The sequence below is a fragment of the Nicotiana tabacum genome, chromosome 8, assembly GCF_000715075.1.
Source record: "Nicotiana tabacum cultivar K326 chromosome 8, ASM71507v2, whole genome shotgun sequence".
NCBI classification, from domain to species: Eukaryota; Viridiplantae; Streptophyta; class Magnoliopsida; order Solanales; family Solanaceae; genus Nicotiana; species Nicotiana tabacum.
In genome coordinates this window covers 47,524,907-47,596,689 of record NC_134087.1, presented here as the reverse complement: position 1 = coordinate 47,596,689, position 71,783 = coordinate 47,524,907, and the positions used below count along the sequence as shown (strand labels likewise).

The window sequence follows — 71,783 nt, the reverse complement described above, 5'->3', positions numbered from 1 at the left end:
GACCAATCTAAAGTTGCCAATGATCAACTGCCTTCGAGAACAAAGCTAGACAAACAGGAGCAGAAAGTTTATATCAATAATAGTGGAACAAAGGAGAATCTGCAGGAGTCCATTCGAGAAAATGAGAATTCGAGTGAGAGGGAAGATACTGAAAACAGAAAAATACAAAAGAGAGCCCTTAACTTAAGTGATTATGTCAATGAATCTACTAGTGTGCCTTCTGAAATTCGAAATCTTCCTGGGATTGAGATGGTAGTTGATCTCAATATGGAATCCAAATCCAAACAAAATATATATGTGACTAGTCAACAAATTGAGGTGGCATCCCCTAATAGGGTGATAGTAATGGTTCCTGAATATCAAATACAAACTGATGCAAAAGATGAATCTTTTCAGATCGTATGTTCCAAAGAAAAGAAAAGGAAAAAAGTGAAGAAGAATAAAAACAAAGATACTACACCTCCTAAAGGGGGACACTCATGCTAGCATGAACTGTTTCTATGATAAATGCCATTTTTTGGAACATTAGGGGAGTGAATACCAAAAAAAGCCTTACCAAGGCTTAAAAAATTGATCTCCATCTATAAAGTGGAACTAGTTGCTATTATGGAACCTTTTGTTAGTATTAATCAAATAGAAAGGTGCAAGAGGTTCCTTGGCTATCAACACTGTATCTTTAATTCAAATGATCAGATTTGGATCATGTGGTCAGGCAACAACATGACTACTATCTTGAACAACCACGAACAACAACTTACTATCAAATTGCATTATGGGGCTGCCAATAGTGATCTCTACATCACAGCAGTGTATGCTAAATGTACTCCTGAAGAAAGGAGAGAGCTATGGAATAGTCTGGAGCTAACCAATCTGCAAGTGAATGGTCCATGGTGCATTGGAGGTGATTTCAATGTCATTCTGGATCCAGATGAGAAAAAAGGAGGCAAACCTCACAGAATAAACAAAAGTCTAGAATTCAGCACCTGCATGGATAACTGTGGTATGATAGACTTGGGTTTTGTTGGTCCAAAATACACTTGGTGTAACAATTGGGAGCCAAGAAGAAGAATATGGAAGATACTGGATAGAGTTTTTATCAATAATGATTGGTCCTAGATCTTTCAAAACAATATTGTCAACCATTTGGCTAGAATTGGCTCTGACCATAGACCTATTCTAATTCAATGCAAGGACACTGACTAGCAGGGGCCTAAATACTTCAAGTTCTTAAATTTTTGGACTAATCAACCAACTTTTTTGCAGGTAGTTGAAGAAGTTTGGAGGAATCATATCAATGGAAATCCTCTGTGGAGACTTCAACAAAAGCTTAAAATGCTGAGCAAAAGACTGACTCAATGGTCTAAAGATGACATTGGCAATATTTTCAACCAAGTTCAACACTAGAAAAATAAAATGAAGGACCTTGAACAAATGGATCTTATGAACAGTAATGATACAACCAGAACTGAACTGAACAAAGGACAAGCTGAATACATTAGATGGATGGGGATGCTGGAGGACATTCTCAGGCAGAAAGCTAGGGTAAACTAGTTTGAAGAATGAGATGCTAACACTAAATACTTCCATAGAACCATTAGAGGAGTAGGAGAAGGCTGCAAATTCTTAAAATCAAAGACCATAGAGGCCACTGGATTGAGGGGGATGCTAATATTGGCAAGGCTGTTGTCCACCATTTTCAACAGCTCTTTAACATCAATCACCACTACAATGATCATGATACCATCAACTGTATATCTCAATGTGTAACTATGTAGATAATGAAAGTCTTACTTCCACTCCTGATACAAAAGAGATTAGAGATGTTGTCTTCAACATGAGTCTTGATAGTGCAGCAGGACCAAATGGATATAATGGAAAATTCTTTCAATCCTGTTGGGGTATCATTAAGGAGAATATCACTGATTTTGTTCAGGCTGTTTTTAATGGTAGGAGGGTCACTAAATTTTTTTCTCATACCTTTTTAGTTCTTATTCCTTAAGTTGATTCTCCTAGTAGTTTCTCGAATTTGAGACCTATTAATTTGAGTAACTTTACTGCCAAGATTATCTCCAAGATCCTTTCTAGAAGGCTAAATCTTATTCTTGGGAATCTTATATCAGAGAATCAAAGTGGCTTTGTGAAAGGAAGATTGATCACTGAAAATATCCTATTAGCTCAGGAAATTGCTCAGGAAGTGAACAAGAAGAACAGAGGTGGCAATGTTATAATAAAACTTGACATGGCAAAAGCTTATGACAGAATTTCCTAGACCTTTCTGTTAGCAGTTATAAGGAAATTTGGTTTCTTTGAAAATTGGATTGACATGATATGCGGACTTCTACAAGATGTATGGTACTCTATCATTATAAATGGGGATAGTACGAGTTTTTTCACATCTACTCAGGGCCTCAAACAGGGAGATCCCTTATCCCCTTCTTTGTTTATTATTGGAGCTGAGGTTCTCTCTAGATCTCTAAATGCTCTCAGTGACTTTATTGGCTTCACTCCTTTTAGCATGGATCCGAGAGACCCAATGATTAATCATTTAGCCTATGCAAATGATATTGTTATATTCTGTAGTAGAAACAACATGACTCTCAAGTTAATCAAAAAGGCTATTGACAGGTATGAAAAGGCTTCTGGGCAGAAAGTTAACAATGATAAGAGCTTCTTTATTACAACCCCTCACACATATGCGGCAAGAATCAATAGAATTAGAAATGCTACAGGCTATATGGATAAGCCTTTCCCTTCTCTTATCTGGGATACCCCATTTATTTTGGGATAAAGACTAGTAATCTTTTTGATGGTATACTCTCTAAGGTGATCAAGAAACTTAATGGATGGCAAGTCAATATGATGTCCTCTGGAGGGAGAATGATTTTGATTAAACATGTCTTACAATCCCTCCCCACTTACATCTTATCTGCTATGAACCTTCCTAAAGGAATTACTAAGCTCATGGAGAAACACTTTGCAAACTTCTTCTGGGGTACAAATGAAGGTAAAAACAAATATTATTGGTCTTCATGAAACAACCTTTGTCTACCCAAAGATGAGGGAGGAGCTAGTGTAAGAAAAATGGAGGATATCATAGATACACTTAGCATTAAAAGATGGTGGAGATTCAGAACTCATCCTTCCCTTTGGTCTAACTTTCTCAAGAATAAATATTGCAAAAAAGCACATCTAGTAAACAAAAAGCCAAATCCCACTGATTCTCATAATTGGAGAAACATGCTCAAAATCAGATACAAAGCTGAGGAAAACATTATATAGGAAATACAGAAAGGTAATTGTAGCTTTTGATGGGATAACTGGACAGGTAAAGGTGCAATAGCCAACAAGGTAGAGGGAGATCTTCTAAAGTCCAGGTTAAAGACTTCATAGATAATGGAGAATGAAATACTGACAAACTCAACGACGTTCTCCTTGCGCATATTATGGATAATATTGCTCAACTGGAAATAGGAGACCCAATGAGAATGATTTTCCTGTTTGGACTACTTCCAATGATGGAGATATTCTTCTAACTCAGCATGACATTCTATTAGATTCAAGAAACAGAAGAATGTTTTTATAAATAAAATCTGGCATAATTCTCTCCCCTTTAAAATATCCTTTATATCTTGGAGAATTTTCAAAAATAGATTGCCATTTGATGAGATTGCCATTTGATGATGTTATTTGTAGATTTGGTACTAACATTATTTCCATATGTTCTTGTTGTTCGTCTGTGCAAGTAGAAATAGTTCATCATGTCTTTAATAGTAGTGAAGCTGCCATCTTCATATGGAACAACATAGGAAATGCATTTGGAATCAAACATTAATAGGAGCCTATTATTGCTACCTTCAAAAGATGGTGGGAGACAACGACCAACAATAAAGTGCACAAACAAATGCTTCAAATAGCTCCCAGAATCATATGCTAGGAACTTTGGAAACAAAGAAATGCATGCAGATACGGAAAATAAAAGAAGTTTCAGCTGAACACTATGAGACACCAAACCACATGGACATTAAAAGTGGCTATCTCCAACATGGTACTTGGTGACTACACTCAGATGGAATGACCCTTATTATGTGATAAGATCGAGAGACTCAGACCATTTCAGAAATGGATACAAGTCACATGGGAGTTTCCTCTACCTGACACTGTCAAAGTTAATACAGATAGAAGCTTCTACAAAGAAAGTGGTAAGGCAGGCATTGGAGGGGTGATTAGGAACAGTCAAGGGGACCTTATTATGGCCTTTTCTATTCCTATCAGCTGTGATGATAATACCATGGAAGAGGCTAAAACAACAGAGTTTGGAGGGAAATGGTGTAGTCAGAATGGGTACACTAATTTCTCTATCGAACTGGACTCAAAGATCATAGTGGATATGCTCACGGATGGAAACTCTAACAACATCAAGATTAAAAAGGTAATAGACAGAGCTTCCCTCATTATTAAACAAAATCGAGCTATGGTCAGGCATTGCTTCAGAAAGGGGAATCGGGTAGCAGATTGTCTTGCTAAATTGGCTACCGCCACAAATCAGAGAAAGGTGTATCGTTCATTTCAAGAATTGCCTAGCAATGCAAAAGGACCATTTTTCCTTGATAAATGACAACTTCCTAGTATAAGGACAAAGTAAGAAAAATCTAATTTCTTTGTCAGTTAATTTTGTTCATAGGTCTTAGAAAGGAGGGTGTGTGTGTGTGTATATATATATATATATATGTATGTATGTATGTATATATATATATATATGAATCTCCTGCCCTTTTGCATCACCGTTGTTGTATTTTGTGAGGTCAGGTCTAGCCCCCTTCTTGCGCTTTTTTGAATACAACACAACCTAGACGACTGTCTAGGCAACTTTATTTTTTTTAAAATTTAATACGATACAATGGGCAACAACCATCCAAACAAGTTGTAAAACTCTCCTCCCCCCACCCCCACACACAACCCAAACAAAATACTATTAGTACTTTTTCATGTAAATATAGTTTTAAATTTATATTTGAAAAAAAATCCTTTAATGGTCATTTCGGCTATTTTAATGAGAAAACTGCTTATCAACTTTTTTGATGAAATACGTCAATTTGTTTATTATTAGTTTCAACACTTTTATACCGACACGAAATTACTTTATAATAATAGTTTTTGTACTTAAAATATTTTTCAGCATTTAACACTTATCAACAAAAGTACTTTTAATCATTTAAGTCGAACATGCTTTGAAAGAAAATATTAGTTGATGTTTCAAAATTAAAGAGTTCTTTTCCTTGTGTTAGCCTAAGTAAATGTGATGTTTTGAAGACTAACAAAAGAACTCAGACATGGACCAGGTCCATCTTGTGAAGCACAGGCGTGATCAACCCAAACATGTGAGATGCACGTGAAGGAGATAAGTCTAACTTATCAGAAGTAATATCTCTTGATCTGATCGAAAATGTTGCATATTGGACAAGGAGAGAAAGACTCCTTACACGAACAGAACACAGTTTACGAAAAGGATAGAGTTAGAGTATGAGATCAACTAGAACTCTTCTACCATAGAAGAGTAGCATCTGTATCCCAGTTAATCTCTAATTACTAACTCCTTAAATATCAATGTTGTTCTCTTTTACAGGTAATGCATATAAGCAGAAGTAAACCGTGAATTAAGAGCAAAATAGCAAGGCAATTTTGCAAGCAATTTATGTGTGATTCAAACGTGCAATCCTGAAGCTACTTGAACCAGATAGAAGAACCAGTTCCAAGTGTCTATATTTTACTTCTAGTTCAATTGTAGCAGGTGATTTTACATTGTACCTTTCAGCTTTTATAGAAGCAATTGTATTAGGTACTTAGAGTTTTCAAGTTAGAGTTAACTTGAAGTTGTCGCAACAGTTGAGGCTGTGTGCCACAACGAGATTAGAGTTAATCCTAGGTTTACAAAAGAATTTTTGTAAATGCAGATTTTGGCTCAGTGATTTTAGTGGATGTTTGGGAAAATCCTACTGACTAGTAGGTCGTGATTTTTTCACCTTTTAAGCCAGGTATTGTCCAGGTAAAAATCTCTGTGTTCTTTATTTCCTTTACTTATTATTCCGCAAACACTACTAGTTGGAACACATAGAAGAACCATATCCTTCTATAATCAAGTTAAGCAAAAATTGGGTACCACACAAATTAGCCCTCCCCCTCTTGTGTGATATTGAAGTATAAAACATCAATTGGTATCAGAGCAGGTTATCCTTAGAGGCTAACACCTTAGGAACAAATCAAGATGAGTGCACCACCTGGAAACTGGGAAGGGCAATCCACTGCTAGGCCTCCACTCTTTAATGGTCAGTACTATTCTTGGTGGAAGAACAGGATGATAGACCACATCATAAGAGAAGACTATGAACTCTAGGACATAGTCACTGATGGTCCCCTTGCTATTACAAAGAAGAATGCTGAAGGAGTGGACGTGCCAAAGACAAGAGCTGACTACACTACTGAAGATTTGAAGAAATGTGAAAAGAATGCCAAGGCAAAGAAATGACTTGTGTGTGGACTAGGTCCAGATGAGTACAGTAGGATTCAAAGTTGTACCACTGCTCAGGAGATATGAGACACTTTACAAGTGGCCCATGAAGGAACTCCTCAAGTAAAGAGATCAAGAAGAACACTGTTATATTCTCAATATGAGAATTTCACCATGAAAGAAGGAGAAACTATCCAAGAGATGTACACAAGGTTCACAATACTAACAAATGAACTTAAATCTCTTGGAAGAATCATCCTTGAAGAAGACAAGGTTGAGAAAATCTTGACAAGGCTCTTACCAATAACTTGGGAAAGCAAAATCACTGCTATTCAGGAATCAAAAAATATTGCTACTCTCAAGTTGGATGAACTGATTGGAAATCTCACTGCCTATGAACTGAGAAGGCAAACCATGAAAATGGATGCACCCAAAAAGGAAAGGAGTATGGCTCTCAGAATAGCTGAAGGTGTAGATCTAGAGGAGGATGAAATGGCTATGATCACAAGGGATTTCAAGAAGTACCTGATGAGAGGAAATGATTCTTCAAGAGGTACAACCTTTAATAAACTAAGGGCTCCTGAGAAACAGACCAATGATGGCTGCTACAAATGTGGCAAGACTGACCACATAATCAAGAATTGTCCTTAGTGGAAAATCGAATAGAAGAAGGAAAAGGGCTGAATGAAGGAACATGAAGAAGGAATAGGTTCAACCCAAAAGGAACAAAGGATCAACAAAGGCTATGGTTGCTGCTTGGGGAGAAACATCAGATGAGGACTCAGAAGATGAAACTGGAGATGAACAAGCACTTATGGCCATCGGAGAATCAGATGATGAACAAGAGGTAAGTGTGATTCATCTCAAACACAAGATTAAATTTCTATCTAAAGAAAGGTTATCTGAATTATTGTTAGACTTCATTGATGAGTTTGAGGTAATAAACAATGAGAAGGAACAACTGTCTAGGGAGTATGTGATCTTAAGCCAAGTGCAAAAATCTAGAATCAAGGGCTAGTGAGAGTGATAGTAAAATCACTGAGTTGAAGAACCAGGTTCTTAAACTTGACACTAGCATCTTAGAACTTAAATCTGAAAATTTAAAACTGAAATTAAGAACAGGTAAAAAAAAGTCTGATCACACATATATCACCTTAGAAGAAAACTTAGGAAAAATGAAGGATGAGCAATACAAGAAAAATGAACAAATAAGAGTCTTAAAAGAAGACCTAGGAAAGGTAAAGCATGAACTAGACAGAACATGCAAATGGAATAAATCTTCTGATGCACTATCCTGGCTACAAGAGCACCACAATAGCAACAAGAGAGGACTTGGCTATGGGACCCCAGCACCTAAGTGAGATCCCAAAAGCAAGTACATCACACTTCCTGAAAACAAAATCTGCTCACACTGTGGCAAGAATGGTCATTACAAAAGTGAATGTAATGCAAAAGAAAAGGCTAGTCAAAAGAACAAAACCTTTGTTCAAGAGAAAAATAGGCTGCCTGAATGGGCCAAAAGAAAAATTATTTCACCCATTTGCCTATAGAAAGGGACCCAAACTAGTTTGGGTTCCTAAGACTAACCCTTGATTTCGTCTTGCAGGTCCAAGTGAAGGGAAGTAGCCAAATATGGTACATAGATAATGGCTGCTCAAAGCATATGACTGAAAGTAAGAATCAGTTCCTTTCACTTGAGGATCTAAAAGGAGGTAATGTCTCCTTTGGAAATGGGAAGAAATGTGAGATCATTTGGGTTGGAAAGGTAGATAAGACAGACTCACATTCCATTGAGAATGTCTACTTGATAGATGGCTTGAAATATAGCCTAATAAGTGTATCACAACTATGTGGCAGAGGTAACCTGGTAGCATTCACCTCTACCAAATATTTTGTGATTAATCTTACCACTGACAAGATTGTTTTACAGGGAAAAAGAATTAATAATATTTATATTGTAGATTTGTCCACTCTTTCAGAAAATGAACTCACTTGCTTGAGTGTGTTGGACAATGATCCCCTCCTGTGGCACAAAAGACTTGGTCATGCAAGTCTGAATCAACTCAATAAATTAGTCGCCAAGGACCTGGTGATAGGGTTAACTAACATCAAGTTCAAGGAAGACAAAGTTTATGAGGCCTGTGCAAGAGGGAAGCATGTAAGATCATCTTTTAAAAGCAAGAAAATGGTAAGTACAACCAGGGCGATGGAACTGGTTCATATGGATCTATGTGGTCCAATGAGAACATTGAGCAGAGATGGTAAGAAATATGTGATGGTACTTGTTGATGATTACTCTAGGTTTACCTGGGTACTATTTTTAACATCTAAGGATGAAGCATTTGACATGTTTACTGCCTTTGTTAGAAAAACTCAGAAACAACTAGGTAATCAACTTGCATCAATCAGGTTTGATCATGGAACTGAATTTGAAAATGCTAAGTTTGCTGAATTTTGTGATGAACATGGTAGAGATCATAATTTCTTTGCCCTTAGGACTCCTCGACAAAATGGAGTAGTTGAAAGAAAGAATAGGACTCTTGAAGATATGGCTGGGACTATGCTTCTTTCTAGTAAACTACCCCATAGCTTCTGGGTAGAGGCTGTAAATACTGCATGTTACATCATTAATAGATGCATGAGTAGACCTCTGGTAGAGAAGACTCCCTATGAGTTACTTAAAGGGAGAAAACCAAATATATCCTATCTTAGGGCATTTGGATGCAAGTGCTTTGTGCACAATAATGGAAAGGACTCCCTAGGTAAGTTTGATCCCAGAAGTGATGAGGGAGTATTCTTGGAATATTCTTCACATAGCAAAGCTTATAAAGTGTATAACAAAAGAACTTTGTGTGTAGAAGAAAGTGTACATGTAGTTTTTGATAAAACTAACATTCTTTCTGAGAGACAGGAACATGAAGATGAAGATATTGGGCTGGTAAAAGAATTGAGTGAGTCACAGTTCAAGTTAAAGATGCACCAAAAGAAGTAAAAGGTGATGGAACAGGTTATTCCATCTAGAGCAACTTGACAGTGGGAATTGAACAAAGAAGAACTAAAACCAATCCCCTAATGGAACCTGTCCATGAGCATGTTCCTCAGCAACAGAACATGGGAGAAACATCAAACAGAAGCCAGTTGGTTGTGAAACCTTACAAGTATCAAAGTTCTCATCCCATTGAGAACATAATTACTGATCCAATATCTGAAGTTAAAACTAGATCACAATTAAAGAATCTGTGTGCTTTTGTTGCTTTCTTATCTCTTATTGAACCTAAAAATGTTGCTGAGGCTTTGCAGGATGCAAATTGGGTAAATGCAATGCAAGATGAACTCAATCAGTTTGAGAGAAGTCAAGTTTGGCATCTAGTTCCAAGACCCAAGGACAATTCAGTTATTGGCACTAAATGGGTCTTCAGAAACAAGCTTAATGAAGATGGAACAGTTACAAGGAACAAGGCAAGACTGGTGGTCCAAGGTTATAGCCAAGAGAAAGGCATAGATTATGATGAGACCTTTGCTCCAGTTGCAAGACTAGAGGCAATAAGACTCCCCATAGCCTTTGCGGCACACATAGAATTCACTCTTTATCATATGGATGTCAAAAGTGCCTTCCTGAATGGCTACCTAAAAAAAGAAGTGTTTGTCAAACAACCTCCAGGGTTTGAGAGCAAGAAATGTGCGGAACATGTGTACAAATTAGACAAGGCTTTCTATGGACTCAAGCAGGCTCCTAGAGCATGGTATGAACAACTGTCCAAATTCTTGCTTGAACATGGCTACAAGAGAGGTAAAATTGACAGTACTCTATTCCTGAGGGAAAAATATATGTTGATGACATAATTTACTGGGCAACTACTGATAAACTAAGTAAAGATTTTGCCAAATTAATGGGGAATGAGTTTGAAATGAGTATGATGGGTGAGCTTAACTTTTCCTTAGTCTTACAGATCAAACAAAACCCAAATGGAACCATGATCCATCAGCAAAAATATGCAAAAAAGTTGATTAAGAAGTTTAAAATGGACGAATCAAAGGAAATAGACACACCCATTGCAACAGCTACTAAATTAGACGTAGATGAACCTGGTTCATCTGTTGATCGGAAGCTGTATAGGGGTATGATTGGTTCACTTTTTGTATCTTACTGCTAGCAGACCTGACATAGTTTTCAGTGTAGGGCTTTGTGCTCGTTTTCAGGCAAATCCTAAGGAATCTCACTTGACTGCTGTCAAGATGATACTGAGATATTTGAAAGGCACTACTGATCTTTGTCTTTGTTACCCTAAAGGTAGTAATTTTAATCTAGTGGGGTATGTTGATGCTGACTATGCAGGTTTCCTTGTGGGTAGGAAGAGCACCTCAGGTATGGCTCATTTTCTTGGTTCATGTCTTGTATCATGGGCCACTAAAAAGCAGAATTTAGTGGCCTTATCCATTACTGAGGCTGAATGTATTGATGATGCCTCTTGTTGTGCTCAATTGCTGTGGATCAAACAGCAGCTGATAGATTTTGGCATTGAAGTTGGTTGCATTCCTATCTTTTATGATAACACTAGTGCTATAAGTATGACAAAGAACCCAGTTCATAATAAGAGGACTAAGAACATAAATGTTAGATATCACTTCTTAAGGGACAACTATGAGAAATGATTGATTACTATAGAATTCTGTGCTACTAATAAACAAATTGCTGACATCTTTACTAAAGCACTGAGTAGAGAAAGCTTTGAAAGGAACAAGTTAGAATTATGAATGATTAAGATCACCTAATGGGACCAGCTCAGAATGCACAATGAAAAAAATTGAAAAAGAAATCTAGAACTTGTGTAAATATCTAGATTAATTTTTACTCAGCTTCATATTGTAAATAGTATACTCCTGTGACATGTGTTAATATGAGTCACTGATCTCTAACAAAATTTTCTCCATTGTGGTAAATTGAGGCATGATCAAGAGAATTTTAAATGAAGAACCTGGTTCATCAATATTGGTTCATCTGAATGCCAAGGTATGTTTTCTATACTCTGCACAATTAAAAATATAAATATTTAAATCATGAGCAAAGTCCTACCATTGTTCAACACAATAGAAAATCCTATCCGTTTGTTTTTTAACCAGTTACGTCCTCATTAAAATTCTCACCACAAAAAATGCCTAAAATCTAGGGAAGTCTAACCGTTCGTTCAACCTGCAATTTTAGGTTGATTAGACCTCTAATTGACTGCTAAAGCTACCGTTATTCATTAAATGACCCTTTCTCTTTAAATACCTATTATTACCTTCTGCCACCCGCATTATACTAAACCATCAAAAAACCTTTTTCACTCCAAATTGTTTTCTTCTCCAAACGCTTAATTCACAAACTCTATCAAGCCATCAGCTACAATGTCGAACCCTCAAGGTAACCCAGGGACTCCTCCACCACCATCCCTTTCTGGTTCCTCCATACCTCCTCCACCCAGCATAAATCCCTAGCCTAAGAAAAGACGTATTAAATTCTAGCACGATAAACTGTAGCCTCAGATGCATTGTCAAAGAAATTAAACGCACAATTGAAGGTTGCCCAAGCCCAAGATTCTGAGAACTCAGACGATTCATTCAAATCTGCGAGTGAGGGGGAAGGGCCTAGGTCATTTGACTTTGAGAAGACTCAAAACCCCTTTTCTAAGGTAAGTTCTGCTTTGGATGAAAATTTAGAAAATAGGTTTATTTTGGTTGGACCTGTTAGGGATGTAGAAATGCCTGAACTGGAAAGGAGTAGAGGTAAAAAGAAAATTGAAAAGGAAAAAGAGAGAGAGAGAAGAGAGAGGGTGTATGTGGTGATATGAGGGGAAAGGGAAAGGAGTGGTTGGTTCTTCACCCACTTCTGAATTGCCTGTACCAGCTATTTGTGGGGTTACACAGGAAACTGTGGAAGAAAGTGGCATGAAGTCAGGGGCAAGTGGTTCAGGGGAGGCTGATGAGGGGTTAGTTAATCTAAGTTCACAGGGAGATGAACCTGGTTCATCTATTGAAGAGACCCTAGAAAACCTTATAAAGAAAGTAGGTGCCAGTTATGATCCAAAGAAAAGGAGAACTCCCACTCCAAAAGCCCCCAGTGCTGCTAAACCTACCAAGAAACGAAAGGCTTCCTCCCTAACAACTACTGAAACTCCCTTACCAAAGGGAAGAGTCACAAGAAGCAGGGTGAAACAGAGTGAGAGTGACCTACAAAAGGCTTTGGCTGAAAGTAAGAAGAAAAGGATGAATAAAGGAAAATGTAAGGTTGCAGAGTCCTATGAAGCTATTGATGTTGAGGAGATGGAACAGGTCCATCAGGAGGACCATGCAACAATGGAGGTTCAGAACCCCAAGACCAAAAAGTCCAAGACTTCTTCCAAGAAGTCTGCATCTGTGTCTAAGGTTGCTGAACCTTCATTGGCCAAGAGGACAAGGTCTGCAGTGAAAAGCAAACAAGTTAAAGTTTCTGAAGATGAGGAGTGGAGTGGTGAAGAAGAAAGTGAGCCAAGTGGTGAACAAGACAATCTGTCCATGTTTGGCAAAAGAAAAATTTTGAAGGGAAGATTGTTGAAAGACTTAGTGGAACCAGGAATGGTTCGTTCGGTTGATGTTCTAGCTGTTCAGGGCAAGAAGGACATGGTCCTTCAGATGGACGGAAGGTTAGCCAGGAATGAGATCATTGAATTCATGGTAAATGCTGAGGTCAAAGAAGGCAGAGTCACCATCCAAGTAAAAGAAGTTCAAGTGACATTTGATGCAGAGAAGCTGGGAGAGATTCTAGACATCCCTGCTGAGGGATATATTGATTACACCAGACAGAGATGGCCAAGTCTGGATTCCCTTCCTCATGCCCTTGAAATCACTAGGAGATTCTGTAATGTTAAAGAAGTGAATGAGGCCAAGTTTGTGCACAAGAGTGAGATGAAGCCACAACACAAAGTTATTTTTGAGTTTGTCAACAAGTGCCTACTACCCAGGCAGGAGAGAAGGCATATTGAAAATTATATGGACTTAGTTCTGATGGAGTGCCTTGAAAGTGGAAGGCGAATTAACTGGCCTACATTCATCATTAAGCTACTGGATAGGGTTATAAATGGCTCCAAGACTCATGCCACCCCCTATGGCTTTATTCTGACTACGGTTCTGAAAAGGTGCAATGTGCCTCTGAAGAAATGGGAAATGGCCACAAGCAAGGATTACTTTGGCATTAACACTCTGTTTTCTTGTGACTATTGAGTCAATGCCATTTCAAATGAACTTGGTTCATCCAAGAAGACACCTATCAACAGTAAAGTCAGGGCTCTTGTTCAGGAAAGTGAGGCCAAGGATGTTGAGATAGCTAGGCTAAAGTCTCGCTTAGCAGAGGTTGAATCTGAGAGGGATGCTCTCAGAACTGAGCTTACTAAGGAAAAGGAGAAGAATGATGGGATTCTTCACAATATGTTGAATCTTCTCCAAGCCCAAAACCAACCCTCTAGCTCCCCCAAGCCTTAGAAATTCTAGCCTTTATCTCCTGAACCTATCTAGTACCTTCAGTGACCCGGATTAGGGATTTTTCTTTCTTTTTGCTCATGTTTTGAATATTTTTTGCTTTCTGGTTGTGGATTGTGGTAGCAACATATCTTCTATCAATGATATCTACTGTTTTTGCTCTTGTTGAATGTTAATATTTCCTTGATAGTTTAAATATATTTTCTTAATTACTGATGATTAATCCATGATTGCACTTGCAGTTGCCCCAGTGGCCATGAGTACTTATTAAAAATTTGGGACTCACACTTTGTGTATGCAACTTTTCAATGATGCCAAAAGAGTGAAGAGATATTGTGCTTTATATATTCTGAATAAGTGATGTTTATAACCTAATTAACATGGTCCTTGATGATACGTGAATTTTTCTCCACTTTGTATTGATGGTTAAGCTGAGTTCTTACAAGGTCTAAGTGAGTAAAAAAACACAGAGTTTGTCATCATCAAAAAGGAGGAATTTGTTGGCCCAAGTAAATGTGAAGTTTTGAAGACGGACAAAAGAACTCAGACATGGACCAGGTCCATCTTGTGAAGCACAGTCGTGATCAACCTAAACATGTGAGATGCACGTGAAGGAGATAAATCTAACTTATCAGAAGTAATATCTCCTGATCTGATCGAAAAGGTTGCATATTGGATAAGGAGAGAAAGACTCCTTATACGAAGAGAACAGAGTTTAGGAAAAGGATAGAATTAGAGTATGAGATCAACTAGAACTCTTCTACCATAGAAGAGTAGCATATGTATCCCAATCAATCACTAATTACTAACCTCTTAAATATAAGTGTTATTCTCTTTTATAGGTAATGCACATAAGCAGAAGTAAAATGTGAATTGAGAGCAAAATAGCAAGGCAATTTTGCAAGCAATTTATGTGTGATTCAAGAGTGCAATCCTGAAGCTACTTGAACCAGATAGAAGAACTAGTTCCAAGTGTCTATCTTTTACTTCTAGTTCAATTGTAGTAGGTGATTTTATATTGTACTTTTCAGCTTTTATAGAAGCGATTGTATTAGGTACTTAGAGTTTTCAAGTTAGAGTTAACCTAAAGTTGTCGCTATAGTTGAGGTTGTGTGCCACAACGGGATTAGAGTTAAGCCTAGGTTTACGAAAGAGTTTTTGTAAATGCAGTTTTTGGCTCAGTGATTTTAGTGGAAGTTTGGGAAAATCCTACTGAGTAGTAGGTCATGATTTTTCACCTTTTGAGCCAGGTGTTTTCCACGTAAAAATCTATGTGTTCTTTATTTTCTTTACTTATTATTCTGCAAACAGTAGTAGTTGGAACACATAGAAGAACCAGGTCCTTCTATAATCAAGTTAAGCGAAAATTGGATACTGCACAAATCCCCCTCCCCCCTCTTGTGTTGTATTGAAGTATAAAACATCACCTTGTAATCCCAATACATTTAAGAGTTTGAGTGCTACCGCCAAGAAGTATGTTGAGATGATTGGATTTCTCTGCTCTTAAGGAGGTTTGAAAAGAAAAAACTTTTTGTCGAGAGTATTTTACCTTTTTAGTATATTTATCCAGCTTGAATCTGAATTAGTCACACCATCAAGTGCACAGATAGCCATTTTAATGGAAGCTATTAAGAGATTAGTTGCAGGGGCGGCCCTTCCATAAAGCAAGTAAAGCAACTGCTTTAGGCCCCATATTTATGGGGGCCCATTTTTGTTATATCTAATAGGCTATGTATAAGTTTAAAAAAAGGTTATGTGAAGTGAAAAATTTTGATTTCTTTCTTTAACAAGTATAGAGAAGAAAGATTTGCAACTGCTATGATTTCTGCTAAGAAACACTTGAATCGAACTTGAATTTTGTAAGAAACGTATGATATTTAGGAAGAAACAATTTGATGAGAATGTTGATAATAAAATCTCAAAATCTTTCGAAGAGTCCTTTGAAGGTGATTACTTTATATATATTAGACTAGGCTATTCTTTTTTACTTCAAAATAGATTTGAACAATTCGAAGCATATAAAAATATTTTTGGTTTTTATTTAGCAGTAAAACTTAAGATCACTAGATGATGAAAATTTGAAAAATTATTGTCTTGATCTTGAATGTTCCTTAAAGTATAATAATTAGTTTGATATTGATGGTTTAAATTTATTTTCAAAATTAAAAATATTAAGAAAAATAGTACAATATAATTAGAAGATAACAGTTTAATTGATACACTCGGTCAAATAAAAAAATTGATTCTTTTTCTAATGCCTATATTACTTATGGAATAATGTTAATAACTCTTTTTTTTCGTCGTTTCAGTGGAAAGAAATTTTTAAAATTGATAAAATCTCACAAAGATCAACAATGTCTCAATAAAGGTTAAATGGATTAGCTATATTGTCAATTAAAAAAAATTATTAGGAGATATTGATTATAAGAAAATTATTAATAACTTTGTATTTAAGAAACGCTAGAAAAATAGCTCTTCAAATAAATAAATAATTTTTTTTTAAAAAGAAAAAAAGTTAAGGCCCCTCATTAAGTTTGGCTTTAGACCATAAAACTCGTCGGGCCGCCCCTGATTAGTCGGTACTTATTTTATCATAAAATTTTAAACTAAAAATCTTAAGTTCAGGACAACTCAGAACATTTGAAAAAAAAATGAAATTTCGAACTAATTTCTAAATAGAAGCCATTTAGAATGGCTACGTGGTGTTATTTCTGCCCACACATATTCAAGAGTTCTTTTCTTTGTAAACCCAATATATTCAAGAGTTTAATTGTTATATCACCAAGAAGTATGCTAAGATGATTGGATTTCTCCACTCTTAAGGAGATTTGAAAATAAAAAGCTTTTTGTGGAGAGTGTTTTACCTTTTTAGAGCATTTATCTGACTTGAATCCGAATTATTCACACCATCAAGTACACAAATAATCATTCTAAGGGATTCTATTTAGTGAATAGCCCGAACTTATACAATTCAGAACATCTAAAAAATCAAAATTTGGGACGCATGGACTAATTCCCAAATAGCAGCGTTTTAGAGTAGATATATGGTGTCATTTCTACTTGGATTATAGATACTCCTACATATAATAAACATAAATCTTATAAACTTTTTGACCAATGGTGAGGTGAGGTAGCCAATTGCGTATACTGTGGTCCGCAGCAGCAGTAACTGCACTTAAATCCCCGCGGCCCTTCTCTCTTCTTGAATATATATATAATAATACTGTTTTCTCTCTTTTTCAGTCTCACTGTCTCCCATCTTTCTCTCTCCTTTATATCTCTGTTTCTTTCCCTGTCCATTTTCCAGCTACATAGTCGATGCAAATTAAATATACAATCAATAAAACATCCATATCAAGAAACAAACACCAATACTAAAAACTGAGGTGGTCTCCTAAACTTTCCTTTTCACTTCCCATAGGTACTTACTGGGAATGTATATATAACTACTTCTGATTAAATTTATTGCTTTCTTTTTCTTTTTATATATGCATTATCTCCAAAAAAAAATCATATACTACATATCCATGCATCAAAGGGTATAAAAAGCTTTCTTTTAATTTTCTGTTTTAATCATATATGCACAGTTTTCTCTTTTTCCTTTTCTTGATCAAGTAATTTGAAACAAATTAAGGTGGTGTTGGGATTGTGACGTTTGTGTATTCACATGGCTTAGTACTATGTTGTCTTTTTCTTTGTTAGTATATTTGAAGATCCCACACTCGGGTATTGTGTTTTTGTTGTTTTATACTATATGTTGCAGCATGTCCTCTCCCTAAAAGCATAGTACTTTATTAGCTTGAAAATTTAAACAAAATATATGATATCATGTTTGGTTTGCACTATGAATCTTATCAATGCTTCTACTGAAAATTCTACAGTTTTTGATTGAGGATGTTAATTAATGAGGAGAATTTTTGGTCTGCAGATAGATGCGATGCTGAGAAATGGTCAACTTAATTAGAGGCTCTTTTAATTTAGCTGCCTGAAAAGGATGCCAGTTATTCAGAAATGGTTTGCACTGAGAATGAATTATTGGGGTGGAATGATTTCCCAAAAGGACTTAGAGTTCTTCTTCTTGATAAAGACTGCAATTCTGCCTCTGAGATGAGATCAAGACTTGAGCAAATGAACTATATTGGTAAGATCTCCTTTCTTTCTTTTTGTTAATTTACTTTTCTTCCTGTTTTTTTCCTTTGATCTGCAATCATTTCCATCTTTTTTCCTTTAAACTTTTGAAAGACAGCCAGCAGTTACCCCTACTGTTTACTGGCTTAGTAACCGGTGATTTACCATTCTCTACAAAATTTCAGTTTAGTGTTGTAGCTATCAGTGTGATTGATTTGAAAAGTAACAAAGGCTTTTGGTAGTCTTCCTTCATTTTGCGAATTAGCTTGCGACATCTCATCTTATTTATGGCCTCAACTTGTTAATTTGTAGTCCTCAACTTGCTACTCATCCCCAGCAATACTGTCTGATAAGGCAAAGACTAGATGAGAGAGCCTCTAAAACGCCTTTGAGGCGGCCATATGTGCATAAGTCTCATGGGGCTAATGCTGACAATTCGCCCTTATGCACGCTGTCTCCGATATTTGTCATGATGCTCCAATTGATCTGAGCAAAGTTTTAATGACTGGACTTGATCCTGTTTGGAACATTCCATCTGTTGCAATGCTTCATTTACACACACACACACATATATATATATAATCTTCATAGATGTGACAAAATCATTCATGTCCTTGCAGTTTACGTGTTCTGTGATGAGAATGAAGCTTTCTCTGCAATCTCAAGCAAGTCGGAAGTATTCCATCTAGCCATTGTAGAGGTAAAGCTTTTTTCTTTCTTTTTTTCTACACTAGGAACTTTTACCCTTCAACTTCATATTGTTTTCATGTAGACAATTAAGCTTGGGTTGTGATATATTTTTGTTTTATGGAGAAACAGATTTTCTTAAGTTATTATATGCTGCAACTAAAACAGCTTTAGTGCTCCTTGTCCATTTTCACTTTATAGTGGTTTATTACCAGAAAGTGAAGCAATGCCAATGTTTTCTTACTGTTTATGTATGTGTCTGTAAATTGTCAACAGGTAACTGCGGGCAACAACGATGGGGGTCTCAAATTTCTCGAAATTGTTAAAGATCTGCCAACTATAAGTAAGTGCTTCTGTATTGTAATTAGAGGCATACTTCAGAAGTCTAAACTCCTATATATACTAGCAAGCCTTGTGGTTACCAACCGTTATAAGTGAAGTTGTATCTTTGTCCCAAATCTTGTTCTTGGAATTCATACTTACTTAAGTTAGATCTAGTGTTAAGTTCACAGCTTTTTTATCTTTCATTTTTTTAAGTGATTCTAGATTCATAAAATAATATTGTAAAAAAGAGCCGCAGGGTCCGGGAAGGGCCACACACCACGGGGTGTGATATAGACAGCTTACCCTGATACAAGCATTAATAGCTATTTCCACAGCTCAAACCCAGCCTACCATAAAACAATATTGTGAAAAGCACAAATTATCTCTGCTTAGAAATATCATGAAACAATAAAACTTAGAAACTTTACTTGCTCTTGAGAGTGAAATATTTCTGATAGAACTTCTTTAATCCTTTTTTTCCAGTGGTTTCAAGTATTCACTCCATTAGCACCATGATGAAGTGTATAGCGGTGAGATCTCGTGGCTCACATTTTCATTTGATACAATTTTTTGGGGGTAATAAAGTGAAATTATTGAACTATATCAAAATGAATTTTGATGTTTTGCAGCTTGGTGCAGTTGAGTTCCTTCAGAAACCATTATCAGATGATAAACTAAGAAATATATGGCAGCATGTAGTTCACAAGGTTCTTCCTAAACTTCATTCAGACTGTTGAGCTTATTATATGTGGAGGAAAATCTGACTTTTATTAGCTGGAACAGGCATTTAATTCTGGAGGAAAGAATGTCTCTGAGTCGCTTAAGCCGGTCAAAGAATCTCTTTTGTCCATGCTAGAGCTCCAACCAGTTAAGAGTGAAGCAGATAATGAAAATTCTAATGGAGTTTTGACCACAGTGGTGGAAAACCAAAAAGAATTACCACCATACTGTGATAAATATCCAGCTCCTTCAACTCCACAACAGAAACAAGGAGTAAGGTCAGTGGACGATGGCGATTTCCAAGATCATACTATCTTGTCAACTGAACAAGATAGTGGGGTGAATGAAGGGGACACAAAATCTGTTGAAACTACTTGTTGCGATTCTGTTGCTGAGACTACTGTCCTGGCGGATTCTCCAGGGCGACTAGGAGAGGCTATCACAAAAGAGGAGCATGATTTTGCTGCTGATCAGAAGATGGAGGATCACATTGCTACTTGTTCACAAAATAATGACTGCCCGGGCAATAGCAGTACTCATTCTGCTGACTCTAGTAAAGCATCTGGTCTCCATAGATCAAGTGGGACGAAAGCTAATAAGAAGAAGATGAAGGTAAGATGGAACAAGTGCTGACTAACTCTATGACTGACAATAGTAGTAATAATGTATTGGGTGACCTTGACTGCTAGTAACAACAACAACAACGACAAACCCAGTGAAATCTCACAAGTGGAGTCTGGGGAGAGTAGTGTGTACGCAGACTTTACCCTTACCTTAAGAAGGTAGAGAGTCTTTTTTAAGGTAGACCCTGACGCAAGATGACCTTGACTGCTAGTGTTAAGCAATAAACAGAATTTGATATTTTGCAATCAGAATAGGGTCCAAGTAAAGTTTAGCTTGTGCTTTTTTAGCATTATGTAGTTAACTAGAATCCTGGTTTATTTTGGATCAGTTGTTTTCGGGAGTAAGCTTTTGTCTCTCCTTTGGATCCAGGTAGACTGGACACCTGAACTACACAAGAAATTTGTTAAAGCAGTAGAGCAACTCGGTATAGATCAAGCCATTCCTTCTCGAATACTGGAGCTGATGAAAGTAGAAGGTTTGACGAGACATAATGTAGCTAGCCATCTCCAGGTTGGCTGAGTTCTGTTCTTTGATAATTTAATACTAGTATCTTTTTCTTTTAAATCAAGCTTTTCAATGCGTGAAAATGAATGCAAAAGCAAGCGTTGCCTGCTGGATAGAAGGGAGCAGATACATAACCTCATAATGCAATAAATTTAATAAGGAGCAAAAAGAAGTCCTAACTTGACTAAACCATGGTCCGTTTGGTAGGATGAGAAACATGCTGAAAATTTATTTCACCAAAAATGTTCTGATTTGGGCATGGAAACATCAGTAAACATCGTCATATCCAGTCTGTTTTGCCCGTCAAGTCAAGTATTTTGGAGTCATCTTAAACAGTTTTTACGGATATTTTGTTCAGCTCAAGAACAGTATCGCCTTTTGAATTCCATGCAGAAATTTAGAATGCAACGGAGGCAAATTTTGCCAAAGGAAGATGAGAAAAGATGGCCTCGTCCTCAACCTAGAGATTCAGTACAGAGGAGCTACTATCCACATAAAGCTGTCATGGCCTTCCCAACATATCATTCAAATCATGCACCCGCTTCTGGTCAATTCTATCCTGCCTGGGTACCACCAGGTAACTACCCAAATGGTGCACATATGTGGGGTTCGCCTTACTATCCTGGATGGCGACCGTCTGAGACTTGGCACCGGACGCCTCATCCAGGGGTAATTTTTCCATCCCTAACTAAATTATTTCTGTTTAGCTGAAAGTAAGTGTTTTACTGAATTCGGAGTTCAAAGAACTAAAAAAATCTGTTATTTGATGATCTGCAGCTATGTGCTGATGTATGGGGTTGCCCTGTTACGCCTCCATCTTTCGGATCATGTCCACCGTATCCTCAGGTAAATGCGTAGGTGCTACTATCTTCTTTGAATGTTTGTGTTCAATTCAGCAGTATAAACTGGCTGTTCTATGTGAGTGACCACTTGGACTATGTTCATAAATCATAACTCTGCACCATTGGTTGGAATTTGCAGAATGCATCTGGATTACACAGGGCTGCGGGAATACAGAATAGATATAGCATACTAGAGAAATCACTTGATCTTCAGCCGGTAAGTTTGGCCAGTTACTATAGTCAGGGTTTTATATATTCTCTAGATTTAAATTTCGGATATTGGGAGTTCTCTATTGTTAGTATACAAGGAGAAACTTGCACTTGCGAAATACTGTATATGTTTTCCACTTTTGCAATTAGAGAACAAAAATCAATAAACAAATATATTTCAGTTTAGCCTTGTGAGTTCTCTTGCTAGTAGTGCTTGCTGAACAAAGGAATGCAATGAACAAGAGGTTTTAGGTTCATATGCATTGTCGCTCTTCTTTTCTATTCCCAATAAAGCAAGAAGAAAAACAAAAAAACCTAGTATCCGCATTGAGCGGATAATATATAATTTTAAATATAAATACTCTTACCAAAATTTCTGACTTCGAATTAGGAAGAGAGTTGAGTACTTTGCGCGAATTATTCTACAAACTCACAAAAATGTTTGACGTACTAGTACTAAATATTTTAACACATTCATAATGAATTCACGTACCATGGATGGTGTTTGTTATAAAAATTTCTCTGAAATGCTATGTTGGGGTTTTGCAGGCCGAGGAGGTGATAGATAAGGTAGTGAAGGAGGCAATAAACAAGCCATGGTTGCCTCTCCCCTTAGGCCTAAAACCTCCTTCCACAGAGAGTGTTCTCGACGCGCTCTCCAAACAAGGCATCTCCACCGTCCCTCCACGCATCACTGGCTCTCTCCGCCCCCATTGACATGGTTATTGCCACGCAACGGAGGCGCGTAGTTACAAGCTCCAATCAGACAAACCAAGCGCGTGGCGCTGACTAGACCTGACAGAAAGATCATTTTACTGATCCGATAAAGGACTTTGCTCGTGTGCTGTTTCCTTTTTTTGTTGTGCGGCACAGAATGGGCCACGTTTATGGCTTTGATTAGGCACGAGAAATGTTAGAAATTCTTGTAAATAGTAGATCCCAAAAAGTAGCGTCATCTTTGTAGCCAAATTCGGGATATTGGGCTGTTGAGTGGGCCATGTCGATTGCCGTTGGAATAATGGATTGGGTTAATCTTTGGGATTAAACTTTTCAATAATCTTTAATACTCCGTAATAATAAAAAAAGAACATCAAATGCGAATTTGGACAACATTTATCCATCACACGTAAATACTTTTATGATGATGGGAACAGTATAAAGACTAACTACTTTAGGGAGACTAAGGTATTTTTCTTGATATTCATGATTAGTAGTTGTAGCTCTCAATTTTCTTAGCAAACAAACAAGGAACGCTTCTTTTTTAAATTTCTTTTCTTTAACAAGAAAAACTTCTTAGTATACAGATGCTGTCCAAATAATTTACATAACATTCAGTCATTCACAATAATCTGCCGGCGAGTGATAGCTCTCAATTTTATATCAAAACTTATTAAGTTTGATTGTCCAAATAGTTTCTCACTAAAGGGTAAGTGTTTTTAGCATTCATAATAATTTGCTGCCGAGTGATAGCCAAGCATTTGTTTGAAAACGTCATGAGTCGTGGTCAGTCCACTATGTACTCCTACCAAATTATTAACAAATTCTGTTGTTGTGGAGTACAAGAACATTTGGCCCAGGACGCAAGACTTTGACACTATGTGGTTGGAGTTATTCAACAATCGAATGTTTCTTCAGTTTTAAACTGTCACTACGTGACCCTATTTGATCGGGCACGAAATTTAAGAAAAAGATAAAATTTTGAAATTTGTGATTTAAACATTGTCATAATATTCTTGTGGCCAAAAGAACTTGTTCTTAAGAGACAGTTTCAGTTGTTTTTTCAGTAAACTAAAATGGAGAGAGTAACAGATTTTCGCCCAATTTTTTTGACCCTCCAAAAACCTGTATTGACCTACCTATAGAGCCCTATTGCTTCATCTATATGGTTAAGTGTGTGCGTCTGCAAAGAAATACAAGTGTGAAAATACTATAGAAGATTTGTTCACTCTGTTGGCAGCTACAAAGCCATTCCCTTATCCAAAGGTTAGAGAAACAACAACAACCCAGTATAGTCCCACAAGTGGGGTCTGGGGAGGGTAGTGTGTATGCAGACCTTACCTCTACCCCGATGGGGTAGAGAGGATGTTTCCGATAGACCCTCGGTTCAAGAAGACGAAAAGACAAAAAGAAAAAATATATAAGTACCAACATGGAAATAATAACAACACAAGAACCAGTAAATAGATGAAAGGCAGAAATAATGACCAGTAAATAATGCCCGGCACTATGCAAACGGATGAGTAGCCAAAGGGTAGAGAAAGTAGAAGGAATTTCATGCAAGTGGAAGATCCAGTGAAATAAGGGAGAAAGATTCTGAAAAAAAAAAGTTGCATGAACAAGCTAAACACGCGAGTTAGTCAGCGTAAATGAGGGGTTGTACTCCTACCTACTGGAAAATGCTACTCACAGAAGAATCATCATGCACGCGCCAAATTGTTTCACCAAGAAGGTTTGCAACTGAAAGAACAGTCAGCTGTGGGAAATAGTTTTTGTCCATCACTGGAATTGTGTTTGTAGTGATAACCTCTTGAAATAGGCCACTCGACAACCTTTCAACTGCTGGGGGGCTGTCATCACAAAATAAGCAACAGTTGATTAATAAAGGCAACAGCAAGCGATATGCATTATGACTAAATTACTAACCAGTCTAAAGAATTTATCAGAAATGTTGAAAGCCAGAGAAAGAGAGCAATAGCATTTGTATGCAGTAGACACAAAAGCGCCATCATAAGTCTAGTCTTGACATCAATGTTGTACAAGTCTAACACAAGATAGACCTCCCATAATGTCCAATTCACCTAAATTTGCTTTGAACGATATGGATGATGTTCAAGAGAAGATATTTACATGATGGTTTGAACTTACTCCCATATGGGATTCTCTACATCTAGTAATCATTTATCTAATCTTTGAAACTACAAAAGACTACTACACCAGTTTTTCTCTTGTATTAGGTAATGCTGGATAATCTCGCACCAATTATCAGTTCTAACTCCACAACACTTGGACGGAAGATTAATATGTCAGTTTGAAAAAGTATGGTGATTCCATATTTGCACAGGGATCAACCATGCTCCCATTCCATAATTACTGTTGCAATAAAACCGGAATTTAACCATGATTCATGGACAACCAAAAGGATAGAACAATTTTCACACAGCAACTGTCATGTTTCATGTTAAAACATCATATACAATCACGTGCGTAAAAATGGATCCATATTTACCAAAACGACAACGCTGCTGAAAGCTTACTCCAAAATATATCTAAGATTTTTACATATTTGTACAAAAGCAAAGTAACGTTACCTAAAAACAGCATGTGAACAGCATGCATAAACTTCCCTTGCTCCCACATCATGCAGAAGTTCTGCACCTTTGGCAATAGTCCCTAAGAGCAAGAGCAACAGAAACATAAGGAAATTTATGTAAAAACTGCGGTGGAAGTTCTTGTTGAGACACTTCACAATCTTAAGAGTGACGATAATAGAAGGTAACATATTTCCACGCAACGAATAAAGAAGGACGCTCAAATCACTACAGTTGACATTAACATCTCTTCGAAAAGGTAGAAGAGAAAATCAGGACCAGTTAGTGGCTAGCCAGAGTGTCCGATATATGTAATCTAGCCCACCTGCTGTGTCAATCATGTCATCCAACATGACTGCAACTTTTCCTTTAACATCACCAATCAGGTTCATAACCTGTAAGCAACAAAAAGACATGGAGTCAAGGACACAATAGGATGCATGAAAAGCAACCAAAAAAATGAAACTGATCCTAGAACTTAAACATGTTCATCGCATTTTATTGCTTTGTCTAGTACTATGAAAACTCTTCGACTCATGTTCTTTGTATTCATAGACTATGAAGCATGGGTGCTACTGGCTTCTGCCTATTTATGTGGATAGTTATTTCTTATTTTAGAAGGTGAAAGTGGTAAAACATAAATAAAAATTTGGTAGATGATTCACACGCATGAGAGCAAACGATACATGAAAATATAGAACCAAATAGAGGTGGAAGGTATAGAACCATTGTAGACAAATGCAGACAACAACTAAAAGACCACTATACGATAATTATTTGATGTTTTAATCTCATTAAGTATTTGGCTTAGATCAGGTATACTGCCAGAGATCACTGCGGCAGCAGTCCTTACATCACACAATTTATTCTGTGAAGATTTTGTTTAGTTTCTTTACATACATGAGATGAACCCAAGTTAGATATACACAAGGATAAACATAATTAAGACGAAAGATTTCTTTCAATAGATGGGAAACAATCACTTGAAGTTTAAAGATTATATTGCTCAACTACATGAAATACTTTAGGGAAGAAACTTTATTGCAGCCACTATCGAATTACCAGTCATAAAGATCTTTTACAGAGCATTTACCATGGGACCCAAACTCAATGGCAAGGGAGGGCCCCCAAAAGATCAGCGGGGAGCTTTTCTACCTTCCTTTACTCCCTAAAAAAGTGGAAAAAGAACAGAATTAGGAGTGAAAGGGCTTCAAGAACTCAGGAATTCCACCCAAAAGAAACTTGCTTGGCTTGTCCATAACTTGGCTAGGTCGATACCGGGGACTAAAGTATGATATAGTGGTGGAGCTACATCCCCACATGTTTTTTTAAAAGGTAAGTATTTTAATTGATAGCATCCAGAGGATGCAACACAAAATGCAATTAAGATTAGCTCCAGTGCATATTAGTTGAATTTGTGCAAATTGCACCAGCAAAAGAGGTTAGTCAAACACCTAGCTTTCAGAGAGTGGTTGCGAGTTAGAAATCCATCAAAACACCTGCGATTTCTTTATATCCAGATGCACCACAAAAATACAGGCAGGAAACATTAGCCAGATTTTCTTCACTGGCTTTCTAACTCTCCAAAGACCCCAGCTTGTATAGGCATCTCTAACAAGTGTAAGACCAACACTTTGGTCTCAAGCCAAATCAGACTTGAAAAGGTTTTGTCTCACCTATTTTCTTTTCCCATACTTACCTGGAAAAGGAATACCAAGCACACTGATGTAACTGAGATACATCTACCTCATATATTTATTAACTTAAGAAACCGAATGCCACAGGAGATAAAAACTGTATTAAGTGTGAAATCGCAAACTCCAGCTCTGAAAATACCTCAGCAAGATTGTGGCCCTGGCGTCTTTTATCGACAATGGCTAAAGGTGCATCAGACAACTTTTTTGCAAATGCACGTGCTCTAGCAACTCCTCCAACATCAGGAGAGACCACAACCAGATCATTGGAAGAAATCTTCTTGCTAGCAAGGTAATCGAGGATAACAGGCTAGCTTGAACAAAAAAGGCAAATTGCCTATCAGCTAAATAAATTTGCAGTTCTTAATGATACTGACATACTGAAAGATTACCTGACAGTGCACGTGGTCCACTGGAATGTCAAAATAGCCCATGGATTGCCCAGAGTGAAGATCACAAGCAAGAACACGATCTGCACCTCCTTTCGTTATCATATTTGCAACCAATTTGGCAGCAATGGATTGACGACCTTGTGTCTGAAGCCATATAAAATATGGTAAATAAAAACCTACTTAAAATGTCCCTTTTGTTAATTATTTATTTATGTCAAAGACCAGAAGATGTAAACATTGATTTCTTTTCTTTTCAACAAGTGATAACTCCTTGGAGTCAAAAAATATGAAAACTAAATACACCAAACATAAAAGCTGCACACAAAGAAACTTGCCTTCCTATCGGCTCTGGCATATCCAAAATATGGAATCACCGCGGTGATTCTTTTGGCTGAAGCCCTTCGGCATGCATCTACCATCACCAAAAGCTCCATGAGGTTTTCATTGGCTGGAGGGCAAGTCGGCTGAATCAAGAAAACATCACAGCCTCGAACACTCTCCTGCAACTGGACATAAATTTCACCATCAGCAAAGCGCTTGATGTTGATCTTTCCCAGTTCAAGCCCCATGTTCCAAGCAGTTTCCTAAGCGACAAAAAAAAGACTGCATCAGCTGAGAAAAGAAGTATGGCGTAAAAGTTGAAAGTATTTAAATGGATTTCAGAGCTCGAATAACAATTCATGCAGCAACTGGGCATTTTAGACATAGATAAGGATGGTGGCAACCTTGGGAAAAAGAAAAACGAAGAAATACTACTCAATTATCCTTGTTTTTTGTCATCCATCATCCTTTTTCACTGGCCTTCCTGTTTACTTTTTATATTTTCAATTTTCATCACCTTGATATATAGGAGTCCGGAAAATTAAGACCAGAAAGAAGAGAGGGGAGGGGGCTGTTTGCGCTAATCCTTAACATTATTAAGCTGAAACTAAAATGCATTTCTACTCCACTTCGCATACAATCTTTACAAGACTGGCAATTGAGTATTAAATATATCAGTTAATTAAAAAGAATTTACTTCATGAGGAAAGAGAAATTGAAGCAACAGTGTCCACCCTGAAACATACACCTAACACCATCTTCTGTAATAACAAACTATATCCACGTAGGCACAATGGAATAAGCTCAAGGGAAAGAAAAATATACAGTTTCAGGGAGTCCTCCACGATTTGGTTACCATTTCCTCGTGTGACAAGTCCAAATTATGTGTATTTGGTTGACACATTAGATGATGACAAACTTAAGCTACTAAGACCTCATATATCCCCCACCACTATACCCACCCCACACACACGAAAAAAGAAAAGAAGGAGAAACAACAAAGTCTGCAAATAACTTACTCCAAATGTTCCAATGTATAAGACACTCTTTCCATATAGGAAGCTCCAAAATGTTTAGCATTCTATTTCTATACCACTTTTCAGAATTTAAATTGGTCTTAGATGAGCTTATTAAGTGGCGCGACATGGTCACTGATAATTCATATAACCGATCCGAACATGAGTTTGGAATTGACGTGTAGCTTTTTCCAGGATTCAAATTCATAAGACTATTCACACTTAATTGTAAGAAAGTTGTCTTGAAAGACCTACTATTTCTTGGAATCCATGCAGAATTAGCTAAAGATAGGGGGGAACAATGAAAGAAAAAGCTCTATATAGGTGTATATCAACTAGTTGGGAATAAGTTTGTCATGTTAGCACGTTTATATAGCTCTGATGCTTAATTTACTAGGAGAATCTTAACCTTTTAAATATATATATGTTACTTTTACTTCTATTTGGTATGATTATGGATGATATGAGTTTAAATGGAGAAACATGGTCAGTGAGGATTCAGACAGCAACTTGATTGGTACTGAGGCGTAATAATTGTTGTTATATTCACATTTTAACTTTGATGTGATGTTTCCCTCTTTTTCGACCACATATATGTGAAGTTAACTTCTTAAACATCATGCCCAGTCAAACAATGCCACAGAAAATGAAACTGAGCGAGTTTATACTTCCACCCTTGTCCTTACGAAGCTCCATCATCAAAGCACATGATAATATGTAACTATTCGGGTGGGGAAGAGGTTGGGATACTACTTGATATAAGTCACCATATCAACTTAGAATCTTGGAAAATATTGAATGTAAATGCTAACCTTTCATTGTTAAAAAATTTACAGAGAACATTTAAGAGTATCCCAGTGTCATTCAAGAGAATCGGGATAATGTTACACAAAAGTAAAGTGGGAGATCACTAACGGTAGACAGAAAGGCCTTATAGTGACATCAAAGACAATGTTAGTATATGACATTACTGATAACTAGGCATCCCCCAAGTCCCTCATATATAGAATTATTTACCTGAGAAAGTGAAGGATTTGCAGTTCCGGAAAATATCTTCAGCTTGGTGTTGTTACTTGTAACTGCATTCTGTAAGCGTTTGGCTTGCAAGAATGCTGGAAGTGTCTCATCATTAATGATTGGAATAATAGGCTTCTCATCCACTGGTTTATTGATTTCACAATTCTAAGACAAAAAAAAGGACAAGCATTAATAAAACAAACAAGTTTAGTTTGCCTAAGCTCCAAAGACTTTGAACCAACCAAATAGGACATTTGACAAAGTGAAGAAAAAGAAAGTCTTTTTGCCTTCAAAGAGATAGATCTCTTGTCTCTTATTCCAAACAGGGAGTAACTATAAGCAATTCAGTAAAAGCTTTTATTCCAAGAATGGCAGTAATCAGAGTACAAAAGCATAACAAACTAATCATTAATATATCATAGTAATCTTTTAGAGATATTTGTAGGTGCTTTAAAAGTTAATATAAGGTACACTAAATCACAGTTTTTTTAATGCAAATACTTTCTATGCAAGAAAAAAGTTGTTGGAGTCTTCAAGTAGTGATAGTATGACGCTTTTAGGAAAGAATGAGTAAAGTAGAGAAGCATAATTAATACTAATAAAAATAGAGGGTGGTGGAAAACTAGAAATTACATGTACACATCCTAATCATTTGTCATAACTTATAAACAATAACCAAACAAGAAACTGTGAGAAAAAAGATTGATTTCATTACATCTCCTCCATCCAAAAGATCAATAACCAAATTAGTTTAACTGAAAGTGGTGAGGAAATTCTGCCTCAAGTCAATGACTGACTGATGAATAGCGACATAGGAGTAGTACATATATATGACTTAATTGTACCCCTGACAAACAAATGAGAGAAGCAAATACAAAAAGGAGGAAGGTAATTAATTAGTACTTACTACGTAGCTGGGAAGGCGGGTTCGTTTGGGAAAGAAGGCTGAGTATCTGAGAGAGGAGCAAGAAGAAGAGAAGAGACAAGTAGAGGATGAAGAAGAGAGGGAAGTTGAATAAGACGATGGCAAAGTCAAAGAAGCCATCAAAACCAGAAACGGATTGGCAGTTGAGAGTTGAGGAAGAAATTAAAGAGGTCGAGGCGCCGAGTTTTTGCTTCTCTTATTTGTGTGGGGCTGCTTTTGTTGTCAGATGATTTTGTCTCCTAGGTTTGATAGTGACAACAATCTTTCTTCTATATAGTGGCTATATAGCACTACTTCACGTGTTGCTTTCTTTCTTTTAACAAATATAATAATAATAATAATAACGTGTTTTTGTCCTTTTATTTTCCACTAAGTATTACTTCTCCGTGCCATGTGAATCTATTCGACTGAGCACGGAGTTTAAGAAAAAATAAAGATTTTTATAATTTGTGATTCTAAACAAATCAAAAAGGGGCCTAGAGTATTTGTGTAGTTATAAAAACTTCTCATTAAGGGTAGAATTGTAAGTTTAAGCTAAATTATTTTCAAATTTAAAAATGGATCATTCTTTTTGGAACGAACCAAAAAAGAAATAGGTTCACATAAACTGAAACGAAGGAGTACGTATTGGTTCACTCTACTATTTTGGGGAATATTTGGAACAAAAGTTCAATTGGGTGATCACAATTCCAAATGTTCCCCAATAAGGGCTTTTGGCTTGCAATTTGTGGTAAAAACCTATTTGTCAAAAACATACACATTGCAAATAACTTAGTGGGCGTTTGGACATAAAAATTGTGAAATTTGGGGGAAAAAATTAAGTTGAAAATGGTATTTAAAAATTAGAGTTGTGTTTGAATATGAATACAATTTGGAGCTATTTTTGAGTTTTTATGAGTGCTTTGAAGTGAAAATTTTGGAAAATATCATTTTGGAGTTTTTCAAATTCCGAAAAAAATTTAAAATTCAACTTTTAAGTGAAATTTGAATTTTTCATGGTCAAACAATAATTTCGAACAAAGAGTAAAACAAAATTCGAAAAAAATGAATCTTTTATTATGGCCAAACGGGCCCTTAATTACTGTTTTGAAATCTCCGTATTTTTTTAAAATTATTGTCACAACCAGATTTTTCCACCATCGGGATCGTGATGGCGCCTAACCAAAAGATTGCTAGGCAAGCCAACATGTAAAAATTAATATACGCTACTTCTTTAAAAAATTCACTAAATGACAATAATTTTAAACATACGATCTAATAAAATGCGGAAGTTTATAACAGTCTAAACACCAATACACGGCTACCCAAAATCTAGTGTCACCATCCACGAACTTCTAAGAGTTACTACAAATAGTGGTTTAAAGGAAATACATATGTTCTCGAAATACAAGAAAACATGGAAGATAAGATACATGGAAGGGGACTCCAGGGTCTACGAACGCCAGCAGATCTACCTTGGGTCTCCTGATGGACTGAAGGCAGCAACCCAACTCTGATCAACAAGGTTCGGTACCGAAATCTGAACAGAAAGTGCAGAGTGCAGTATCAGTACAACCGATCTCATGTGTTGGTAAGTGCGGAGCCTAATCTCGGTGAAGTAGTAACGAGGCTAGGACACAACAATAACATGAACATGTGTAGTTAAATCATATACGAGAAAATAATAACAAACGAAAATGTAACAGATAATACGGGAAGGGGGGGAAAACATGCTGAGGGGAATATCAAATCCTAACAATTGCACAGTAAAGGAACGCAGTAAATATCATGCTTTGCACTAACAAAAGTAATAACATAGCAACAAGTACACGACATCACCCTTCGTGCTTTTACTCTCATTCTCACCACAAGAAACAGTAGAAACGACACGGCATCACCCTTCGTGCATTAAGTCTCTCATAGCATGGTACGACATCACCCGTCGTGCATTATCACTCACGGAGTACGGCACGGTATCACCCTTCGTGCTTTACACTCTTCCTCACCCAAACAACAGAACAATATCAACACGGCAAGGGAATTGTCAATAACTAACCCCATTTTAATATTTCACTTCACAACATAAATCTCAACTTTAGTCAATACTCAAGCAATATCAATTTCAGGAAAAACATGATAAGATTTGTTTAACATGAAGAATAACCAATCTAAGCATGATCCGTACGAACAAAGAATACAATAGTACCAAGTATAAGACTCACTCGCATGCTACGACCCAACAGCAACGTATAGATACTCATCACTTCACCTATACGTCGTACTCAATAATCAAACACATAACAAATAAGGCAACAATACCTAATCCTTCAAGCTAAGGTTAGCCACAACACTTACCTCGATTTCACGGCCGATCTCAAAGCTCAATCACAGCTTTTCCTTTCACACAAGCCTCTAGGCCAATAGAATCTAGCAAATTACCAACCAAACGATTCAATTTAAGCCTCAGGAACTACCCACGATAGCGAGGAATTCAATTTAGGTCATTTTTTAAAAAGTCAACACCCGGGCCCGCTTGGTCCAAACCCGAAATTCGGACCAAAACCCAATTACCCATTCACCCTCGAGCCCGGATATACAATTGGTTTTGGAATCCGACCTCAATTTGAGGTCTACATCCCCAAATTTCAAAATTTCTATGTTCTACCACTCGTCACTTCACTTATGCATCGTACTCAACAACCAAACACGCAGAAAATAAGGCAATAATACCTAATCCCTCAAGCTAAGGTTATCCACAACACTTACCTCGATTTCATGGCCGATCTCAAAGCTCAATCACAGGTTTTCCTTTCACACAAGCCTCCGGACCAATAGAATCTAGCAAATTACCAACCAAACGATTCAATTTAAGCTTTAGGAACTACCCACGATAGCGGAGAATTCAATTTAGGTCATTTTTTAAAAAGTCAACAAAAGTCAACATCCAGGCCCGCTTGGTCCAAACCCGAAATTCGAACCAAAACCTAATTACCCATTCACCCCCGAGCCCGGATATACAATTGGTTTTGGAATCCGACCTCAATTTGAGGTCTACATCCCCAAATTTCAAAATTTCTATGTTCTACCCAAAAAATTCCCAATCCCACCATGAAAATCCTAGATTCTAAGATGAAATCTTGTAAAAAAAAGTAAAAGAGTGAAAGAAATGAGTTAAGAATCACTGACTTATGATTTGGGGAGGAAAAAGTATTTGAAAAATCGCCTCTTATGTTTTAGGGGTTTGAAAAAGTGAAAAATAGATGAAAAGTCTCATTTATATTGCACCCCCGGATCCTCACTCCGCGGTCGCTAAATCCCGAGCGCGGGTACAAACCTTCACCGCGGTCCGCAAAATTATGGGCGCGTCCGCGAAACTGAGCCTTGCCCTACCGCGTCCGCAAAGCCCTCCACCGCGACCGCGTTCTTCAACCTGCGGTTCGCGAATTTCACTCCGCGGCCGCACTGCTAAGAGCTGAGACCTGCAATCTCTGCAACTATCCAACACCAGGTCTTTTCCTAAGTCTAGTTATCTCGTAGCCTATCCGAAACTCATCCGAGCCCTCGGGGCTCTAAACCAAATACGCACATAAGTCTTAACACATCATATGAACTTGTTCGGGCAATCGAATAGCCAAAATAACACCTAGAACTATAACTTTAGCACCAAAACACATGAAATCCTTAAGAACATTTGAAATTCCTAGTTTTTCACAGTCGGACGTCCGAATCACGTCAAATCAGTCCGTTTCTCACCAAATTTCACAGACATGACTTAAATATTATATTAAACTTGTACCGGGCTTCGGAACCAAAATATTATAAATATAAATAACTGTTTAGTTTATATTGCAGCACTTGTAGATTTATTTACTCAATTTTCAGAAGATGGAGTAATTTATCAAGAAGCTATTAATTCTATGAAAGCTAAGTTTAAAAAATATGTTTTCCCTATCCTCCCTATTTTTGGTGTTGCTGCATTGTTAAATCCTACAATGAAATTAGGAGGTCCTCACTTTTGGTATTCAAAAATTTATAACGCTTTATCACTTTCAGCTGAGGAATTTGCTACACTTGGAGATGCAAAAGCCTCAATTAAAATAAATGCTCAAACTATTTATAATGCTTATCAACTTGCCTTAGATCAAGCTAGACCAAATGTTCCAACTCCTACTTCGTCTAGTTCGCAAGCATCTAAAAGAACTACGGGACTAAAAATCCTTAGTTCTTGGACGGAGTTCAGGGGTTCTCAAGGTGATAATTTTGGTGATAGTTCACAACTAAATGAGCTTCAAATTTATTTGTCGCAGGGACTTGAATCAGAGAATCCCGACGGCTCCTTCGATGTTTTGGAATGGTGGAAGAACAAACAAAAACACTATCCGGTTCTTTCAAGGATGGCTCGAGATATTTTAAGTGTTCAAGCTTCAACAGTGGCATCGGAGAGCGCATTCAGTCAAGCGAGACTTCAAATCGGTGATCATAGAGCGTCTATGAGGGAGAGCTTGGAAAAATCAGTACTCTTCAGAGATTGGATCCTTTCGGAAAGAAGAAATTTTGGACTTGCAGAATCACAACCGGAGATAGATGACGCTTATGAAGAAATGCTAGCGGAACTTGCGCAAGATGCTGCTTCGCCCGAAAGCGGTGATGAACAAGCTTCTTTTCCACCACCACCAACGGAAATTCCTCCGGACCTTGAAGGATTTATGAGATTTGTTAGAGATAATACATAGACTAACATGTAACTTGTATTTCGGCACATCTTCCTTAGTTTTTTTTCCTTTTAATGGTGGTATTAGTACCTTGTTGTGCTCATTCCATTGGGGGAGGAAGACTAAGAAAGATATTGTCATTCTTTGTTAATGTCGTAATAGTAAAATATATAAGACATTCCCTTGAATATTTCTTTGCAATTTATTTTGTGTTTAAATTTGATATAGTATATATATTATATATCTAATACATATAAACTATATATATATATATCTCTAATACATATAAACTATATATATATATACTATACATACTATATATACTATATATATTTATATAGCTATATATAAGCAATTTATACTAGTATATACATATATAGTTTACAAGAAAGTGCATTAGATAAAAAAATTTAAAACAAATAGCCCGGAACAAAAAAATCCCGTTAGGCCCGTTTAGGCTCGCGGGCCTGGCCTATTTAGCCCGGGATCATGTGGGCTTAGGAACACCGTGGGCCGGTTCCACACATATATATATATATATATATATATATATATATATATAAGGCAATATATATTACATAAGGCAATATATAATTATATATACACATAATACACCCTTATATATACATACTATATATAGCTATATATAAGCAATTTATACTAGTATATACATATATAGTTTACAAGAAAGTGCCTTAGATAAAAAAAAATTAAAAAAAAATAGCCCGAAACGAAAAAAGCCCGTTAGGCCCGCGGGCCCGGCCCATTTAGCCCGGGACCATGTGGGCTTAGGACCACCGTGGGCCGGTTCCACACATTGGGACCGTTTGGCCTGGGACCGCCTCAAGCCCAGGCCCGTTTAGGCCCGTTTGGCCCGGGCCGGGACCACAATACAGCCTTACTTTCGCACCATAGTAAGCTACAACTAAAGAGGTGTCTAAACTAACACATGTTGACTCTAAGTAGTTTTTCAGTTAGAAAACTAGATAAACCCCATAATATATGAATGAATGACAATCCAACAAGAGAGTGAGGATACCTTTTTGGGGTGGGGCCGGGGCACGGGGGGATTCCCTTTCGAGGGTGGGGGAAGGGGGTAAAAAAGTTTCTAATACCTGCTGAGTGGCTTGAGCCCTAGATAAGGTCTTGAGCTGGCAGTTTTCCATGTTTGAGAGCAGCTGCATTACAGTTTTCAGCTGAGGAACACTGCAAGCATTAACTTTGACATGAGAACAGTCGAAAATTGAGTGATCAAAGACAACTGACTTATGGAAGAACGATTCTTCCATCTTAAGGAGAGCAATTTGCATTGCCATTATGGAAGTATGACTAAACTAACATCAAATAGACTGATATCTGATCTCGTCTTGAATCGCCTCTTCATCATCATTAGCTGATAATCATCTCTTATACAAGGAATTGCACTAAAACTTGCCCTAAAGATGGTTCGAAGTAAGTACTACAGTAACAAAGCTCAAAAATGAAAGTGGATTGACAACAACATGAACAAGACTGATCAAAGTGTTCCTTTTCAAATATTGGATATATCTGTTAAGGAGTTATTATTGGACATATCTGTTAAGGAGTTATCTCAGCCAATGAAGTACGCCACTCTCCATTTACAATGTAAACAAAGACTTACCTAAATTGCACCATACTAGGAAATATAGAAGATGAAGAACTTGACAGATCAACCTTCACCTTTCCAGTTATGCCAAATATTTGGTGTCAGTCAAACCATATTCCGGCTAAAGGAAAGAAAAATGTATTACTCAGAAGCTTGATGTGCAGTCTGTGGTCAATTTCATCTTCTTCCATCTATCCATTAATCTTCATCCTTTAGATTTTTATGAAGCTTACAAGTATGGAAAGATTGTAATCTTTAAATCTAGTTATCCGGTTAAATGATGCCAAAGTATTAGATCCTCAATATCAATACTCAGGTTGTTATTCTACCAATTCTCGACATACAAACCAACTATAGGAAAACAGAATAATCATCATTATCCACCAATCACCATAACCTTCAAAAGCTCTTTTAGACTATGTTGCGCGGACTCTTCAAAGCAGCTGCCATACACGTGTCGGATCCTCCAAAAATGCACTACTTTTGGAAGATCCGACATGCACCCATCGACATTTTCGGAGAGTCCGAGCAACATAGCTTTTAGGCGCTTCAAGTTTTACTTTTAAATCTCAAAAGAACCTTAATTTTCTTTTTCTATTTTTCTTTGTGATAGTTAAGAACTTGAATTTCTTTTTGAAGCTGCAAAAGTTCTACTTTACCCTATTAAACACAAACCTTAATGGTTAAACATGTGAAACTCCATGCAAATTTGGAGTAATTTATTGAAAGAAAGTTGTAAATCACATCTTAATGCCTAACTTGCAAAGATGAGGTGCCAACCCTAACAGACTAGAAGCACTGATTTATATTAAGATCTCATTCTCTTTAGACTTTACACATAATGCAAATCTTTCCTCTTTTCCCTTCCTCTCGCGCTACAAAGAGAGCAGTTCAATGTAAACTTTTCCACTGGAGCATTACCTAATTAGCTCCAGACCCTGAAGCTACTTTCTTTTTCTGAAGTAAAGGCCAAGGTATACGTTTTAGCGGAAAATAATTTTCTGAGTAGTGATCAGCATACCAATTACAATCAATCCTGGATCATTTAAGCCTTGACATTGTGTACAAGCACCGATATGCATGTAAAAAGTCTACTTTGAAAGAAAAAATCTAAAGCACAAGGTAACTTCGTCAACTGTAATGCCATGAATGGGGGAAAAAGGCCAACCTTTGTAACCCGTTTTCCATATGAGCATCCAATGCTGAAATCACCTGAGGCAACTGCTCCAATACCTGCAACGAGGAAAATAAAAGCAATAGAAGGCTTCCTCCAGGTTCATCTTAATTAAAACTCATAAATTATAACAATATGAGGTCCTGCATACCAGCTCTGTATTCTTGATTGTAGGTGTCTTAGCAAAAAGAGTCTTTGGTAGCTTCATCAGTTCGGCCTGAACCAACATCGAGAAATCTATCAGCGAGACACGTGGTAGACACTAGGGCCACAATCAATTTAAACATCCTTAACCAGAACATTCGATCAAAAGCTTTAAATGATTTAGAACTATTGAAAATTGTAAAGATTGTATAGAACAATATTCTTAGTGGAGTGGCATCTCACAACTTAGAATGTCTCAAAATGTGAAGAGTGTTATATAAATTGAAATGAAATGGATGGGGCAATACAATAGAGGTAAAATATACACTGATACATAAGAGCAAAGCTGGAAGTGATTCGACAAAAATCCCTAATCAGAAGCTTATTGCCTTGAAGTTCAACTATAATCTTGATTATATATGGAGCAGCATATAGCATTTTTGGGCATGACGATGAAGACAATTTAGCTATTAGAGGAAAACCAAATAATCTACTAGCTATAAGAACACAAACAAGCAGATTAATAATTAATTATTAGAAAATGATGGATTTTACAAAAAAAAAAAGGAAGTGCCTGAGATGGGGAGGACTGAAGCATGAGATGGAGGAGATTGGAGGTGGACTGAATGGACTGAGTGATTTGATCAGCCACCATCGTTTTCGCTGACCCATCTCTGCTGCTGCTGCTGCCGCCAGTTTTGCCGGTCGACGTCGACGTTGCCATCCCAACTCCTCTCTTCGTGGGTACCCGGTCTGCTCTTTTGTTTGTGCAAATTCCCCAAACAGTAAACAGGTTGATAGCTGGTTTATTTTAATTAAATATACTTTTAACAAATTATATTCCATAGTTATCTTTTGATTTTTTATAGTCAAATATATATTTATAATCATTTCCTACCATTAAGCCATAAAATAAGCTTTATATTATTTTTACTCTGTTCGATTTCCTCCATTCTAATAGTCAAAAGTGAAGAAAGACCAAGGAGACAGAATTGCAAGAATGAAACCAAGTGTTGAAACTCCATCTTAGTACAAGAAAGAAAGGTAATTCGATGCTTCCGAAACCAAGGGTCGACACATACTTCCGAAAGCCAATAATTGTAAGGATTAGTTACTAGATACTGATGCTGCTTCGATATTAGGGTTGCTCTTGAACAAAGACGATGGAGTTGGGAGCTGAGCAACTTAAATTTTCTGTTAATATTTTTCAATGTATCTCGTTGTATTTTCATGTATTTCATTATATTCATTGTCATTCTTTTCATTGTATTTCAATGTATCTCGTTGTTTTCTATGTATTTCATTGTATTCACTATCTCGCTATATTCCATGAATGTATTCATATGTTTTTTTTAAAATTAATATAATTTATGCATTCAAATGTATTATATAATTTCTCTAAAGATTGCTATGTTTTTTGGGTGTTTTTCGGTTGAGAATCTTTTTTATAACTGAAAATATAAAATTTGTGTGTTATAATTGCGTTTGTTGAGTTATATTAGGAGTCTATTATGTTAATTGATTCACTTTCCGTTTAAAAACAGTGTAATCCCCTATTTCACGTCGTGAATACAGTCGAATACAATAATCTGTCCAGCTGTAATCCCATGTTTCACGCCATGAATACAGTCGAATACACTCGAATACAATAATCTGTCTAGCTGTAATCCCATGTTTCATTCCATGAATACACTCGAATACAACAACTGATTAGCTGGACTTCCCTGATTCACACCTATTTTTGCTACTGTATTCATAAATACAGTAGCTTAAATATATCTAATACATCTTATAACAACAGAAAACGTATCTACAATCCGTAATATAGCAAATGGTATCTATAGATGCTAATTACCACTAAAAGATAGTTCTTTATGAAAATTTCTCATAGAAAAACACCTTCACCTTTAGTTTTCATAACAGTAATCACTTTGGGTGTGTTTGGTGTAACGGAAAATGTTTTTCCTGGAAAATGTATTACAAGAAAATACTTTCTTGGAAAATAAGTAGTAATCTTATTTATTTTTCCGGTGTTTGGTATGCAAATTAAGAAAAATGACTTTTCAAGAGTATTCATAAATAATTTAGATATAATAAACATAAAGTCATAAACTTTCAAACCAACAACCTTTAGAACCCACAAATTCATAAACTTTCGAACCGCTAAGCTTTCAAAACCGCGGAGTTTCGAACCCGTAAACTTTATAATTTCTAAACACATAAACTTCCAAACACATATACATCTGAACTTATAATTTTGGAACTTGTAAAATTTTTACCTTTAAACCGATAAATAAAAAAAATATATTTAAAAAATATTTTTTTCGGGGGGTTGGAGTGAGTGGTGCAGAAAAACGAAAAAACAGAAATTTGAAATTACAAAAAAAAATAAGGTAAAAAAAATAACTTTTTTTTGCGGTGGGGGGTGGGGTGGTAACGGAAAAACTGAAATTTAAAAAAAAAAAAGCCTTTTTTGGAGAGGAGGTGGGGTGGGTTGGTGAGGGTGGGGAAGGTTGAGAAGGAATTTTGGAAAATGTTTTCCCTTGTCTTGATAAGGAAAATATTTTCCTCCAATTGGAGGAAAATAAATTCATAAGGAAATTATTTTCCAGAACATTTAAGCCAACACATGGGAAAATTAGAAAACATTTTCCGAAAAATATTTTCCTTGGTACCAAACACCCCCTTTTTCATTTCTCCTTTTACCTTACCAACTTTTGTTTTGTACAGTTATTTTAACTTATTTATTACTCTAATTAAATAAATAAATATTTATTATTAATATAAAATATTATAATTTGACCAATTTACCTTTTCAAAATAATAAGCTCTTCTGATTAACTATTTTTATTAATATCTTTAAATTCATCCAGAGAAGAACCACCAAGAAATGAGATGGGAGGGATGAAATTACTCTACTCGTATATGTTTAGGGTTCGAGCACAAAAAATGGAGAAACTCTTGCAGCGCAAATCCGGATAAATATGATCAGTGTTTCCTTCATTTTACGTCAAACTAGATTAATTTACCACAATTAGATTACAAAAAAACTGAGAATATATATTAATTAAACATAGTTAAAGTGATAAAAGTTTAATGTGCCTCATGTATTTATAGTTTGATGAAAATAGTGATGGGTGAAAATGATTCAATTCAAGACAAGACAAATGGACGGTATGCGTAACAAAGAAACAACTAGACTAGCACAGACGATAAATTTGCAAGTATCCGACAACAATTAAGATGTCTAGAAACTGGACATTCTTGATGGCTCATAGACTTGTATAAGTTTAAAATTGGCATTGATCTCTTTTATATATATTCCAAAGTTTTATGTTAAAGTTCACAACTTCGGGGTAGTAGAACTGGTCAAGTTTTGCAAATGAGCACACTTTGCAATAGCTTAGACTTGCTCTTAACATAGGGATGGTTGAGTATGGAGAAATAGGACATATCTCTCATGTCTTCTCAACAATCAACACCGCTACGTAAAAACCAACAGCCCCATGAAATACAATATATTATCTGCACAGATAAACAAGAGGCTGCCAATTGAAGCATGGCAAGGTATACTGAGTGGTATACATAGAAGTGCGTTATGCAGTCTTCAATGGTAAAACAACCCCCCAGAAGCATCTTATAATAGAAAACTATCTTCCGGAAGCACATAAAGTTTCACAAAAATTCCACTACTTCTATCCAAGCAAATATGAAGCTAGCCGAGATATGGCACGAAATCCTGGTGACAAAAAGGTCGGATAAACAATGAATTTCCTACAAAAACATTCTTCATCAAATTACAGATTCAGGAGTATTACTCCCAAAGCCCTAAATGAAAAACAAGTTCTTTTTTCTTTTTATTTGGTGATAAGGTAAATGAAAAACAAGTTTATGTGTAATACAATCCTGTTGAATTCAGGAGTAGTGCATATGCTAGAAGCAGTCTCTGGGAGCTGGACCATTGATCTATTTGAGTGCCACAATAACTTTCATAATAGAGATCAGACATTCAGGAAATGCAAGTCCCCAAAGCAATTCACAATAACAGGATTAGACACCACTCTTCTCCTAAGAGTAGTAGATAAGAACGACGAGGAGAAAAATATAAAGAATAGGAAAGGAACACTTCCAAGTCTCAATGATCTGCCAAGTTCAACCTGTTGGAATACCAATCTCTTTCCAGTCCTTTATGGATCTTACTAGTTTGCAACTTCTTCATAAAAAACGATACGTCACATGAAATTCCATCCCCTTTGCGCCACCCCTTGTCTAAACCAGGAGGAAAAGTAAATCCAACATTCAGCTTGTCGATATTACACTAACATTCCCCTCGAAATATGTACCCATGAGAAGTACACTAAAATAAAGCAAACAATTTTGTTGCACAGTGCTTAGGAATTTGAAAGTTGGTTAGACTTGAATCAATCTTGCAATCTTTGCACATCCCAAACTACTATCCTCATCATGATTAAACATGTTTGGCTTATTTGGTCATGGTATGGGCGTATTATAGATGACCATAGTTTGAGAGAGGACACTATCGTCACCACGTGACTTTGTGGCCAACAAGAGGGAAGGAGGGTATTGCATAGGGGAGATCGGCTTTAGAGTAGGGTGAGGTTGCTTGGGACAAGTGACTGCAGTTATTTCTGAGTTCAGTTGGAGTTGTAGCACCTACCCATTTGCACAGCAAGGAAAGGGTACAGACGGAAGGGAATGAAAGACAGAAGCTGGTACAAAGATGATTTCAGAAAATGGAAAGATGTGGAATTTCCATTCAGAGAGTGGGTGTCAGCAGCTGTCTGATCCACCACGGCCACCAGTGTTTCTCTAGCGAGGAGAGATCTCGTCCTAGACCTTTATTTTTTCAATCAAACCCACAATGACTGGAGGTGATATCTTCACAGTTTTATCATAACAGAAGAAATAAGGGGATGTAGCATTTTCAAAAAGACCATTTTCAGTACCAAAAGCAACCTGGTATGAGCCCATAATTGAACTTCTAATCTGTTTTAATATTACAATGCTTAGGTACTACTTTTTGTTGATAGAAATCTATGCATGATGAAAGGCTTTACATAAATTAACAAACAGAATGAGCAAAGAAGCAAATGTAGTCATCTCTATTTACCACAAAAACGAGAAAAGAGAAGCTTCTTCAAGAGAGAGGAAATAACGAGAAAAGAGAAGCTTCTTCAAGAGAGAGGAAACACTTAAATGCAAGGTATAGATATTTCAACTATACACTTGTCATATTGCTTTCCAATAGGGACTAAATGAAGATGAAGCTCAACATTTTCTAATATTGTTTTCGCAACTTGTAGACTTAGTCAACAAACATCTCATTGATTTGTAATTCAATCTCGTACATTTCCTCAAGTTGGTTTCCCAAAAAAATCAGCTTCCCCTTACGAGTACTCCCAATATCATACAGTAGTAGCTTATGTCGTTGTCTTACAAGCATGCTCATGTTTGATATACTCCTTTTTCTCCCCTGATTTGACGAGTGAAAATGTTCTATGTCTATCAAAAACCCAAAAAAAAACTAATATCCCTAGGTCTATATCCAAATGTTCTTGTTACTTCTAAATAAACTCAAAAGGAAAATAAAATGGAAAAGCAATCGTCAACCTATAAACAATTTGAAACGGTACTTGCAAGAGGAGGGCCTGAGGCCTTCTCGATATCTAGAGAGAGAAGCAAAACTATAAATTCTTCATCAATCTAACCCTCCTGAAGGAGATAGGTATCACGCTTAAGTTACAGCAAGCTCATTCACATATACATTGCATACTAAAAAAGAAAGTAATCATTAACTATTTACTCGAGCTAATTAGCAGACAATTAGCTAACTCACGTTGAAGAAGCAGCCCTAATTGCTTTCTGCAACTCACTCTCAACATCACTAGCCCGAGTCCCATCCGAAGCATGCTTCTTCTCGTCCTTCTTTGCATTCTCTCCCCCACTCTTCCTCCTATTCCTCCACTCCTCAAATCCCCCTGAATTCGAATTCTCAACCACCTGCACACCTACAAACTCTCTCTCACCAGCACCATGCCTAACCGCATTCCCCATAGTCATTTCCTCAAACCTATGTTTCATCTCTCTATTCTCTCTCTGCAGCATCTCCATCTCCTTTTTCATCCAAAAACACATACCTTTCAACAGCTCAGTTTCGCCTAGATTCTCATCCTTCTTCTCCTTCACCTCCTTAACTTCATCAACTCTCTTAATCCCAATCTTATTCACACTTAAAAACGGCATCCTATTCCCCAAATCCTTAGGGAAATTCACACCCCAACGACAATCCATCGTCACACTTTTTGTCAAAGGCATTTCTGTTTTAGCCATCACAGCAATCCCCTTAAAGACAGAATCTTTAGCATAATCCTCCACTGAGAAGTCCTTAAAACTAGATGGCCTCTCCAAAGGAACAAACCCAAAGGAATTCCCCTCTCCATTCAGCTTACCCACAGAACTAGAATTACAACCCGGATCGGAAGTAGTGCTTTTACGAAGTGAAAAAGAACCCAACTGGGGTTTGAAAAGAAGGGTAAAAGTGGGATTTTGATTAGGTTGAAGAGGGGAAAAGGAAAAGTTAGCAGAAATGACTAAAGGTGAGTTCTTGGGAGACCCAAAAACCCCAATTCCAGATTTGAGGGTGAGAGTTAAAGGAGGGGTAGTGGTGGTTGCGGTGGGGGAGGCAGTGGAGTAGGAGAGTTTAAGGGTGGGGCCAGAAGAGAAGTTGGTGGCAAGAGCAAGGGAGAGATCAGAAGGGTGGTGGGTGGTAGTGGAGAAGCAAGAAAGGAAAGGAAGGTTGAAAATGGAAATGGGGATTTTGGCACGGAGGAGAAGAGGGTGAGTTTGTGGTTGTTTTTGGTGGTTGTGGGGTTGAGATTGGTCTTGGAGTTTCAGTGAGAGCTTCATCTTTTTTTTCTTTTCGTTTTCTGGGGCACTTGGCTTACCAAAGATTGTGAAGTAGAGAAGCTATAGGAAAACGCCATGTTTGTTCATGTTGTCAAGTTGAGGCTGATTGGCTTTAATTATTGGGCCTAAACTAATTTTGAAGACCCGACCCACTCAATTTGGACTAGGGGTGTCCAATTTATTTATAATGATGAGAAAACTACCCTCTATAGCCCCTCAAAATTTTAATAGCCCATGTTCTGTCTTACTTACAAAAAATGGCTCTTCGGCTCAAACGTATTGCATATATAGCCGAAAAGAATGAGTATGACAACACAAGCGCCTGTAGCTTAGTGGATAGAGTGTCTGTTTCCTAAGCTGAAGGTTGTAGGTTTGACCCCTACCTGGCGCGATCGAGTAACCCTTTTTTGCCTTTTTAAATGTACTTCTGGATCTGATAAGTATTAGCTAACAATTGAATGAAATATGTAATGCGGGTCATATTTCACTCACTAAGAAGGTGGCTGAGTGCTATATACTATTTTGCCTGCACATGATGTTAGATTATTAAATTTCATGTGTAGCTTGTTTTCAAGATATGCTATCATGATAGTTTCTTATTTTTTATATGATGGAATAATTAAATGATAATGAGGTTTTGCAAGGCTCTTCTCTTCTTTTAAGCTATCAAACTTGAGTGAAGCATGAACACCAATCTCGGGATTGATTTTCGACCAAATCCAACTTGAGATTTCAGCGTGACAGTATTTACAATATTTTACTATGTCAACTTGAGAAGGTGTATATTGAGAAGGTGTTAGTAATCCAACATCATTTTGCAATGTATAAATATTGTATTGTATCCTCGGTGTATATTGAGCCTATCTCGAGTGTGCTTGTGTATCTAAAGTGTATATATTTGTGTACCCCAAATGTATTTTGTATCGTGAATGTATAATCTGTCTGAACAATGTATCAAAATTGTATATAATGTGTATTTTCTAATATGTAAATATAATGTATATAAATTATATACAATTTTGTATGTGTAATGTGTGCACACTGTGTATTTGGAGTGTATCATGTATTTTTGTATAGTGACAGTCTTTTTTGTATATATTTTGTATAGTTACATCTATTTTGTATATTTTTTGTATAGTGACTGTGAGCAGCTTATTTTTGACCATGTTTGAATTTATTCCTACTTTTCTCTACTCACTACCCACTTTCTCCACTTTCTCCACTCACTACCAACTTTCCCCATTTTCCCCACTCATGTTCCTCACTCTCCCCACTTTCCCCACTCATGTTCCCCACTCTCCCCACTTTTCCCACTCATGTTCTCCACTATCCCCAAAATATTTCCTCCACTCACACCATTCACAACCTTAAGACACCCATCAGCTCTCTCTCCTTGAAGAAGAAGCAGAAATACCAACTTCATTCTCTCCATTAAAAAACACAGCTGAAAGCAGCCCCAACGGACCCCTATTTTGCACAAAAAACGAGCTCGAATTCACCCTAAAAATAACCTCAAAACAGCTCCAAAAACGAGTTGAAAAACTGTCAAAAAACCAGCATTAAACTACAACCAAATCAGCCTCAGAAACGCCCCAAAATCCAGCTCCAAACTGACCCAAAACAGCCACTAAATCTGCTCAAAATAACTTCAAAACGAGCTAAAAATACTCCTTAAAATAGTTTCAAAAACAACCTGAAAAACCGGCCCAAACCCAGCTGAAATTCTGCCACCAAACAACCATGAAACGAGCTGGAGTTCACACCAAAATCCAGCTCCAAAACTTCAGCACAACGGCTTCGAAACCAGTCCAAAAATCCATAAAAAACAAGCAAATCGTCCTCACAATGTTTGTGCTATGGGTCCGTGAAAGGGTCGAGTCCGTCGAGGTCGGTGTGGAAGTTCTCTGGTCGATGGTTCCTGTTGTTTGAGTTTATTTGCTGCTCATTTTTTGTCGTTGTCTCTGTTCTGTTGAGTTGCAAACTCTCAACCTCAAATTCATTAATAAAAGTCCATTTTTATTCTTACTCTAGTTTCAAATCCTGCTTTGTTTGTTTTCTAAGATGATTAATTTTGCTTTGATCTATTTAATTGAGATAAATTCATGTAGTATTTCTTCCACTCTTTAGTATGTTGATTCTTTGAGTTTAATTCCCAACATGTGTTTTACTTCGCGTTAGTTATTGAATGTTCTTTCCATTGTGATTGATCAAAGAAGATTTTGTTAGCTTTTTTTTTAAATTTCTCTGTCATTTCCAAGTTATATGCATTTGAAGGACTATTTTTCAGTTGAATTCTAGCAGGGACATGTGTTCTTTTAGAATGAATGAGCTAACATAATATTCATGTGAATAGGGAATAAGAAGCGTTGTCTTCCGCCACTGAAAGAACCTAGCTTTATTTATTCATTATGCCTTGAATTTGGTAGTAATTCATAAGTTTTATGTTAGAATTGTTTAGCTAAAATATTTCTTGAATTTTACATCAATTCCATTTCCATAATTCTGCTTCACAAATAATCTCAAAGTTAGCCTAGAATATTAATTTATAAATACATAGTAACTTGCTTTAGGCGCGATTAATTAACTATCGTGACTATGGGTACGGTTCCAGTAGCATAGTCATGATACCTAATTCCCAAATTCGGGGGTGCATTTCATGTAACCCGATCATAACAACTTCGAATATTAATAAAATAAAAAATATTGCGAATCGCGGGTGCATTTCATGTAGCGTGGTTTTCGATGTGTTCCAAAACGGCAAGTGTACGACAATCGTAACTTGTTTAAGAAATAATTTCATAAAACCTAAAAGGGGTTAAAATAATTAAAAGCAGTTATAAGGAAAAATGCACAATAGGTTTAACACATGTAATAAATCAGATAATAGGCCAATTATAATATGTTTAAGCGACCGTGCTAGAACCACGGAAATCGGGAATGCCTAACACCTTCTTCCGGGTTAACAGAGTTCCTTATTCAGAATTTCTGGTTCGCAGACTTCAAAAAGGAAAGTCGAAATTTTCCTCGATTTTGGATTTAAAATAAATCGGTAACTTGGGACACCAAATAAACTATCCCAAGTGGTGACTCTGAACAAAATTGAATAAATTAATCCCAATAATGTCACTTTAATTGGAAAAACTCCCTTGTACTACCTTCGGGTGTGTAAAAAGGAGGTGAGACAGCTCTGGCGACTCTGCTGGGGAACGAACCCAGAATATCTGGTTCAGGGTTCAAGAATTCGAGCTTAGAATAACTGTTATAGTTGGCTTGTTTTATTTGATTTTTACATGTTGAGCCTAATGTGCTAAATGCCGCTTTTACCGCTTTGATATTATTTGGACTGTATATAAATTGCTATGAAACCCTCCTCTCTTTGAGTCTTCTAAATCATCTGGGAAGTGTGGACTTCGTGTGACTTCTTTTCTGTTAGAGTCTTATCCCAATTTTAGAACGAGGTTCGGACAAGTTGCAAAGCCGGTGAAGCTTCTGTATTCCCGGTACGCTGCCCCCCCTCGGCTCGAGCTGTCCGTTCGGGTAAGCCAGGTCTAGAACAATAAACCCAGGTTTTTAAACCTAGTATAACAAGCCTCATGCCGGATCCCTAGTAGGAATGTTTGTTTGCATCACATGCATTTGACCTTGGAGACTCAACACAGGGGTTGGGTCTGTCTAGGACAGGTGTACCCAAATGAAAAAGACCATCATGATGCATCTTACGTGCTACTTGCGCGTCTGTTTGTTTCGGCTTGCATGTTGACCGGCTTCTAGAACAGAGGAAGAAAATAAAAATAAAAAATTGAAAAATAAATAAAAAATAAATAAAAATAATAATAATATAGGAGTGAGAGGTAGGTATTTAGAAAATTTTGAAACTCTGCCGAAATTCCGAAAAAAAAGAAGTCATCTCCAAATGAGCCAAAGTTTTCAACTGCCATGTTTCCCCTGTTCTGTCAAAACTGGCGAACTACGCGGGTCTGATTCTCACCGGATGTGAGATACGTAGGCAAACCTCATCGGTTCCGGCCCATAATTTTCAAAAAAAAAATCCAAAAATATTTTCCTTTACTTCCTCTCTAGAAAAGTCTTTTTTTAGACTCCAATTTTCAAAAAATCCAAAAAAAAAATATTTTTCATTACTTGCTTCTTTAGAAACTAATTGTTTATTTAAAAACAATATATACAAAAATATTTTCTTTTACTGCTTCTTTAGACCCTAATTGTTTTAAAAAAATACATATATATACAAAAATAATTTCTTTTAGTTTCTTCCAAAAATCCAAAAATATTTTCATTCTTCTTTCAAAATTGAAAAGAAAATTGAAAATTCAAAAATATTTCATTTTTTTTAGAAGCATTTCTTTCATAGATTCAAAATAAAATTCCAAAAATATTTTTCTTTCTTCTTTAGAAGTTTTTTCTATCGAAATTCCAAAAAAAAAAAACAATAAAAGTCTAAATTAAAAAAAAATCTTTCTTCTTTCGAAATTCCCCCAAAAAAAAAATCTTTCTTCTTTATAAGTCTTTCTTGCGGAAATTATTTACTTTATTTCTGGCCTTCCCGAACTACGCCAGTTTGATTCTCACCGGATGTGGGATACATAGGCAACCCCCATCGGGTCCAACTTTATTTTTGTAAAAATAGCCCAAAAAGAACAAATTTTTTTTGTTTTGATTGTAAATAAGTAAGGTGATGTCATTCTTGTCTAAAATAGTTGAATGTCCCCAAAAGGGAGCCGGAACGCCGTTTTTGCAAGAACAGCCACCTTTAGTAGTTTTTTTTAAAGGTTTTGGCTGTTTAGCAAACACAACGTTAAAATCTTCTTCCCGAAGTACTGAAAGGCCGTATTTTCAAAGCCGAATTTTTATGAAAATTTAAAAATAATAGTGATAAACTTTTCTTGAGTCAAAATGAGTCATAACATTTTAAATTAAATCACCCTAATAAATGTGCAGGATGAGCACAGATGAAAACGAACCCTTCGCAGCTCTTGAAAAGATCCCCTTATAGCTCCACATGTGGTGGAATGACCTAAGAAAAGGTAGCCGAGGAATTGTGATAAAAGTTTTGGGTGGTCTTGTCGGACTTTTGAACATCAAGCCAAGATTGGACGTGATTGAAGCCTTGATACCTTTTTGGGATCCGACTCGAAATGTGTTTCGCTTTTCTGATTTTGAGCTCACACCCACACTAGAGGAAATTGCGGGTTACGCCGGCTTTAGTGGAAACTTTAGAAGTCGGTACCCGGTGTCACCGACACCAGTATCTCCTCACAAGTTTCTGGATATGTTGAGTATTAGCCGGGATATTCAGGATGGGAATTTATCTGAAGGGTTTTGCACTTTCCAGTTCCTGTACCAATGCTATGGCAATCCCCAAGGTTTCGAAGCACCAAATACTGGTCTGACCCATGCCGGAAATAAAGATAAATGAGAGGCAAGGCGGGGTTTGGTTTTTATAGTAGCATTCTTGGGTGTTATAATATGTCCGCGAAAAGACGACAACATAGAATTGGGCCTCGTGGGAATTGTTGATGTCGCAATCAAGAAAGCTAATGTCATTTTGGTTCCCCTGATCTTATCTGAGATTTACCTAGCTTTGACTATCTGTCGAGAAGGGGGAAAATTCTTCCAAGGCTGCAACTTACTACTACAATTGTGGATACTGGAACATCTCTGCCACCGTGTTGGGTATATGAACTACGGCATGACCGGTTTGGATTACATCGAAGAATTTGAAAGCCGAGTGGTGGGGGTTGAATTTCCAGAGGGTACCGAAGCTTGGTTTGCACACTTGAGTTCTTTAACTTCGGATAAAATTGAGTGGACGTTCGGATGGCTCCCTGCCACCGAAGTCGTATACATATCAACTAAAGTGTGCTACTGTCTCCTAATGAGCATCCGGAGCATCCAGCCATATACTCCTCACAGGGTTTTGCGCTAACTAGGAAGATTTCAAACCATCCCCCATGACGAAGATTTGAGTGTACATGTCATCGAATTGGTCTCAAAGGCTGTATTTCCAGAAGGAAGAGTTTGCCAAGTTTGGAATGAGTGCAGATTTCTCGAACCCAAGACTATGGTGCAGGATCTAGCTAGAGGTGAGGTGGACCCCAATTATATGGTTTGGTTTGGCAAAAGGTTTCAAATTCCTCGAGAGCCTGAGAGACCTGCTAAGAGACCCCATGTCCAACAATTCACTAACGACTCGCAGGAACAGTGGGGCTGGTTGGCAAAAGAAGAAAGCTATAGGGCCAAGATAAGTAAATTAGAGGGACAAATTAGGGACCTCAAATTTGGCCACAGTATCCAATCTGCCGCAGATGAAGGGGAAAAGAAAAAGCTAACTCAGGAAAATGAAGCTCTCAAAGCTCAAATCCATAAAATGAGAATAGTTGCTAGAAACCTGGAAAGAAGCCGGGCAGATGAAATGCTTATAAGCGGTATGAGAAAGAAAGTACTTGAGTGTCAAGATGACCTAGAAAAATCTGAGGCTAGTCTAGCAAAAGTCCGAGCACAATTGGCAGAGAATGCAGAAGGGCAGGCAGAGTTTGTGCGACAAATGAAAAGAAAATACGAGGGGACAATCGCCAATTTAAAGAGAAAGCTAACCACCCTTGAAAATGAGGCGGACAAACAGGCCAGGAAATTTAAAGCTGATAGGGAACATTGTTATGCTCTGAAGGCCCAAATGGACGAAGATATGCAACAATTGCGGAATCAAAAATCTTCATGACACTCAAGTGTTGGAAGCTCGGAATCAGCAAATCGGGTGTTTACTTCAGGAAAAAGGGTATTGTCCAAGAGAGGGTTAGAGTCATTGCCTACTATATCGTCATGAAATGCCATGCATGTGAGGATATGACTCAGACCACTTTCTTCGCTGCTGTAATGACATTTGTCCGCCAGATAATGAGTGATTTGGAGCGGCTTCAAGGGTATCTCGCACGTAGGCCCGTGAGACCGGATAATGTCCCATGGGCCCCAGGAGTCTAAGCATTGATGTATTCATGATTTTTCATTTATTGAGTCTGTATTTTGGAAATTATTTTTGAGTCTGTTGGTAGTTTTTAAAAGTCCAAGAAAATGAGTAGTTGGAAGTCTTTTGTAATAGAAAGTTTAGGAGTTTTATTAATGAAAATTTGAAAATTCCCAAAAATTGTTTCTTTATTTTTCGCATTTGTTTTTCTTGAACTACGTAATGATCTGATTCACACGACATCATGATACGTAGGCAATCCTCATCGAATCTGGTCACATTTTTGTAAATAACTCAAATAAGAGAGGGATGTGAAAAAGAGAACCAAAGAAAAACCAAAAGAAAAACGAAAAAAAAAGCAAGGAAAGAGAGGAAAGAAAAGAGTGGAAAATAGGAATAAGAGGAGAAGTACAAAAGCCAAAAGTGGAAAGAAAAAGAAAATTGGGGAAAATAAGAAGAGCCGGGATGAAACATGCAACCATTGCGAAACATGTAGAAACACATTTAACTGTATAGGTGCATCACACACCAACGTGCGATTACCTATGTGTTAATTGCTTCAAACTGACCGGTTTGTTGTTTACACCAGTTAGGTTCTATAGTAAGGTGGTTGGTTTTGTGGTAGTTTGGCTTCACATTCATACTTCACAAGGTCAAAAGGAAGCATTTAAATGTCTTCGGAAATTCCTCTGCCAACAGTTCCTATTCCAGAGGATAGTCCGATCTCGACCATCCCAACTTCTGAGTCAGCAATTGCTGAGGAAAATAGAATTCTGCGTCTCCGCATGATGGAAATGTGGGACGCCTGGGCCAATGGAAAAGAACCACCAAGTGCGATCCCTGGATTCCCTGAGCTTTTTCCCAGGACAAGTGGGACCTCCAACATCCCCATGAGTTATCCAAATACCACACTGGGATATCCTACCATTTCAGCCACTTTGCTGGAACACCTTCTGTGTCTCGCCCCCAGGTGTTAGCTTCAGGTGCAGCTTCAAACATATTCACCGCTCCAGCTTGTTCAGCTATGGCATAACCTGCTTTACCCAGGCCTAACTTCGATTCATCTTCCTTTACATTTCAAGCACCATCTTTCCCACTGGAACCTACCCAGTTTACTACTAATGCTTACCCTCAGCCGCCCCGGTACGAGTTTATCGCAATGGCAGGAAAAAGCCGAAAAAACACCTGAACAAGAGGAAATTACCAGAAATATGAGAAGCATGGAGCAAAGTCTCAAAAATATACAGGGTTTGAGTGGGAAAAAGAGCGTATCTTACGCTGACCTGTGCATGTTCCCGCACGTACATCTACCCTTGGGTTTCAAAACCCCAAAGTTTGAAAAATATGACGGGCATGGGGATCCCATTGCCTACCTCAAAAGGTACTGCAACCAGTTGCGGGGAGCGGGTGGAAAAGAAGAGCTTCTTATGGCCTACTTTGGAGAGACTTTGGTCGGCATTGTTTCTGAATGGTATATGGATCAGGATATATCTCGTTGGCATATCTGGGACGACTTGGCTCGGGATTTTGTCAGGCAGTTTCAATATAACATCGACATTGCCCCTGACAGGAATTCATTATCAAATCTAAAGAAGAAGTCCTCGGAGAGCTTTCGAGAGTATGCTGTCAAATGGCGCGAACAAGCGGCCAGAGTCAAGCCTCCAATGGACGAAATAGAAATGGTCAGTGTCTTCCTTCAAGCCCAAGAGGCTGATTATTATCAAAACATGATGTCTGCAATGGGAAAGTCGTTTGCCGAAGCCATCAAAATCGGTGAAATGGTTGAGAATGGGTTGAAAACAGGGCGAATCTTGAGTCAGTCTACTATAAGGGCTACCTCCCAAGCAATCCAAGGCGGGTCTGGAGGAGTAGCAAACTGAAAGAAGAAGGAAGAAGTAGCAACGACAACTTCGAGTGTAAGAAAACCCCGTTTGGCCAGACTTCATTTCTCTAAAAGAACCCCACAACACTACTACCCCCATCAAGATGCGGCCTATGCTATGGATCTTCAGCCATACGTAGTGATGAATGCACAACCATACGCTAGGCCACAACAACAATTTCACCAAAACTGAGCTCAATTTCCCAGAAATCAACTTCCTCACCAAGCTCAGTATAATCCCCGACCTCCACAAAATAATTTCCCCTACAATGCCCGTGCTCGGGAGTCGCCCAGGAAGACGAACTTCACACCTATTGGTGAGTCATATTCTAGCCTTTTCCCTAAATTGGTCCAAATGGGTTTGTTACAACCCGTACCCCCAAATAGGCAAAACCCAGAGTCACCCTCTTACCAACCTGGCGCCCGATGTGCCTATCATTCTGGGGTAGAAGGGCATGACACTGAGAGCTGTTGGACTTTGAAAAGGGTTGTTGAAAATCTTATAGAACAAAAGCGGATAGCGTTAAAGGATGAAGACATTCCTAATGTGACCAACAACCCGTTATCGACTCACAACAATGGACCGGTTATTAGAATAATCTGCGAAGATAAAGAGTTTGATCCTGCCTTGAAAGCCATCATTGCAATCGCTGACATCGAGAAAAAGCCAAAGGCTAATGCAAAGCAAGAAAAAGGGGAGAAGAAGAGTAAACCCACCCCTCAAAACACAGAAAAAATAGTGGAAACCAAAACTGAGGTAGTACCCTCGAAAGATGCCATCCTTTATGTGCCCCGGGGTCCTAGGAAAGGACAAGTGACATTGAGCCCTCCAAGAAGGTTTGAGCTGAACAAAGGATCTAAAATGTATGTGCCAAAAGGGACCTATGTGGTACGGGGGCCAATAATTTCACCAAGGCTGAATGAGCCCGTGGTTATTGGCCGCGCACCGCAGAGGCCCATGACAGATCTTACTGCCATCCCATGGAATTATAATGAGGCGGTAGTAACCTACAAAGGAAAATAAGTCCTGGGAGAAGTAAATGAAACTAACCCGGCTGAGAAATACCTCAATCTGGAGGAAGTGAATAATGCCACGAAGAAGCGTTTCCCACTCAAGAAGTCAGTTAGTGCCTGAAGCAGAAGAGTTCTTCAGGAAAATGAAAACTGCGGACTACGAGATAATTGACCAACTCCGAAAGTCTCCTGCTCAGGTCTCTTTGTTGTCTCTATTAATGAATTCAAATGAACATCAGAAAGTATTGATCAAAACCCTCAATGAAGCTTATGTTCCGATTGAAACTACTGTGGAACAACTGGAGAGGATGGCAGAAAGATTCTTCACAATCAATCAGATCTCCTTTAGCAAGAATGACCTGCCCTCGGAGGGGGCCACCCACAACAAAGCCCTCCACCTAATAGTTAAATGTGAGGGGTACTATGTGAAGAGAGTCATGCTGGATGGCGGTTCCGGAGTAGATCTGCCCTATCTCAACTCTGCAAAGAATGGGGATCGAGACTGAGGGAATCATGCCCAATAACGTCTGTGTTCGTGCCTTTGATGGCATCAAAAGAGACACCATAGGCGAGATCGATTTGATTTTGACTATTGGACCTGTGGATTTTGAGGTGACCTTTCAAGTCCTAGACATGGATACTTCTTATAATTTCCTCTTGGGAAGGCCTTGGATTCACGCGGCAGGAGCCGTACCTTCCACTCTCCACCAGATGGTGAAATTGGAATATGAAGATCAGGAGATCATAGTCCACGGAGAGGATGAGCAATCGATCTATCGGGACCCGTCGGTCCCATGCCTCGAAGCTAGGGAAGGTAGTGAACATATAGTGTATCAAGTTTTCGAGGTTGTGGTCGCAGACCAATATGAAGAAGGAAGCCCTTGCCCTCAACCTTTTCTCTTAAAAGCGTAAGTTATGGTTGCCAAGGAAATGATCAGGCATGGTTATAAACCCGGGAAGGGGCTCAGGGCATCATTGCAAGGTATCACCGAACCTATCACCTTACTTGCCACCAAGAAGTTCTTTGGTGTGGGTTTTCACGCCACAGAAGCTGATGTGACGTGGGCAAATCAACGAAAGAGCAATGGTTGGGTTTTATCTCAACCAATTCCACATCTCTACAGAACATTTGTCAGGCCCAAGTACAATGAAGAAGAAGAAGATGAGGCCTTCACGATCGAGGAAATTGAAGAAATCTGTGGGGCTATGAGGCAAATGCTGTATGAAATCCACATGGTTCAGTCGGGAGAAGGCTCGAGCACCGCTGAGGTGCTGTATATGGGGCCCAATGCCAAGTTGCAAAACTGGAAGGCTACTCCGTTCCCAATCAGGTGGGAATCCCGGTAGTCCAGTCCTGCCACCTTTTCTGCATCACGAGTTATTTCAGGGTGTAACTCGGATGTTTTTCTTTTAGTTTCCTGTTTTTAAATGCTAATGTAAACCCTGTTATCTTCAAAATTCAATGAAATGAAATTAATATTTCATCGTTCATCTCTCTTTATTCTTTCTGATTTTGTTACTTTTTCTTATTTCTTCTTTCAGTTCTAATAATGCGGCTTTAATTAACATGACATGCTTGCGACTTCATGCCCAGATCCAAACATGCTGTCTAATTGTAAAATAATGAATCAAGAAATGGAATATGATGAAGAAGAGACTTTTAAGGAAATAAATCGAGAATTGGAACAATTTGAGAATAAACCTAAGTCGAACTTAAATGAAACCGAGCCGGTTAATCTGGGTAGCTCTAAAGAAGTCAAAGAAACCAAGATAATCATTCACACAGATAAAAGAACCAGGGACGCATTGATCCAACTTTTGTTTGAATTCAAAGATGTGTTTGCTTGGTCATACGATGACATGCCAGGATTAAGTGTCGATTTAGTGGTCCATAAGTTGCCAACCTACCCCGATTATTCCCCTGTCCAGCAAAAACAGAGAAAGTTCAAAATTGATATTAGTGACAAGATTAAAGAAGAGGTCACAAAACAGTTAAAGGCGGGAGTGATCCGAGTGGTCCGATACACCACATGGCTGGCTAACATAGTTCTCGTGCCAAAGTAAGATGGGAAAATTCGGGTGTGCGTTGACTACCGAGATCTGAACAAAGCAAGCCCCAAGGACAATTTCCCTCTGCCAAACATCCACATCCTTGTTGATAACTGCGCCAAACATGAAATACAGTCTTTTGTGGATTGTTATGCAGGATATCACCAGGTGTTGATGGATGAAGAAGATGCGGAAAAGACAGCTTTCACCACACCCTGGGGCACCTACTGTTACAGGGTCATGCCTTTTGGTTTGAAAAATGCCGGGGCAACTTACATGAGGGCCATGACTGCCATATTTCATGACATGATGCATCAAGAGATAGAGGTGTATGTGGACGATGTGATCATCAAATCTAGAACCCAGGACGACCATGTTCGGGACCTAAGAAAATTCTTTGAGCAGCTACGTAAATATGATTTGAAGCTAAATCCGGTGAAATGTGCATTCAGAGTTCCATCTGGCAAACTCTTGGGATTTATAGTTAGTCGGAGAGGCATCGAGCTAGACCCAACAAAGATAAAGTCTATTCGGGATTTGCCTTCTCCAAGAACCAAGAAAGAGGTTATGAGCATGCTGGGAAGGATGAATTACATTAGTCGATTCATTGCTCAGTTGACTTCAATATGTGAACCCATCTTCAAGCTGTTAAAGAAAGATTCAGCGATTAAATGGACGGATGAGTGTCAAGAAGCCTTTGACAAAATCAAAGAATATTTGTCGAACCCGCCAGTCTTGGTCCCACCTGAACCGGGAAGGCCTCTGTTCTTGTATCTGACAGTCTTTGAAAATTCCTTTGGTTGCGTCCTCGGGCAACATGATGTGACCGAAAAGAGAGAGCAGGCCATCTACTATCTGAGCAAGACGTTTACCAGCTATGACGCCAAATACACTTTGTTGGAAAAATCTTGTTTCGCTCTAACTTGGGTCGCTCAAAAGCTTAGGCATTACTTGTTGGCCTATACCACTTACCTCATTACCAGGTTGGACCCTTTGAAGTACATATTCCAGAAGCCGATGCCCACAGGGAGGTTAGCAAAATGGCAGATCCTGCTCACTGAGTTTGACATAGTCTATGTCACCCACACGGCAATAAAGGCCTAGGCTTTAGCAGATCACCTAGCTGAAAACCCTGTGGATGATGAATATCAACCTCTAAGTACTTACTTTCCAGATGAGGAGGTGAATTCAATCGAGATGACATCAGAAGACACCAATGCTTGGAAAATGTTCTTCGATGGAGTTGTGAACGCAAAAGGCATTGGAATTGGGGCAATCTTGATCTCACCCACTGGTCAGCACTATCCAGCCACAGCCCGACTTCGGTTTTTCTGCACAAACAATACTGCCGAGTATGAAGCCTGCATTATGGGTATGAACATGGCAATCGACCAAGATGTCGAAGAATTGTTAATCATGGGAGATTCAGATCTGATTATCCGACAAGCTCAGGGAGAATGGGAGACTCGAGATGTCAAACTTATTCCCTACAGGCAACATGTGGAAGATCTTAGCAGGCGATTCAAGTCAATAGAGTTCAGGTACATCCCTCGTTGTCACAATGAACTAGCCGATGCACTTGCTACTTTGGTCTCGATGCTGCCATACCCAGGAAATGCCCACATTGATCCCTTGGAAATCCAAATTCGGGAAAGGCACGGTTATTGTAATACGGCTGAGGCAGAACCAAGTATTCAGCCATGGTATCATGATATCAAAAGATTTCTGAAAACTAAAGAGTACCCCGAGCAAGCCAGTGGGGACCAAAAGAGAACCATCAGACGGACGCAAGTGGTTTCTTCTTGAGCGGTGGTGTTTTGTACAAAAGGACTCTGGACCTCAACTTGTTAAGATGTGTTGATGTCAAAGAAGCCGGAAGAATCATGTATGATGTACACGCAGAAGTGTGCGGACCCCACATGAACGGGTATGTTTTGGCAAAGAAAATCCTGCGAGCGGGCTATTATTGGATGACTATAGAAAAGGATTGCTTCAGTTTCGTCCGAAAATGTCACCAATGTCAGGTGTACGGTGATTTGATTCTTGCACCGCCTACAGAACTGCATCCCATGTCAGCACCTTGGCTATTTGTTTCCTGGGGTATGGACGTCATTGGGCCGATTGAGCCGAAAGCTTCAAATGGGCATAGATTCATATTAGTCGCTATCGACTACTTCACAAAGTGGGTTGAAGCAATTACCCTCAAATCTGTCACCAAGAAAACTGTAGTAGACTTCGTGCATTCCAACCTCATCTGCCGTTTTGGTATTCCTGCAACTATCATTACAGATAATGCTCCAAATTTGAGTAGTCATTTGATGAGAGAGATATGTGAACAATTCAAGATAATGCATCGGAACTCTACTCCTTATCGTCCCAAAGCCAATGGTGCTGTCGAAGCAGCAAACAAGAATATCAAAAAGATTTTGAGAAAGATGATTCAAAGTTCCAGGCAGTGGCATGAAAGTGTCATTAAAAAAAAAACAAAAAAACAAAAGAAAAATAAAAAACAAAGTTTCTTGAACTACGTTCGACTTGATTCCGAAAGGATACGTAGGCAGCCTCTCCCTGGGGTTCAGTCACACCAAAACAAAAATCCAAATTTCCCCAAAAGTGAAACTGGGGCAGACGTTATAATAATTCAGCGATGATCCCGCCCGAACGGTTCCAAATTTGTAATTCGATCCAAGTTCTTTTTACCCAAACCTGTTTCAAGTCCTTTCGATCAATCGGCAAAAGGTTTCAAAATCAAAGAACGCAGTTGCTTGGATCTGATGTAATCAAGATGAGAGAAATAAAATGAGAGAGTCTTATTGGTGAAAACCTACGAGCACCATAAGGCAATGGAGAGCAGAGAAATAAAAAATGAGAGAGTCTTGTTAGTGAAAACTCGTAACGAGCACTATAAGGCGACGGTAAGAAGAGAAATGAGAGAGATCGATTGGTGAAAACCCACAAAGGGCGTCATCGATCGAAAAGAAGAAACCCCTCACCACCATTAGTATTGAAAGAGTCCTGGCAAAGTTTCTCGGTTTTGAAACACGGGTCGCAATGGGTTTATGAGAAGATAGGATATTTGTGCGGATCGGTTGTCTAGTCCAAGAAGTATGTCATGTCTATTTGAAGTCTGCATGCACCTCAGATAAGTCCGTCCTTCCTCCCCGAAAAGGATGCTTCTCTTTTAAATTCATTTTCTTGTCCTTTGTTTACTTTTCCTTGAACCTCTTTCGGTCTAACTCTGTTCCGTAACTAATACAAAGAAAGGTGGTAAGATTGGTTTTACAGAGTTCTGCTTGATAAAAACCAAGTCCAAAGAAAAGTACCCCAGCCTCAGCGGGTGCATCAAGTCGATCCCGACTCGCCATAATAGCCGATGCTCTAAAACCAAAGTTATTGAAAATGAAAAGAAATTCGAAGTCAAAGCCCTAGAGGTGGATTAAAGTGAAAGGGCCAAAGCCCCGCACGGTTGAACCGCCGTTTGGAAAGTTTGAAAAGTTGAGTTCCTCGGTTTTAGGAGAGAGATCAATCTTCAGCAAGCAACAGAGGTTCTCACCAAAAGAGCTAGGCCGAGATTAAGTGATCAAAAACAATGAAGGCCACAAAACCGACCACCGTTTCAAACTAACAGTTGTTCTTTGTTTGAAAAATTGAAACAGGTGCAATCCAAAGCAACCATGCAAAAAGCAGGTGCAACCAAAAGGAAATGCGCAAGGGTTAGAAATAGCTATGCTGCAATAATCAACCCAAAAGGGAAGTCTCTTCCCAATTCTTTCCTGCATTTTTTACTCATTTCTTAAACTCAAAAATAAAAATAAAATGAAGATTGATAAAAAATAAAAATAAAAAGAAGAAGAAGAGAAATTCAAAATCATGGTAGCATAGGGTCTCCAATCTCTAGCTACGTCCTTTCCAACATAGGATCCCATTCCCTAGTCGATGCCAGCATAACCTGGTAATCTTTTCCCACCTAGGGTCTCATTCCCTAGTCACTGCCAGCATAACCTGGTAGTCTCTTTTAGTAATGAGTTCCACTCTCTAATTGATCCCCGGCATAATCCGATGACCTTTTCCTTTCTCCGGCATAACCCGATGACTTTTCCGGCATAACCCGTGTATCTCCCCGGCATAACCCGAGGACCCTCTCTTTTCCGGCATAACCCGATGAAATTTTCCGGTATAACCCGTGGACCTCCTCGGCATAACCCGAGGACTTTTTTTTTCTTCTTTCGCGGCATAACCCATGGACCTCCCCGGCATAACCCGAGGACCTTTTTCTTTTCCGGCATAACCCGATGACTCGCCCGGCATAACCTGCGGACCTCCCTGGCATAACCCAAGCACCTTTTTGTTTTCCTCCCGGCATAACCCGTGGACTTCCCTGGCATAACCCAGGGACCTTTTTCTTTTTCTCCCGGCATAACCCGTGGATCTCCCTGGCATAACCCATGGACCTTTTTTTTTCTTTTCTCCCGGCATAACTCGTGGACCTCCCCGGCATAACCCGAGGACCTTTTTCTTTCCCGGCATAACCCGATGAATTTTCCGTCATAACCCGAGGACCTTTCCTTTTTCCGTCATAACCCGATGAATTTCCCGGCATAAACCGTGGACCTCCCCGGCATAACCCGATGACCTTTTTTATTTCCGGCATAATCTGATGACTTTCTCGGCATAACCCGATGACTTTTTCGGCATAACCCGTGGTCTTCCCCGGCATAACCCAAGGACCTTTTTCTTTTCCGGCATAACCCGAGGACCTTTCCGGCATAACCCGATCATTTTTTCTAGCATAACCTGGTAATCTTTCCAACTTGGGGCCTCCGATCCCCATTTGATTTCATTTTAGATATAGGGTCTCCATTCCCTTATCTCTTTTTCTCTGGGATACACAATCCCAATTTTATTGCTTTCAATAAAGAAATAATTTAGATTTTGTTGCAATAACTCACAAAATTTTCCTAGTGAAAACTGGGGCAGAAAAATTTCGTTCGTTTGTTTGTTTTGGTGCCTAAGCGGATTTTTACCTTGAGGGACAAGTTTCGAAGCAACCAAAAGAAGAAGTCTCTTTTCAAATAAAAGAAAAGAAAAACAAGAAAAAAAAAGTGAGCTCTAAAGTGCAGAAGCGGAGAAAAGATGCGGACTGCTCAAGATAGGATTGAAGTCACAAGCTTCGCATGTCCTGCCTTGATCCAAAAGCTGAAGAATGAACCAGCGATGCAGCTAACGAGCATCAAGATTCAGATCGGAGTCCAACAACAAGAACCAGCTAAAACTCAAGATCAAGCTTCAAGAGACTTATAGATGGGAATATTGTAACTCATAGTTGATAGGCTTAGCAAGTTTAGCTTTTTATTTTTCCATTTTTTTGTGTAATAAGGAGCTCAGCAAGCAGAAACAGCAGCAACAACAATGAAACCACAGTTTCCCGGTAATCCCAGCTACCAAAACTTTCAGAACTACACCGACCTGATTCCTTTATAGCCAAGGATATGTAGGCAACCTCCGAAGCAAGGTTCGGTCAAACTTTTTCAAAATGCTTCCAAATGGAGTTTCAAACAGGCAAAAATTGCTTGTAGTTGCTCACTTTATCTTTGCCCGAAAACTCTTCATGTTTTCGAGCAAAGAGGGGCAGCTGTGAGCAGCTTATTTTTTACCATGTTTGAATTTATTCCTACTTTTCTCTACTCACTACCCACTTTCCCCACTTTCTCCACTCACTACCCACTTTCCCTATTTTCCCCACTCATGTTCCCACTCTCTCCACTTTCCCCACTCATGTTCCCCACTCTCCCCAAAATATTTTCTCCACTCACACCATTCACAACCTTAAGACACCCATCAGCTCTCTCTCCTTGAAGAAGAAGCAGAAATACCAGCTCCATTCTCTCCATTAAAAAACACAGCTAAAAGCAGCCCCAACGGACCCCTATTTTGCACCAAAAATGAGCTCGAATCCACCCTAGAAATGACCTCAAAACATCTCCAAAAATGAGTTGAAAAACTGTCAAAAAACCAGCATTAAACTACAACCAAATCAGCCCCAGAAACGCCCCAAAATCCAGCTCCAAACTGACCCAAAACAGCCACTAAATCTGCTCAAAATAACTTCAAAACGAGCTAAAAATACTCCTCAAAATAGTTTCAAAAACAACCTGAAAAACCGGCCCAAACCCAGCTGAAATTTTGCCACCAAACAACCATGAAACGAGTTGGAGTTCACACCAAAATCCAGCTCCAAAACTTCAGCACAACAGCTTCGAAAACCCGTCCAAAAATCCATAAAAAACCAGCAAATCGTCCTCACAATGTTCGTGCTATGGGTCCGTGAAAGGGTCGAGTCCGTCGAGGTCGGCGTGGAAGTTCTCTGGTCGATGGTTCCTGTTGTTCGAGTTCATTTGCTGCTCATTTTTGGTCGTTGTCTCTGTTCTGTTGAGTTGCAAACTCTCAACCTCAAATTCATTAATAAAGGCCCATTTTTATTCTTACTCTAGTTTCAAATCCCGCTTTGTTTGTTTTCTAAGATGATTAATTTTGCTTTGGTCTATTTAATTGAGATAAATTCATGTAGTATTTCTTCCACTCTTTAGTATGTTGATTCTTTGAGTTTAATTCCCAACATGTGTTTTACTTTGCGTTAGTTATTGAATGTTCTTTCCATTGTGATTGATCAAAGATGATTTTGTTAGCTTTTTTTTTTTTAATTTCTCTGTCATTTCCAAGTTATATGCATTTGAAGGACTATTTTTCAGTTGAATTCTAGTAGAGACATGTGTTCTTTTAGAATGAATGAGCTAACATAATATTCATGTGAATAGGGAATAAGAAGCGTTGTCTTCCGCCACTGAAAGAACCTAGCTTTATTTATTCATTATGCCTTGAATTTGGTAGTAATTCATAAGTTTTATGTTAGAATTGTTTAGCTAAAATATTTCTTGAATTTTACATCAATTCCATTTCCATAATTCTGCTTCACAAATAATCTCAAAGTTAACCTAGAATATTAATTTATAAATACATAGTAACTTGCTTTAGGCGCGATTAATTAACTATCGTGACTATGGGTACGGTTCCCGTAGCATAGTCATGATACCTAATTCCCAAATTCGGGGGTGCATTTCATGTAACCCGATCATAACAACTTCGAATATTAATAAAATAAAAAATATTGCGAATCGCGGGTGCATTTCATGTAGCGTGGTTTTCGATGTGTTCCAAAATGACAAGTGTACGACAATCATAACTTGTTCAAGAAATAATTCCATAAAACCTAAAAGGGGTTAAAATAATTAAAAGCAGTTATAAGGGAAAAATGCACAATAGGTTTAACACATGTAATAAATCAGATAATAGGCCAATTATAATATGTTTAAGCGACCGTGCTAGAACCACGAAAACCGGGAATGCCTAACACCTTCTTCCGGGTTAACAGAGTTCCTTATTCAGAATTTTTGGTTCGCAGACTTCAAAAAGGAAAGTCAAAATTTTCCTCGATTTGGGATTTAAAATAAATCGGTGACTTGGGACACCAAATAAACTATCCCAAGTGGCGACTCTGAACAAAATTGAATAAATTAATCCCATTTCGAGTAATGTCACTTTAATTGGAAAAACTCCCTTGTACTACCTTCGGGTGTGTAAAAAGGAGGTGAGACAGTGACAGTCTATTTTGTATATTTTTTGTATAGTGACAGTCTATTTTGTATGTTTTTTTGTATAATGACAGTCTATTTTTGTATATATTTTGTATTTTGTATAGTGATAGATTTTGTATATATTTTGTATAATGACGGTCTAGTGTATATAAATTGTATAGTGGCAATCTATTTAGTATATATTTGTATAGTGACAGTCTATTTTGTATATATTTTGTATAGTGATGGTCTATTGTATATAAATTATATAGTGATAGTCTATTTTGTATATATTTTGTATAATGACAGTCTATTTTATATATTTTTTGTATAGTAACAGTCTATTTAGTATATTTTTTGTATAATGATAATTTATTTTTGTATATTTTTGTATAGTGACAGTCTATTGTATATAAACTGTACGCTGATAGTCTATTTTATATAATTTTTGTATAGTGAATGTCTATTTTGTATATATTTGTAATATACCAATATTCAAAAAAAATCTACTCTCCAGTCTAATACAGTCTAAAAATGTAATACATGGTCTACCTCTACATTGGACAAAATAACACAATTGAGATTTGCATATGTGATTTTTTGTTTGACAATAATTATGGAAGTGATAAGAGTGAAAGCTAACTGTGAAGATAAAACAAGAGAATTTGTTGAAACGGGAAGATAAGAATTACCCCAAGAAAATAAAAGGTTGTTAAAACTTAATAAAAAAAGCAATGAGAATAGAGAGTGACAAGATTTTAGGAGTGAAACCAGTGAATGGTTTTCTATTAGTGGATTCAAAAACATAAAAAAGGTACATAAATAGGAAGAAGGATAGAAGGAAAGCCATCAGATTGAACCCAAGTAGAAACCCAACGACTTGCACCTTCGTAAAAACATAAAAAGGGACGCTTTATCTTGGATGGAAGAACCGAACTTTATCGTGAAATTGAAATCAAAACCCAGTCAGTCTAACCCACTGTGCTCGATCTCGTTGGCTTTAGATCTGGACGGAAACTCAAACACCGGCGACCCTCCATTAAATTCGGCGACTCTTTCTTCTCGTTTTATTTACTGTTTTGGGGATTTTGATATTATAAAAATCTAGATCTGAAAGATGGTTTGCTTGCTAATTTGAATTTCGGCAGATCTGGCCAGTATATAGCTTTTCCGACGATCGTGAAGTTTTCCGGCTAAACCATTTTGGGCCAAAAATTATTTCTCCAGAGAACCTGTGTTTGTTTGTGTACTGTTGTTACTATGAACTTCTTATGCTGGAGATTTAATCTCCTTTGTAAGATCCATTTTTTTACAGAGCTTGTGGGTAAGATATATAGTTCGGTGGCTAGCCACTAGAATTACTTTTGCGCTATAAAATGCATATTGTAATTTTGGGCTACCGGATGATATTTGTTTTGTCGATGGGCTATAAATGAAGTTCTCTCTATAAAGAATTAACCTAAATAGCCAATCATCAATCGCAAAACTAATAGCTGATGAATATACAATATATAATCATATATAATTTATATATATCAATTAAAAAGAATAAATAATAAATAAAAGAGAAACTTTCAAAAATCACTATGTTTAGTGGTTATTAGCTAGTTGTAGCTACCATTTACTATATTACTTCCTATAGCTATATTTTCAGGTTTTTAGAGTGTATTCGATGTATTTAAGCTACTGTATTCATGAATACAGTAGCATTTCTAGGCGTGAAACATGGGATTACAGCTAGACAGATTTTTGTATTCGACTGTATTCACGACGTGAAACAGGGGATAACAACTAGATAGATTATTGTATTCGACTGTATTCACGGTATGTATTTGTGAATACAGTAACGTAAATAGCGCAATTCATGGTCTATTCAGCTGTTTTTAAACGAAAAGAGAATCAATTAACATAATAGGCTCCTAATATAACTCAACAAACTCAATTATAGCACACACAATTTGTATTTCCAGTTATAAAAAAGATTTTCAACCGAAAAATACCCCAAAAACATAGCAATCTTCAGAAAAAATATGCTGAATATTTTTTCCAACCGATAAATACAACAAAAACAGAGCAATTTGAATACATATATACATCTGAATACATAAATTATATTAATTAAAAAAATATATGAATTCATTCATGGAATACAACGAGATAGTGAATATAATGAAATACATGGAATACAGCGAGACACATTGAAATACAATGAAGAAAAAGACAATGAATACAATAAAATATATGAAAATATAGCGAGATACATTGAAAATATATTAACAGAATCTTCAAATTGCTCGGCCCCAAACTAAAAAGAAACCCCTATGTTCCATCATATTCCATCAGTAGCCACCAAACCATTCACTTCTTCCAATTTTCATGGTAATATAGAATAAAATCAAATTAAAATAAGAAGACTTAGGCAGAAGGAATTGGTCAGTTGCATCACTCCATCCCATAGGTTTGATTGTATTTGTACGGAGGACACCATAGCTGCCATGGCGATTAACTTAGGGTTTAAGCTTTAGATCTGAAGATTTTCTTCTCTCATGAATAGTACTAGAGCTGCTCTAAATTTGGACTATTTGGGAAAGAAGTGTTGGCTCTTTCGTTCTGTGCAGGGGAGACTTGGTAATATAAATTCTAGATTGAGAGTCAAAGCTGTCCGTTTCGACATTTGGAAGAATCGTGATTGTATTCATGGAGAAAGACTAGAGTTGAGAGAGAGAGGGAAGAAAAATCTAAAAGAATTTGAGGAAAAAATAATACAAGGCGTATTTTATGGCTTAAAAGTAGGAGGTGACCATAGATATTTGGTTATAAAAATCAAAAGGTAGCTATGAAATATAATTTTTTAAAAAGATATTTATTTAAAATAAATAAGGTACCAACCTGTAAAAATTCCTAAATGAAACCTACTATTGTGTAACGATCTCTTGTTTTTGCTATTCCAACAAGCCCAAAATTGAGTGGGTTAGGTTAGGCATATGCTCATTGAGGGATCAGTTTGGACATAATCCAAGTTAGTCAACTTTTGGATCAACTTGAGCTACGATATGTATAGCTCAAAATGATCAATAGAGAATTTATCAATGATGGGAAAAAAGAGAACTTATTATCAAAAAAAAAAAGAAAAGGAATTGGTTAATTAGATATAGTCATGAATCATATAAATAAGACAAAAAAATTTTATAGTTTGATTTTATTATTAAACAAATTATTAAAGAAAAAATAAACAAATGAAAAACAATTTTGAGTTAGCGTGTTCCAACCTATTTAATTCAACACATTTTAACCTATCCAGTAGAATGTTTTATTTGCTTTACGTACAACTTTTAATTTGGAACACTTTGTTGTGTGATGACCATGCTGCTTGGAGTCAGACGCCGAGACGCAGATGCAACCTTATAGCATATGAACTCAATATTTTCAACGCGGGCTATAAATTATTTATAAAGATTTAATTATACTAGTAAATAGTAGGTAAGAACTCAAAAATTAAAAGATAAATCATAAATTCATTGCTAAGATCCTTAAAAACTAGATTTGCCTCTAATTGAAGTTCCAAATATGAATGCCCTCTATCCCTCCCTCTCTAACCTGACCCTTTGATCCTTTCCTTAAAATCGTGTAAGAGGAGTTTTAGTTTCTCACTATAAAGGAAAATGGAACGGAGTGTTTAAAATTAAACACTAATACAGTAATATTTCAGTAATGTCTGATCAATAGATGAACCTGGTAAGATATTAAAGTAAGATGAATGAGCTGTGATTATAATGTGTTGTTACAATTTCTTAAGAAACAAAATGTAGTAATACTCTTTGAAAATGTTGCATAAAACCACTCGTTTGCAGTTTTCTCTATTTACTAGTCCGCTATTTACTAGTCCGCATATATATATATATATATATATATCCAAGGCTGTGAAAATTAAATGAATCCTGAAAGCCATGCAAGGAGCTCCGTGAACCCAAATATTGCTGTTGAGTTTGGTTTAAATAGCTTCCTACGTCAGTAAGCACACTGTTCAAGTAAATAGCTAGGTCAACTACTGCCAAATTAAACTATGTTTGTCTTCTTTTCCTTTTTGGGTTATCCGAACCAGAAACAACGTCCAAACTTGTTTGGAAGTTACATTATGATACATAAAGTGCAAATTGGCTGAACATTTATCTTCTTTTTTTAAGGCGACACACACGAATATTTGTCATTCAATTCATACAGAACGCAACGATATATAAGAAACATATATTTTGTGTCTCCTCCACTATTATCACAGTGATCTTTTCTATTTTTAGGCAATAATATATTAATCTTACTACTAAGTAGAATAAGTAGTTAAATGGACACCACGAATCACGATATCCACGTTTTAACAAGCAAACGAAAAAATGAGCAGACATATAGCTCATAGAGTTTCTGACAACTTCAAGATGGTGAAATAAGGAAACATATTACAAAACCAATAACAGAATCATGTTTGTCTAACTTCTTGAGAAAGCTGAATATGGAGTATGACATGGAATGGTTTCTTTACAGTTTTGATGGTTGGAATTGTTGCCCTTTATGGTTTCTTGAAGAAGGCAAATAAATGGTTTTGTGTGATGAAAATGAATCTTATTTGTTTTTAGTTACTATTTGCACTATTTTCTGGTTTTTCTTGTAATTTTCCCCAAACTAGCATAGGTATGGGAATGGATCATTCATGTACAGAAATCCAAGCATCATCTTTACAACGCCAGAAATATGCAGGCAAGTATTGATGGATGATGAACATTTTTTGTTGAGTTTTCCATAATCTGCAACAGATCTAACAGCAAAGAGAGCATTATTGTAATTTAAACACATACACAGAGCCAACACATCGGGAATTATACAAGGAACGTACCTTCAACCATGGTTGTTCAAGTGATGTGGGGAATTCCTTGGAAGAACCTTGAGAGAAAACCTAAGGAGCCTTCTAGCCTATGCCTATCGTAGGATGCCAGATTGATGGAGTCACAGGTGTATTTATAAGTAGGCTAGGGACTCTTAGGCAAATACTTTAGCAATACATGAAAATCCAAAAGTGTGCACTGTCATGTATATCAAAATAGTCATAATGTCTAGACAAACTGTTAGAGAGCAAAGCAAGACTAAGTTGAGCTACTAAGCCCCATATGGGTTACATGATCCTTGAAAATATTAGTCGGCAGACCCTTAGTCATAGGATCAGCAATCATCAAAGTAGTACTAACATGCTCAAAATTCACATCTTGCTTCTTCACATAGTCTCTAACCATTAAGTACTCACTTTTATTATTCTTAGAAAGGAAAACCGCAGCTGAATTGTCACAAAAAATTCTCAATGGCCTTGAAATAGAATTGACAATCCTAAGGCCGAAAATAAAGTGTTTCAACCATAACGCCTGTGATGTAGCTTCATAGTATGCTATAAATTCAGCTTCCATTGTGGATGTTGCAACAATGGTCTGCTTGACACTTCTCCAAGACACAACACCTCCAGCTAGAAGGAAAATGTATCCTGAAGTAGATTTACCAGTGTCCTTGCATCCACCCAGATCAGAGTCTGAATATCCAATCACCTCCAATGAGTCAGAGCATTTGTATGTGAGCTTAAAATCCTTGGTTCCTTGCAAATATCTCAAGACCCCTTTACCAGCTTTCCAATGGTCAAGGCCAGGGTTACTTTGATATCTGCCAAGCATTCCTACCGCAAAAGCAATATCAGGTCTAGTACAGACCTGTGCATACATAAGGCTCCCAACAAGTGAAGAATAGGGAATGTCTTTCATTTGCTCTTTTTCCAATGCATTTTGTGGACATTGATTCAGTGAGAATTTGTCACCTTTAATTATGGGTGCTGCTATAGGTGAACAGTTCTTCATCCCGAATCTTTCCAGAATTCTTTCAATGTAGGCCTTTTAAGACAGTCCAAGTAATCTTTGGGATCTGTCTCTGTGAATCTCTATGCCAATGACATAAGAGGCTTCACCCATATCCTTCATCTCAAAATTCTGGATAAGAAACGGTTTAGTCTCGTGCAACAATCCCAAGTCACTACTTGCAAGCAAAATATCATCCACATATACGACTAGAAAAATATATTTTCTCCCACTTATCTTAAGGTATATACACCGATCAATGATGTTCTCCGTAAATCCAAATGAAGAAACAACATTATGAAATTTAATATACCATTGGCGGGAAGCCTGCTTTAGCCCATAAATGGATTTATTCAACTTGCAAATAAGGTGACTTTTGTCCTTATCACAAAATGCTTCAGGCTGACGCATGTATACCTCATCTTCAAGATCTCCATTCAGGAAAGCTGTTTTCACATCCATTTGATGTAACTTTAAATCAAAATGAGCTACTAATGCCATGATTATTCTCAATGAATCCTTCTTTGATACTGGAGCGAAGGTTTCATGGTAATCAATGCCTTTCCTTTGAGTAAAACCCTTGGCTACAAGTCTGGCTTTATATCGTTCGATATTACCAGATGAGTCTCTTTTAATTTTAAAGAATCATTGGAGCCTATGGTAGATGACCCTTTTGGTAATTCGACGAGATCCCAGACTTTATTTTTAGCCGTAGATTCTAACTCTTCTTTCATGGCATCATACCAAAGTGTGGAGTTTTCTCCACTCATGGCGTGTGAAAACGAGTATGGATCATCTTTTAGTCCAATATCATAATCAGACTCTTGGAGATATACAATGAGTCACTAGAAATTGCTGGTTTTCGAACTCTTGAGGATTTTCTTACTCCCACTGGTTCAGACACTTCTTTAGTGAGTTTAGGTAAAGCGGGTTGATCTTCATGTGGCTCCTCAAGTGGTGGTGGATCTTGAACTTGTTGTTGTTCAGATAATTTATGAGAATTTTTCTGAGCAACATTCAAGTTTCCAATACATAAAGGTACCACAAGTGGTTCCCTTATTTCTTCCAATTC

At 37.6% G+C, this 71,783-nt stretch overlaps 4 protein-coding genes and 1 non-coding gene across 17 annotated transcripts; 2 read left to right on the top strand and 3 right to left on the bottom strand.

The window, feature by feature from the left end:
• The first annotated feature begins 17,228 nt into the window (after positions 1-17,228).
• Positions 17,229-23,084, top strand: LOC107796429 (two-component response regulator-like APRR2). Of its 7 annotated transcripts, none has more exons than XM_016619187.2 (12): positions 17,229-17,385; positions 17,928-18,140; positions 18,748-18,827; positions 19,091-19,157; positions 19,622-19,668; positions 19,768-19,845; positions 19,922-20,470; positions 20,852-20,992; positions 21,380-21,655; positions 21,764-21,832; positions 21,968-22,045; positions 22,588-23,084. In XM_016619187.2, exons 2-12 carry the CDS (start codon positions 18,011-18,013, stop codon positions 22,753-22,755), a joined length of 1,683 nt encoding a protein of 560 aa, XP_016474673.1. In that variant the 5' UTR covers positions 17,229-17,385; positions 17,928-18,010; the 3' UTR covers positions 22,756-23,084. The 7 variants fall into 7 exon arrangements, with proteins under 7 accessions (XP_016474673.1, XP_075075339.1, XP_016474675.1 ...); XM_016619189.2 differs by having other exon boundaries at positions 17,246-17,420; XM_016619191.2 differs by lacking the exon at positions 17,229-17,385 and adding an exon at positions 17,437-17,538.
• Positions 22,345-30,946, bottom strand: LOC107796431 (ribose-phosphate pyrophosphokinase 1-like). 2 transcript variants are annotated; one of them, XM_016619192.2, is made up of 8 exons: positions 30,694-30,946; positions 29,787-29,951; positions 27,768-28,016; positions 27,433-27,576; positions 27,183-27,350; positions 25,672-25,741; positions 25,347-25,428; positions 22,345-24,605 (listed from the first exon to the last, which is right to left on the bottom strand). In XM_016619192.2, exons 1-8 carry the CDS (start codon positions 30,829-30,831, stop codon positions 24,425-24,427), a joined length of 1,197 nt encoding a protein of 398 aa, XP_016474678.1. In that variant the 5' UTR covers positions 30,832-30,946; the 3' UTR covers positions 22,345-24,424. The 2 variants fall into 2 exon arrangements, with proteins under 2 accessions (XP_016474678.1, XP_075075340.1); XM_075219239.1 differs by lacking the exon at positions 27,183-27,350.
• Positions 30,947-31,923: 977 nt separating this feature from the next.
• LOC107796432 (tobamovirus multiplication protein 2B) lies at positions 31,924-39,155 on the bottom strand. Of its 6 annotated transcripts, none has more exons than XR_012693977.1 (6): positions 38,922-39,148; positions 38,355-38,420; positions 38,198-38,262; positions 36,518-36,608; positions 33,046-33,117; positions 31,924-32,230 (listed from the first exon to the last, which is right to left on the bottom strand). XR_012693977.1 is itself a non-coding variant. In XM_016619198.2 (6 exons), exons 1-5 carry the CDS (start codon positions 39,069-39,071, stop codon positions 33,502-33,504), a joined length of 399 nt encoding a protein of 132 aa, XP_016474684.1. In that variant the 5' UTR covers positions 39,072-39,148; the 3' UTR covers positions 33,050-33,117; positions 33,457-33,501. The 6 variants fall into 6 exon arrangements, 5 of the variants coding, with proteins under 5 accessions (XP_075075337.1, XP_016474680.1, XP_016474679.1 ...); XM_016619198.2 differs by lacking the exon at positions 31,924-32,230 and adding an exon at positions 33,457-33,528 and having other exon boundaries at positions 33,050-33,117; XM_075219236.1 differs by lacking the exon at positions 33,046-33,117 and having other exon boundaries at positions 31,924-32,320; positions 38,922-39,154.
• A 6,437-nt stretch (positions 39,156-45,592) lies between these two features.
• On the top strand, positions 45,593-45,665 carry TRNAR-CCU (transfer RNA arginine (anticodon CCU)). Its single transcript has one exon. It is a non-coding gene; the product is annotated as a tRNA-Arg (tRNA).
• Positions 45,666-69,961: 24,296 nt separating this feature from the next.
• Positions 69,962-70,714, bottom strand: LOC142163083 (secreted RxLR effector protein 161-like). The gene has a single exon (XM_075220336.1). The coding sequence runs from the start codon at positions 70,712-70,714 to the stop codon at positions 69,962-69,964; it is 753 nt and encodes a 250-aa protein (XP_075076437.1).
• Between the last annotated feature and the right edge of the window lie 1,069 nt (positions 70,715-71,783).

Coding starts and splice junctions, on each gene's coding strand:
- LOC107796429 (XM_016619187.2), top strand. CDS start 18,011: ATGGTTTGCACTGAGAATGAATTATTGGGGTGGAATGATTTCCCAAAA. Junction 19,158..19,621: donor TAAAGATCTGCCAACTATAA/GTAAGTGCTTCT, acceptor CTTTTTTTCCAG/TGGTTTCAAGTATTCACTCC. Junction 21,656..21,763: donor ACCGGACGCCTCATCCAGGG/GTAATTTTTCCA, acceptor GATGATCTGCAG/CTATGTGCTGATGTATGGGG.
- LOC107796431 (XM_016619192.2), bottom strand. CDS start 30,831: ATGGCTTCTTTGACTTTGCCATCGTCTTATTCAACTTCCCTCTCTTCT. Junction 27,351..27,432: donor TGGACCACGTGCACTGTCAG/GTAATCTTTCAG, acceptor TGTTCAAGCTAG/CCTGTTATCCTCGATTACCT. Junction 24,606..25,346: donor TGTTCACATGCTGTTTTTAG/GTAACGTTACTT, acceptor TTGTGATGACAG/CCCCCCAGCAGTTGAAAGGT.
- LOC107796432 (XM_075219236.1), bottom strand. CDS start 39,071: ATGGCAACGTCGACGTCGACCGGCAAAACTGGCGGCAGCAGCAGCAGC. Junction 38,421..38,921: donor TTCAGTCCTCCCCATCTCAG/GCACTTCCTTTT, acceptor ATGTTGGTTCAG/GCCGAACTGATGAAGCTACC. Junction 38,263..38,354: donor CAATCAAGAATACAGAGCTG/GTATGCAGGACC, acceptor TCCTCGTTGCAG/GTATTGGAGCAGTTGCCTCA.
- LOC142163083 (XM_075220336.1), bottom strand. CDS start 70,714: ATGAAGAACTGTTCACCTATAGCAGCACCCATAATTAAAGGTGACAAA.